Here is a 71505-nt window from a genome sequence, read left to right as displayed (position 1 = left end):
ATGAAAACATACTGCAAGAGCTCAATGGTATTGCTTAGGCACAGAGAACTATGGAAAGGCCAAGTGCTGGAACCTATGAGCATAGTGTCTGGATGCGCTGCAACTCCTGTTTGTCTCCATTTGGTCCTCTGATTTTCTCGCTTTTTCCTGCTTCCGAGATGAGTAGGACCTGATGTGGGACCTGATGCCTCAGTGAATCAGTGGCGGACATGGGACACCACTGTGCCTAGTGATTGATTGAACTGGTGCATCTCAGAAGGAGGACAAAGAGAGAAGATTGTGAGACTGGAAGAAGAACTGGGGCTGTGGGGGGCCAGAGCTAGGTAGGATTCCATTTTTATCATTATTTTTTTTTTATTCCCCCACCCCACCCCAGAAGTATAATATTTTTGTTTAAAAAAACAAAACAAAACACTGTAATACTCCTAAATTTAGGATGACTGTCTCTTGGCTGAACGGGAGGGGAGTGAATTATTTGCAGGTATAATGTACTCAGCTTTCTAATCTCTCAAATATTATACACTTATAATTCCCACTGTTGCTGGAACAATTCTGTCTGTGTCACATGTCATCAATTAAGCCCCATATGGACCTTCCACCCCTTCACAAACCCTGTGTTTGGCCTGATGTAAGGTTACTTCAAATGGGAAAGCATTGTCTCCCAGGACATCCAACCCCTCAGGCATAAAAGTGATGGATGATGAACTAATCATTGCTTTTTGTCATGTAAATTTGCCACTAATGATAATTAATGAACCATTATTAGATGTAATTACATTGTGATGCTGTCTGTACTCTAAGCAGACTATGAGTGATGGTGGCTTATTGGGTATCAGTGGTATTTTATATCATAAAATACTGAAAGCTAGTTAAAGGGTTTCTCTGTATTGGACAATCCCTGAAACCCCCAGTAATCAGGTTAACCTGTGGGGAAATCTGGCAGGAAGTAGTCCATTTCCCTGCAGCGCCACCACAGGGGAGATCAAGCATTACACTGTGTTTATTCAAATCAATGGGCTGACTGTGTAATGTCCTCCAGAGTAAAAGACGCTCTTTGTGTCCATGACCATTCTGGCCAAAAGATGAGGTTCCTGAGGAACCCCATCTATTAACTTAAAGGTAAAGGTTAAAAAGGTTTCTTAAACCAACAACCGCTTAAGTAGTTTAGTCCTCTCTTTATAGATGATCCTACTAACTCATGTGGCACAATTGGTCACCATTTGTTTAGAGTCTTGAGCCACATTCACATGGTTATATTACGACTCCCTATGGACTCACACAGGAAACCTATACAAATGTCCAGTCAGCTTTGTACTTTGGCCCATATGGACTCATAAGTCCTTAAAATAATATTGTATATACTTCCAGTATATTACAACGTGATCCATATGAGGTTTTCCCTACGTCATACAGTATAAATTATCCATATACAACTCTACAAACTTTGCATCAGAAGATAGCTTTATTGACCAGACGTTACGTTTAGCAGTACCATAGATAGGATAAATCCACCTCTAACATAAAATACATGTCACAGAAGGAAAAAGCGTAGGGTTACATGGGGACATGTTAGGACAGTAGCAGCTTCTCAGTATATTATCTGTTTGGTGGGATCGATCACATTTTCTCCTCGGTTTCTTTCACTTTTTGTGACACCACTTTTCCATTCACTAACTCCTCGACAATGGTTTTAATCTTACGACTCTTGACTGATTCTGAAATTGATTTAAAAAATTGTTAAACTGTGGGGGAAAAAACTTATAGAATCTAATAGAGAATCTTATAGAGAATAAAGTGCATGTATATAAGTGCTAGAAAGTATCTGTCGAAAGATTATGGGGGGATATTTATCAAACCGGTGTAAAGTAGAATTCTCTCAGTTGCCCCTAGCAACCAATCAGATTCCACCTTTTTCAACATTTTTTAAAGAATCTGTAAGGAATGAATAGTGGAAGCTGACTGGTTGCTAGGGGCAACTAAGCTAATTCTTTTTTACAGCAGTTTGATAAATCTCCCCCAATGTGTCCAGAGACCAGAGATCACAGCCACCCTATCTAACTCCCGCTACATTATAGGAGCTTAGGTGTGTCAGACAACAACCTTCTTGACTTTTTCCAATAACAGTTAGTAGAATTCTAAATGCAGCTCTGAAGTATAATATAGGTTATAAGTACGACTAAAAACAAGTGATATTATCTGCTCACCTTTTGGAACTTGGGGAGGCTGAACTGGTTGGCTGAAATAAAGATCAAATGATGTTAAATACTTAAATACTTAAATAAAATAATACAATACAGTCTTCAGAGGTTTCTTTCTACTTCAAAGGTAAAAAGAACCATCTTCAAAATCATCTTACATGGATTCCCCCTCCAGCAAACGACGATAGGTCTCAATTTCTTGTTCCAGTCTGGTTTTGATATCCAGAAGATGATCGTATTCTAAGCCTTGCTGTTCCATGTCGGTTCTCACTTCACACAGCTGGAGTTCCAAGGAGCTGATCTTCTCTTGGATCTGTCCAAGCTGTGCACAGTAGTTGCCCTCTGTCTCGGCCAGTGAACTTTCCAGTGATTCTTTCTATGAAGAGAAATTGAGCCAGTTATCTATCCAGCCAAAGCTTCTGAGTCTTTAATGGCCAAATACAATGACATCATTACACCAATACTCTATAAAGTAGACTTTATAACCAATGAACCTTATATTCCCGATGGTTGTATGAATCTGAAGTGAAGTTATTATACAGGCAGATACAAGTATATCATAGATTATATATGGTTTGTACCATAGCTAGAGCAGCCTGCAATTCAATCTCCAAAGCTTGAACTGATCGTTTCAGATCTGTGATTTCACTCTGGCTGGACTGAACTTGCTCAACTCCCGTTGAGATCTCCTGCTTGAGGGCCTTGCACTGAAACAAACAAACAAGAGCTTATGTAGAAGATTCTAAACACAACCCATTCAAAATCATTTGGAAATGATGAATTAGATTGTCTTACTGCTTCATTAAACTTGGCTTCGGCATCTTTACGATTCTTTTCTGCCATTTCTTCATACTCGGATCTCATGCGATTCAGGATGTCAGTGAGGTCATTTCCTGGAGCTGCATTCATCTCCACTGTTACCTGACTCGTAACTCCTTGCAAACTTTTCAGTTCCTAAAAACATTGGATTTTTTTTTAACAATTACGTGTTTTGGTTGTAGACAATTAAAAAACAGTATAGTTGGACTATGGGTACCTCTTCATGGTTCTTCTTCAGGTAGGCAATTTCCTCAGTCAAGCTTTTAATTTGTGACTCAAGATCAGACTTGGCAAATTTCATGTCATCCAGCACTTTACGTAGACCATTAATGTCAGACTTTACATTTTGACGGAGGCAAAGTTCGTTCTCATACCTGCAGGACAGTTCAGAACATCACCTTAAGTATGATTTACAGATACAATATAGGCTATGCAAACCTTTGGATCATTTTTTTCCAACTTTGATTTGATCAGAACTCATCTGAAGACCAGTGAACAACATCAAGATTTCCTTTACACATTAATATATGGTACAGAAGCCAAATGGTGCTAAATAGTTCATGAACACCAGTTATGAAAAGTTTTTGACCCACATTAAAAATTAGTATTCAGAAGTCCATTGCCTTTAAGCTCTATAGTTCTATGAGTAAAAAACTTACTTGATCTTAAAGTCATCAGCTGCCAGACGGGCATTATCTACCTGAAGAACAACTCTTGCATTGTCCACATTTGCAGCTTGAATCTACATAATAAATGTGAAAAAAGCAGGATGGGATAAAAAAAAACATGAATTGTCATCATTCCTATGAACCAACCAAATTTTAAACCATCAGAATAATTGATAATAAAGTAGGTTTTTACTTAGGAACGCATACCTGCTTCTTGAGGTCATCAATGGTTTGGTAATATTTACTATAGTCCCGATCTTGCTTGTTATCATTCTGGTGTTTTTCGTACCATTCCCTAATTTTGCACTCAAGGTCAGCATTGGCGTCTTCTAATGCTTTAACTTTTTCCAGGTAAGCCGCAAGGCGGTCATTAAGATTCTGCATTGTTCCCTTTTCATCTCCAGACAGAAGGTTATCTCCACCAAAGCCACCGGTAACACTTCCACCGAAACCTCCAGCAGCACCTCCACCAAAACCACCAGCAACACTTCCACCAAAGCCACCAGCAGCACTTCCACCGAAGCCACCAGCAGCACCTCCACCAAAGCCACCAGCAGCACCTCCACCAAAATCACCATCAACATTTCCACCATAGCCACCACCAAAGCCCCCAGCACTAACCAGGTTACTCCCAAAGGCAGCACCACCACCACTTAAGCTACTACCATAAGCTCCTGCCCCACCATATCCAGCAGAAACACCTCCACTTCGGCTTCCACCATAGCCTCCAGCACCACAGGTTCCTCCGGAGCTTCCAAGAAATGAACCAATGCCTGTCCCATATTTGCTGCCTCCAACAGAGGACCTTGAAGACGCTGAGCCTTTCCGGTAGGACATGATCTTGATAGCTGCTAAGTAAGCCCTCCTGGTTTAGCTAAGTGAAAAAAAAATTGCAGGCTTACTTCCCCAGCTAACCAAAGCTTTATATATAATAACAAGTGGGTGTTTTCTTTTGATTCAACCTCCCGAATGCAATTTTGGCACTTAATTTCTTGATGAAACGTTAATTAAAATGCGCAGCTAATGTGTCCACTTGGCCTAATTTGTAAAAAGCCTTCGGGCACTTGTTAAGGTAAAATGATGGAAGGGTGGAGCATAGATAAGTATTATTTTATTTCCTTTAATCTGCTAAATGTAAACAGGTAATTTATGTTCTGAATCTATTTCCCCCTCCCTTCTGCCAGATTCCTGTTTTATAGCTGAAGGTTACACGTGGGACTTGCTGAGGGAGAACTCCTATGATGGAGAAATGGGGATTAGTCATTCATTCATTTGTGTGAAATAAAACCGTAGTAACATTTGTTTGGATAAGCTTGTGTGATTGTAAATCGACATGGACCTCATGCTTTGCAAAGCAAACCAATGAGAAGCTTGGCTAGAAAAGAGGACATAGAAACAGTTGGTGTGGCATGGAAGCAAGTGCTGCCATAACAGTCTGCTCCTACCAAAATTAGGGGTTAGAGGAGTATCCCTAATGTAGAGAGTCTTTGGGGAAGTATTGGTGGCGTTTGCTTTAGTTGAGAATGTAACCATGAAGTAGTGTTTGCTGTAACCATGAAGCAGTGTGTACTGTAGTCATCCAGCAGTGAGTACTGTACCCATCAAGTAGTGTGTACTGTTACCATGAAGCAGTGTGTACTGTAGCCATCAGTGTGTACTGTAACCATCAAGTAGTGTGCACTGTAACCATAAAGCAGTCAGTACTGTAGCCGCAAAGAAGTGTGTACTTTAAACAGGAAGCAGAGTGTACTGTAACCATGAAGCAGTGTGTACTGTAGCCATCCAGCAGTGTGTACTGTAACCATGAAGTAGTGTGTACTGTAACTATCAAGTAGTGTGTACTGTAACCATCAAGCAGTGTGTACTGTAACCATGAAACAGTGTGTACTGTAGCAATCCAGCAGTGTGTACTGTAGCCATCAAGCAGTGTGTACTGTAACCAAAAAGCAATGTGTACTGTAACCATCAAGTAGTGTGTACTGTAACCACGAAGCAGTGTGCACTGTAACCACGAAACAGTGGGTACTGTAGTCATCAAGCTTTGTGTACTGTAACAATCAAGCAGTGTATACTGTAGCCATGAAACAGTATGTACTTTGGCCATCAAGCATTGTATACAGTAATAATCAAACGTTGTGCACTGCAACCATCAACCATTGTGTATTGCATCCATCAAGGATTGAGTACTGTAACTGTGAAACAGTGTGTAATATAACTATTAAACAGTGTGTACTGTAACCACCTGAAGAATTGTGTACTATAACCAATCACTGTTTACAGTAATCATCAGATATAGAGTATTATAACCAAACATTATGTACTGTAACCATCATGCATTGTGTCCTGCTGTACATCTTCAATAACAGTCAACAATCTGACAATTATTTCTCCCATACTCCACATATACAATAACTTTTGGGATGGTCAAATGTTCTTGTGTACTCTATGGGGAGGGGTAAGCCGCAGCCAGACAGCTCAGAGTAAAAAAGAGTCAAGTGGCAAATATCCTTCTAACCACCGACCCCATCTGTCAGTGGAGAGTCGGGAGTCCCCTATATGCCATATACATGGAGTTTGGCCACATGGAGTTTCGGAAAACTATCAGCAGATTAGACAAATTGTACCTTCTGATATGTCCCGACTAGGCACCGCCACCAGCGCACCAATCCGCCCCAGGGGTGGGCTGCATCAATGCACTGGTAATCCTGCCTCAAGTGCACCAAACACCTTATTAGTCTATGGAGTCCACTACAAACTGCACGGAAACTGCGCCAAGGATGAAGGTCGAAAACATACCTTCATCCTCAGCACCCGATTGCAATTGGGACATGTCAGCAGGTTAGACGAGTCTAACAAATCTCTTTAAGTATAACGTGTAAGGGCACCCTAAGACATTTACTTTACTAAAAAAGAAGGGTTTTGCCACTTCTATAATGGGTGTCTATGCTCCTACATAGAAGAAGATGATCATGAGTCCCCTTGTGTATGGAACGGGAGTGCACTTGGCTGATCATTGTCCATACACTGCTATGGGACTGGCTGCAGTACCTGAGAGCAATTGCCGGCAGTGGTGGCTGGTTGGAGTGATAACCACACAACCTCACCATAGCTGGATAAGTGATAAATGCTATTAGTGGACTAACCCCTTTCATGAGTTTCTATGACATAAAATTGGGGCCAAATGTCCTCTTTTATGTAGCCCTATAGGTGTAATAGAGTAGTGGTTGTAGTTGTTGACATGTACTCCCTCCAAGCGGCTGGTGTGTATTCACATTACTGGCTTCTAGCCATGGGCCAGGTGAGGCCGGGCCGCTCCAGAGTGGCACTTTTGTAATCTTATAGACTCTTTTGTAATCTCACGCAACACTTGACTTTCACTATACCAGTGCGGTTTCTTTGCTCTCAGCCCCAAAACTTTAGGCGCTAAATGAGTAATCTAATGAGAAGCCGTGATTTATAGGCCATTAGACTTAATTATTTTCAGTAGCGATGCCCTGTTTATCTTTGACGTTCTCAGGCCTTGTTGTTACATGAAGATGGAGAGCACCCAAAATCGTCCAGAAACGTCGGCAGACAGGGTGTGTCCTGTGCCGGGACTGGAGTACCACATATATTTGATAGATGTCTTTCTACAAGTTTATTCTAAGACATGATCACAATGCTTCTCTTTTTTCTATCCAATTAAAAGAAGTAATTTCAGATGTAATATAGTTGTTGTACTATTAGAGCGATAGTGAAAAAGCAATAAATTACTCTTTTACTGCTCTGCTAACATTACTAGTTTGTACAGTTTAGAAACCAGTTTTCATATATCGTATGTCATGATAGGAAAGTATCCTTGCAGACCTGCTCTTACCTAATACAGTGTCCCTACCCACTTGGACAAACCACCCTAAACAGTGGTCCCCAACTGGGCGATGGTCCCTACTCTGGACTTGTTGTAATAAACCATTACTGGAGATACCGCTGGGGAGTGGATGGCGCTTCTGCTGCTGCTGCGTTCTCTCCCTGGCTATATTTCCTGATCACTGTGGGTCTCACCAGCACCCGGGAAGGTCATAGTACAAAATTAATTTTGTGACCTCTTTCTCTCTTTTATTAATAGAGATGAGCGAGTAGTACTTGATCGAGTAGCTATTCATTCGAACACTACACTATTCGAAATACTCGTTTTCGATTGAGCATCCAACCGAAAGCGCAGCAAAAATTTGTTTATCCTCCCACCTTGCCTGGTACCTTTTTCTAGTTAATATCTATGCGGGCACACTGGCATCGCAAGAACAGTGTCTACATTCATTGACTGGCTTACTCATGTGACCTCCACAGTGTAAGAACTTAGGATTTCCTGCTTGGCATCAGATGCCATTTTGAAGGTAGTCAGGGAGAGAGATTGGAGCAGGGACAGTAAGGATTTAGCTGATTGTAGGTAGACAAGACCCCAAAAGCCCTTTTAGGTCTACAACTATACACAGCACAGCATTTGGCTGGGTTCACACTACGTATATTTCAGTCAGTATTGTGGTCCTCATATTGCAACCAAAACCAGGAGTGGATTAAAAACACAGAAAGGATCTGTTCAGACAATGTTGAAATTGAGTGGATGGCCGCCATATAACAGTAAATAACTGCCATTATTTCAATACAACAGACGTTGTTTTAAAATAACAGCAAATATTTGCCATTAAATGGCGGCCATCCACTCAATTTCAACATTGTGTGAACAGATCCTTTCTGTGTTTTCAATCCACTTCTGGTTTTGGTTGCAATATGAGGACCACAATACTGACTGAAATATACGTAGTGTGAACCCAGCCTAAATCTGTAAATAATCAGCGAATCAACCGGCTAACAGTACATCAGCTTATTTTTACAGACAGGCAAGCAGCTGCTGCTCACTGTGAAGAATAGGCTGCAGTGTATCTACTTCCTCCTTCACTGTACGGGTTGCAGGTAGTTGAGTGGATAGAATTTGGAGTAGGGACAGTGAGGATTTTAGAAGATTGTAGGCAGGAGAGACCATAAAAGCCCTTATCAGGGCTACTACACAGCACAAACAGTATAAAGCTGCTTCCTCCATTAAGAGTGCATAGACTGTTTAACAGCATATCAGATAGTGACACAGACAGGCAGTCACACAGCTTATAATTATCTTGCATAGACTTGTGTCGGACTATTTTGTCCTAGTTAGTAATTGTCACAGTAGTTGATTGCCCTCTGTCCTCACTAAAGGCAGTTAAACACCTGGCACCTGTTGCCTGTTGGCACACATAAATGTTGAGATATAGTATATACGCCTGTGTGGCCATAGTTGAACAAACAAACAAAAAAATTAAAGTGTTGCAGTTTTTTTTTGTTTTACGCTCTGTGCCTCATAGAAAGCAGTAAAACGCTTGGCACCTGTTGATCTATATTGTGTTTGGAGTTTATTGTGAAGAGGCTGGGATAGTGGCATAATACTGCGACTTGGGTGTGTTAGATGCATCCAGGCATGCTTCCACTGCTGTTCCAGTTGCATTCCAGAGGTGTGTGCATCAATTTCTAAGTACTTGGAAACCTAAGTTTCACCACTTGGAGATCACCAAGAAACAAGCATTTTTCTCCCATAGACTTTAATGGGGTTCGATATTCGATCAAATAGTCAAACAGGTCTGTTCAAATGGAATTTCGAGCTTTCGAGCATTTCTCTGCTCGCTCATCTCTATTCATTACCATTAATCAATTCATTCTGTTGTAAATCACATCAATTCTTCTGTCATTGTGAGTTGTGACAATGCTTCTATTATATGGTACTTCTGTTCTACACACATATATGTACTGCTATATGATTCACACATACATTGCTTACACAAACATATATAAGTACAATACATACAGGGCTATCTCTGCCATAAGGCGAAATAAGTTTATTGCTCAGGGCAGCAGATTTGTAGAGCCTCTGAAGGTACAGCAGATTTTATGGGGTGGCCATAAATTATACTGTCTGCCATACACATCTGACTTCATTCACTCCATGACCTGCAGATGATAGTTGGACACAGACCTACAATGTAAAGTTGTCAGGACTGCAAACACTTTGCAGGTATTGTTATATGCTTCACACATCACTACACTACAAGAGATCGCTACCCCTTTATATGGAGCACAAGGTGTAATGGTAGTATGACCATGAATAAGATCACCATGAGTCTCAACTCAATCCATTGACTCATATATATCAGGTGCTTTTATTCTTGGAGAAGCAATAAAGATGGAAGAATTGGTTACACACTGGTGGAATTGGGAATTGGAACTCTAAAAAAATTTCTGTCTTGTCCTCACCAAGGATGGAACCTGACCAGGGTGATTTATGGTGAATTGGATTGTGTATGTGCCTATTATAATCTGTAGGTTTTCTGCACACACATTTTACTTTTGATTTTCAATAGGCTTGGGGGGGGGGGGGGTGATGGGAGAGTATCAGCTAATTAGAAAAAGCTCCCCTGTCCATATAGCGCACAGGGCACTAAGGATTAAGGTCATTTTCTTACCTTCGATCCTCAGTGCCGTTTTCAGGAACTTTGTAGTTTATTAGTTATGTAAGTGAAGTGACACTGGGGGGCGGGACTACTAATCCGGTCAGCCCAGCTCTTCTAATGAATATTACCCAATTACTGTCCAGCCATGATGGGATTTGTAGTTTTGCAACAGCTGGGGAGCCAAGGGTCCCTACCCCTAACTTAAAGTGTACATGTCATGAAAGGGGTAGTGCGGCGTTTAACATTTATTCACTAAAAAACACACACTACAAAGTTATACAAATTTGTAATGTGTGTTATTTAAGTGTATGGCCCCCTTCCCCGTGTTCCCCCCACCCCAGAAGTGTGGTGCAGTATACTTACTCAATTGCTGTCGACCCCGGCCGCCATCTTGGGTGGACGACGGCATCTTCAGGAGGCTGGCCGGACCGCTTCAGCCGTCCCTCATGCCGGCCCCTCTCTCCTGTGTCATCAGCTGCTCAGCCGTGATTGGCTGAGCATAACTGTGCTCAGCCACACTTCTGGGGTGGGGGGAACACGGGGAAGGGGGCCATTCACTTAAATAACACACATTACAAAGTTGTATAACTTTGTAATGTGTGTTATTTAGTGAATAAATGTTAAACGCCGAACTACCAGTTAAAAAAAAAAACATTTGACACGTCACAGGGTCACTTCCCCTCCCCTAAAGACTGATAATTTGCACAAGTAATAATACAAAATATGTTTTTTTTTTTTACATTTTAAAATGGGAGGAGGTGATTAAAATTTTTAATAGAGATTTTTTAGAAATAATTTCAAAAACTTTTTTTTGCTGATACTTTTTTAGGCCCTGAGGGACTTTGTTATGCAATCGCGACACATACCATCATTTTGGCGTTCTACTGTTACTGCCTGCCAATGGCAAATTGTAATAGTAAATTTAACATGGCAGCCACTGGGGACTTCAAAAAAAACTCAGAGTCCCATGACAGTCAATTGGCATCCTGTAATTAGAGGAGGAGGAGGAGGAGGAGGACAACGACGACGGGGCATTGCACCTTGGTTGCATCTTTAAATTGTTAAATAGCTGGCATTGGAGCTAGCTCTGACGCTGGTTACTGACACTGAAAGCAGTTAACATCCACTGGTTATAGGGAGGGTTTAGCTCCCAGGCCCTCTCCATACATTATTAAAGGGAATCTGACACTAGGGTTATGTTGCCTTAAACTAGGGCACCATAAACTTCATCATTCTGTTCAGCCGTTCTCCTAATATGCAGGAAATTTAATTCGTGCCACACCATTCCACCATCTCCAGCTGCTGATTGACAGTTCACTGCCTATACACAGCATGGAGAGATAACTGCCAATCAGCAGCTGGTGGGCGGAGTTTTTTTGCTTCTCATGAATATCAAGGACTACTGGGCTCATGCACACAATGGTGGGGACTACTTATTTTCCATGTTATTCAGCAGGGTATCTCCGAATCAGCTGCACAGAACAATGTAAGTGATACATCATTCTGTTCAGCTTCTCTGACCCTTGGATAGGACAGCATAAAGAGTATCTTAAATGTTGCAGGACTTTACTGTATGTCATGGGATTATAAGGGTTTAAAAAAACTAATGCTGGATCAGCACCAGATGTGCGGTGTTGCTGAACTGAATTGCTGTCTGTATTGTTCATGTGTTGTAGTAACTTGGTGTTGTGTTCTGTTGTTGCCACTAGATGTCCCTGTTGTATCACATATATAAGGTGAACAAATAAATGTACAGTCCTTACCATTCATACTTTTTATTGAGCGCATTGAGGTAACATCCATAGTGTGGGGAGAATATGTATGGGAGCCTTTCCACTTAACCCCTTAACTGTTCACTTTTGCATCTTCGTTATTCCCTCCTCACATTTTAGGAGCTATAACACTTTTATTTTTGTCATCGACAGAAACATAAGAGGGCGTTTTCCCCTGCACCAAATGTATTTTGTTATGACATCCATTCAATTGCCAAAAACAAAACACATTGTTTGTATTCCTATACAGTGGTAACTTGGTTTAAGAGCCCACAGTTTTTCAAAATTGTGACTTGTTTTAAGAGTATTGATTTGGTTTAAGAGCTCCCAAACCTGTGAGGGCGAGTGGAGGAGGGGCATGGTCTGTATAGCGAGATCTACAGCACTGTACTCTGACCCAGAAAGTCTCCCTCACCTTCCAAATCATAGCAAAACCACCTCAGGCTGGGGCTTGCATCAGGGGACAGGACTGTGGAGGTTATCTCTCTATAGCTGTAACACCTCTCTCCCCGGACAGAGAGTGCTGCATGTATGTGCCCACATCTGCCCTGCTCATTCCTTCATGCCCCCTGCAGTCTCTGTCAGCCCTTGTGTTTCCCATCCTCTCCATTACTGTACAGTAACTTATAATATCACATATTCTGCTGTTTCTGAATGTTTGTTTCATTTGTTTTACATGTTATTCAGAATAATAAATTATTATTTTTGGGGTGTGGAACCAATTGTCTGCATTTCTATGATTTCTTATGGGAAAACTTGCTGTGGATTTGGATTACAAGCACGTTCCTGGAACGGATTATGCTCGTAATCCAAGGCACCCCTGTATATGTATCATGTCGATTTATAATATATCTAGAATTTGTTTAGCTGTATTCTTGCTTCTAACTGGAATTTATGATGTTGGCCTCTGTATTTGGCCTATGTTGGACCCCTATGATGTTAGAAAATTTAGTAAAACTTTTTGTAAACCAAAACACGTCATTTGTGGGGTGAGGGGAAAAAAAATACAGTAAAAGTTTGGAATAAATAAATAAAAATTTGGACCATTCCCAGGATTGCTGGCCCTTTTCTATGTCTTTGGACTTGGCCTTGCACCGGGCAGGGAAAAGATACTGTGAGCTGAATCTATAACTATATTGTTGGAAATAAAAGGTGGCAATTTGATATCGTTCTGTTCGCCTTGTGGTAAAACCAAAATGTTGTATGTTCTATATTCGTTAGGGCCATACGATTACAATGATACCCAATATGCACAGTGTTGGTTATCCTATGCTGTATACATTGTATTGTTTAAATTTTTTATTTGTTTATTTATATATGATTACAATTTTTATTATTTATTTATTTATTTATTTACAGGTTTGTCCTTCAAGGTACATTTACATGTACCGAGTTTGCAGCAGATTTCACACTGCAAGTTATGCAACAAAACCCACTGGGATACTTTGTAGTGTCATTGCCTATTGTTCTGCCTTCATAGGCAAATCCAATTGTTTGTATGCTTGAATTGTATGGTAACAGCACCATCTACTGGTCATTTTGTATATTCTCTCCAGCTTTATCTCTGTGTATTATGGGTAATTGCTGGCTCTTCCTCTTCCTGTTCTAGCATGGGCAGCAGCCATTTTAACCTGCTACTTCAGCGGAGGAGCCACACACCATGTTCAGTTTCTCAAGCCTGTTCCATGCATAGTCTGTAAGTGGACTATATATGTGCTTCTATCTTAGGCGTATTGTATGTTTGCTGTTGCAGATAGCTCTTTATCAGCCTGTATTATCTGCCTCATGTTATGCAGATTACCTATTCTATACATACTGTAAAGATCTTATTCTATATATACTGTACACAGCTTATTCTAAGGACCATTGTTTCTTCTTACAGTTTTACCTTTTCTGTTTAATCTGCTTGCAATAAAGAAGATAGGGGTGGAGCTACATGTCAGACTACACACTGTGCCAATGTGTATGAGGACAGTATACCTATGGCTTTACATTCTTGCTGCCGATTTTCATTCTGCTGTGAGAATGTAGACACTGCCCACTTAAAGCCAATGTACCATCAGTAAATTTGCTTTAAGCTGTGCCCATGGATAGAGCTGGCGTGGGGAAGCCGGTGCTGCAGTTCTTTTTTGAACCGGTGCCCAGTTCCCACCTACGGCGTCATTCTATTCCCAGGGACCAGCCCAGCATGAAGCACTGGATGCGGGCCGGCCAGCATGCCTGTGATCCCGGACGCATAGTTGCGCTCCCGGGAATATGCGGCCAGGATATTCCAGGGAATCGATATGGAATTCCCTGGAATATCCTGGCCGTATATTCGCGGGATCGCAACTATGCGGTCAGGATCAAAGGCATGATAATAGAGCGCAGATGCCGTCGGACCAAAAGTCTTTGGGATATCCCTTTAAACCTACGAATAAAACGCATCACCTATCCACAGAATGGATCATAAGATGATGGGAGCCAAATGCTGTGACCATCATGGTCATGAGGGCAGAGAGTAGTGGTTGAGCATGTTTGCTACTCCTCTATTAATTCTAAGTGATTGACTTACCCACATTCATCCTCTTAGGGTGACCATACACCTTCAATAACTGTAGCCACCAGGTTTGGCCTACTTAAAGGGGAAGTCAGGTTAAAAATTTTACTAAAGTATTGTATTACCGCCCAAAAGTTATACAAATCACCAATATACAGTTTTTATGGGAAATGCACATAAAGTGCTTTTTTCCCTGCACTTACTACTGCATCAAGGCTTTACTTCCTGGATAAAATGGTGATGTCACTTCCTGGATAAAATGGTGATGTCACTTCCTGGATAACATGGTGATGTCATGACCCAACTCCCAGAGCTGTGCGGGCTGTGGCTGCTGGAGAGGATGATGGCCGGGGGACACTGAGTGACATGTCATCATCCTCTCCAGCAGCCACAGCCCGCACAGCTCTGGGAGTCGGGTCGTGACATCACCATTTTATCCAGGAAGTGACATCACCATGTTATCCAGGAAGTGACCACCATGTTATCCAGGAAGTGAAGCCTTGATGCAGTAGTAAGTGCAGGGAAAAAAGCACTTTATAAGCATTTCCCGTAATGTAAGTAAGTGTATATTGGGGATTTGAATAACTTTTGGGGGGCAATACAATACTTTAATAAAAATTTTCACCGGACTTCTCCTTTAAGTATAAAGTGTATGGAGACCTTTACTAGTTATAACAATGTTATGACATGTTGTAGTGCGCTGTTAAAGGAAAGCAATCACCTGAAAAATCGTTATAATGCTTTTGATCAGTAATACATCCCCTAACCCACTCTTCAAACATATGTATATCTATAGTGTCCGTAACTGCCTGGTATATCCCAAACATATCATCTAGTCATTTGTACATTTCCAAGGAGAGACAGAGAGAGAGAGAGAGGGAGAGAGGACTGCAAATGTGCTGCTTTCAGTGAAGTAACTTACATGCATGTTCTGTTTTTCTCCCTCATGGATCTAATAACTTCCTGGTTTTCTTTATGGATTGTGACCCTGCTGTTCTATGAAACAGTGAAGACACTTTCCCATAATACCCCTTGTTTGCAGGTGAGGTTGAGACCAACTATCAGTACTTCCTGGAGACATAGCATGCCTGGTCCACCTTAGTGAGTTGTAATCAAGGGCAACATGTTATCAAAATAAAACTGGCACATGGAACATGGTGGGTCTATCCACTTGCATATTCAGGACCAGCGTCAGCACTGGGCTTACCCGAGGAAGTTCTGGGGCCCCAGCACCTCCAGGGGCCCAGAGAGAAAGAGGGCCCCGGTGTTCTGTTGTTCAGCCCCCTCATTGTAGAGGACTGAACATCAGAAGACACAGGAGAAGGAGCAGGACCTGTGAATGTTCTGCACAGAGAGAGAGAGATGAAGGACCTGATCACATGACCCGCAGGTCCTCAATACCTCAGTGTGGAGAAAGGTATTGGGCAGAAAGGAAGAGGGAGAGGACTGAGCTTTAAGTGCTGTGTGTATGTGTGTGTCAGTCAGTAATTTTTGTGTGTCAGTCAGTAATATGTGTGTCAGTAGAAATATATGTGTGTCAGTAATGTGTGTGTGTGTGTGTGTGTCAGTCAGTAATATGTGTGTGTCAGTAATGTCTGTGTGTGTGTGTGTGTGTGTGTCAGTCAGTAATGTGTGTTTGTTATGTGAGTGGTGTCTAAAGTAATTGTGCATAGTTGATGGATGGAATCTGGAGCCAGCCCTAGGAATATGTATAGCCAGACCCCAAATGGGGTTAGAAAAGCCACGACTGCTGCATCCACCTATTTCCCCAATGACTTCCAAACAAAGAGCTCGGCCTACAACTTTTAGAGTGTTTCAATGTGATTGGTTAGATTGGGGTTTGACCGCTGGATCTATCACTGTTGATGGGCCTTTCCATCCTGTTTTTGGAGGGAGGAAAAGGGTTATCATTTGCTGTCCCTCTCAATGGATTTGAATGGGGCATTGAAAATAGCCAGAAGTGCTTATTTATCTGCATATTTTTCCCTAGCCAACATGATTGGAAGTGGATTTTCTTCAATTACCTGCCCGAGTGTGTATAACAGAACAATTGCACCAAAAAGGAGTCAGAATAATTGTTATTGCACAGAAAAGTATTTATTAACAAAGACAGGAAAAATACCAGCAGCGAGAGTTATAAATAATGGGTCACAGAGAAACAATGAAGTTGTAGAATATTGCGTAGAAAACTGTCCAGGTTAGAGATAAGTAATCAAACTTGACAACCAGAAGGCCATACAGGTAGAACTGAAGCAGTTCATTATACCTTTTGATGGGCCTGAGGGGGTGGAGCAGAATGCAAGGATTCTCTCTGTTCCTTAAACACTGTGTCATGCCCCGCCCCTGAGGTTCTGCACTAACAAAACAGTCTACTAGTTTTGCCAGGAGAGCCCCATTAACATACTTTACATTCTAAGGCTATTATTCTTGGTATACAAAATACAGCCATCTCATCCCTAACAAAATACAGTATAGATACATTAGTCTGAAAGCTTAGATGAGAGGTTTCCTAAATTCTAACAGAAGATAAAGGGTGAAGCCGTCTAGAGTAGTTTTCTTGCAAAAGGAAGATAGCAACGGACTCTTTCTTTATTATGCCTTCTGGGGGACCTTGTCTACTTTGGTTGAGACTATTCTCCCGTCCACTCTGTCCTCTATGATTGTGGTCACTACTCGGCTTTTTTTTGAGTCTGAAAATGAAGGGAATACAAATAAGATAATGCAGAAAATGTAAAATGTATATAAAGTAGATCTACTAATGAATGGACTATCTGTGAGATAGTCAACTAAACAAAGTCTAACTCCTTCTCCAGCTCTAATGTTACAGTCCTATGAAAATTACAATTACCTTCAGTGCTGCTTGTACCATAGCCTGACCCACTGGATCCACTGCTGGAGCTAGTGTTGTAGTTATTGCTGGAACCACTGTTGTAGTTATTGCTGGAACCACTGTTGTAGCTAGTGTTGGAGGTATTGTTGGAACTGCTGTTGTAGCTACTGCTGGAGCCGGAGCCGGAAGCGCCGCCAGAGGCATTGCCGGAGCCGCTGCTTGAACCACTACAGAAAACGATATATATGTTTGAACATTACATTTCATGGACAAGAATAACTGATTTACCAAGAGTGAGACCTTGTGACCTCCATGCTAGGAAAGCTGAGTAAAACTTTATAGATATCTAATAATCCAAAAACCAAAAAAGCAGATCTGAGGGATTTTAACAGGCCTTTTTCTGCCCATAGCTCTCCAAAGCCTTGAACTGCAGAGACTTGCCATCTGCAGGATATGGCTTAATGACCGTGGTACCATAGATGAGGCCTCTGTAGCTCTTATGTGCCCCCTAGATGTCGTGACACCTTCCTATACAAAATACATTAATGGGTCAGCGTTCCAATTTTCGCAGGTTCCACAGTATGGACAACCAACAGAATAGCCTTTTGAGGGCCTTGCTATTGTTCACTTCTACCACTGTTACAATTTCTTCAAAATCCCAACTTCTAGGCCAAACCAGCAATTTATCAGTGGAATAAAGTATTAGAGCAATGAGGGAACATGTTATATTCCTTACCCTTCTCCATCCAGCAGGCGGCGGTACATTTCTATCTCATTTTCCAGTCTGTTTTTGATGTCCAGGAGTAAGTTGTACTCGCAAGATTCGTTCTCCATTTCAGCCCGCACTTGAGCTAGTTGTTCCTCCAGGTTGGAGACCATTTCTTGAATCTGAGCCAGCTGACGTGCATAGCGGGTCTGAGTCTCAGCCAATGCGTTCTCCAGGGAACATTTCTAGTTGGGCATACAGAGTTTATTGCTTATTTCATTGGAATAAACTGACCTCCATTTCCACCCATTCTTATACGAATAGTGTACTATATGACCCTTCACTTTTCCAGCAGGTACTACATTGAGCTATATATCTTACCATAGCCAGCTGGCTCTGGAGGTCTATTTCCATGGTCTGCACAGTACGTCTCAATTCGGCAAGCTCAGATTTGCCAGTCTCCAGCTCTGCGCTGCTATAATATATTTCGTTGTTCAGTTCAGCGATCTAAATGCATAGAAAGATAATAGAAAAGTAAGCCAAGAAATTGTTGTATAAGTAGAAGAGCTTCAAGAGACTCCAAGATGCAAAATGGAAATACTACATTTAACGCACCTTTTGGTTGTACTCTTCCTCTGCCTTTCTGCGATTTTCCTCTGCCATGTCTTCATATTGAGATCTGATATCATTGAGAACTTTAAGTATGTTGATACCTGGAGCAGCGTCCACTTGCACAGTAACATCACTGCTGTGTCCTTGCAGGGCCTTCATCTCCTACACAAAGCGGTTGACAGGTAAGACATATATAAGAAACTGAGATGAACAGGGTAAGCTGAAACACCAGACCCATGCCTTGAACAAAAAGTCCCAACTTTTTAGTCTTTTTCATGTTTTTTTTTTTTTTACCTCCTCATGGTTTTTCTTGTTAAAGGCAATTTCTTCAGTTAGATTCTCAACTTGACTCTCAAGACTAGCCTTTTCCAGAGTCAGGTCATCCAGAACTTTACGTAGTCCTTCAATGTCAGATTCCACGCTCTGGCGCATGTTAAACTCACTCTCGTACCTTGAGAATATAAAAGTCATCACATAAGATTTTTGGTTTTTCTTTTTTCCCGCTATATATCATAAAGTCAATAGGCTACCACTAGCACAGTACAATACTAGAACTATAGGTTAATTTTTTACAAAACCAAGAGAAATATGCCGAGCTGTTATTCCTAGTACAGAACCTCGGGGATAGACCATTACAAAATAATTTATTTAATGTGAAATACATCATTTTATTAGCCAAAAAGTTTACCTGAATTTTTTTTCTATGGAAACAGCAGGTGGCAGTATATACCTAGCAGTTATTTTACAGTGTTGCAGTATTAATCATCAGTGTTGCCTATACATCAAGGTCAGTTGTCACATGCATAAGCTTTTGACTGCCCCAGTTTTCCCGGAAAAGTTCAGCCCAGGTCTTTGGCACATAAAACATGCACAATAGTTGAGATTCTGGTCTTGAAACCGGTTTGACTTATATTTTCGAACTAAAAGGAAGCGCGTATAACTTACTTTACTCTGAAGTCATCAGCTGCCAGTCTGGCATTGTCGACCTCCACGGTGAGCTGGTTGTTATCCTTGGCAGCATTAATGATCTATAGTGAGAGATAAAACCACACAAATTCAATGCATGGGGAAATATAAATATAATAGCAGTATAGTATATAGAGATCTAATATTTCTTAGAAAGCTAATACAATAAACAAGGTTTGGTAGAGCCCTTACTTGGTCTTTGAGATCTTCAATCATATTGTAGTACTTGCTGTTGTCGATATGTTTAGGCTTATGTGTTTCATACCAGTTTCTGATCTTGGCTTCAAGCTCGGAATTTGACTCTTCCAAAGCCCTCACGCTGTCCATATAGGCGGACAAGCGGTTGTTTAGACTCTGCATGAGCTCCTTTTCTCCTGCATGAATGCGGCTATCTCCTCCTTGAGAGCCTGAGCTGAATCCCCCTCTTGGCCCACAACCTGAGCTTCCTCCACCGAAACCAACAAGGCCTGCACATGCGGAAGCACCACTGAAACCGCTGCTATATCCCTGTCGCCCTGTGCTTCGGCTAGAAAACCCACCTGTTGATCTACTACTGAATCCACCACTGTAGCTTCCACCTCCAGTTCTTGGGGCATTGCTGGAGCTACCACTTGTGCTTACTCTTTGGGTGCTAGAACTACTGGTATTGCCTCCACTGGAAGAACCTGAAGTGGGCCTGTTGCTTGTGGTAGAGCTAGTATTGGTATTAGTAGAGCTGTTGCCATAGCTTCCACTTGAACCAGTAGTGGTGTTAGTAGAATATCCAGTGGAGCTTCCACCATGTCTATTACTAACAGTTGTAGAACTAGTAGTAACACTATGGCTGGTCACTGTTGGTCCACTAGAATATACTTCTGAGCCTCCTCTGTGTCTAGCCATTGAGTTGTTCCCTAAGACACCACTCTCGGTACTCTTGTAGGTTCTCTGCATATTACTATGAGTTGAGCCTCCATATGTAGATCCAGCGTCCTCAGCATGGTATCCAGTAGTTGCGTCCCTGCTTCCTCCTTTTTGGGCACTTGCTCTAGAAGCCGAACTGTACTCATCATGTGATCCTGCTGAACTGATTTGACTGATTTGTTGAGAACCTTCATGGGCTTCTTGGATGCTTGCGCCTTTGTAAGACATTTTCTCAAGAGATGGTGATGGTAGTACTAGAGAAGTTGTCAATGTGCAGGATGAAGGAAAAGGGAGACTTGGGCATTTTATACTATCCTAGGAGTTACGTAGGAGATACGTAGCGGCATTCCTTTACTATGGAAGTAATACACGGTTTGGTAATAACTGACTCGGAGACCATTCCATTAAAATGGGTAGTAAAGATTTAAGGTTGGAGCTAAGGTGGAGCTACGTAGAAGAAGTTTATTGTCCACATTCATTCCATAATTTTATATCTATTTTCAATTGTTTTAATTATTATACTGAACTGAAGTAAAACTCAAGACTTCCTATGAGCAACAACCATTTTTCTTATGGGCAATGGAAGAAACCCAATCTACCAACCTAAAATAAACTCTGGACTATAAAAATGCCACCATAAAACCCATGCAAAATTATAGGTAGCAATTTGTATTGTTATTCACACACTGGCTAAAAATTGGCACAAGGGCCCCTGTTATTAACACTTGTTCTATTATTAGCCAAGAACCAGGAATCATGTAATGATATATACTGAGAAAACTGCGTACTATCCATAGTATACAGGATATAGTAGTTGTATGAGGTCAATAATCGCAATCTTTTTCATTGCAATGAAGATGAATTTGTAAGGTTTTAGAAATTCCTCAGTCTAGCATATTGAGTCCCTGTATCAAAGTATAAAGTATTTAATTTGCCACTGTACAGATATGTGGTGGGCCTAGAGCAGAACACGGCTTCCTGGCCACAGAGTAAGGCTGGCCATACACATGTGGTGTCGGGTGTTGGTGGGACCAGGTGACTGTCTAATTTTTATGGGGACCACCAACTATCATCAGTGGCAAATGGATTTCATCTCCCTAATCCTTGTGTTCTTAGGGAGAAAATCTTTGAATTCAGCGTATTACTTTTGCAGCAGAGCCTTATCCCGAATACTAAGGAAAGCTCCCTACAGTGCCACACACTCAGTGGCGGATAATAATGTAGGTGGTTTGGGCAGCCACCCAAGGCCCGTTGGATATCAACCACAAAATAAGAGGAGCTAGTGGTGTGGTAACTTAGGGGTGTTAGGCGTTGCTTGCAAGGGCAGGTGTTGCGGTACAGCTGTGACTTGGAGTGGTATATGCCTTCCCTGGGTTCCAGCACACTCCCATTTAAAGCTAAAGGTATAGTCCTTGGTATTTTGTTGCAGTGCAATAGAGGAAGCCCCGCCACCTTTTTCCCGGGAGGATACACTAAGAGGCGCATACCTCTTAGTGAATCCGGCCGGCCAGGCGCACAACCTGCGCCCGGCGTACCAAATCTACACCTGCTTCCAGCAGGTGTAGATTTGCGTCATGATTTACACTTGCGAGCCTAAATCTCCCCATTGAACAGGAGATGCCAAGGAGGAAGGTACGTCTCTTACCAGCCTCCTCGTTGCTATTATGGTGCAGTTAGTTGCATGCTCCACGTTCTGGTGAGACCCTTAGGAGCACTGGGGCACCCGTTAGGAGCTAACAGGTGCCCCAGTGCTCCTATGGGTCTCACCAGACCGTGAAGCACACGACCAACTGCACAGAAACAGCAACGAGGAGGAAGGTAAGACACATACCTTCCTCCTCGCCATCTGCTGTGCAATAGCGACATATCAGCAGGTTAGGTTCGCCTAACCTGCTGATAGTTCCCCTTTTTTTTTTATAAATTGTTTATTTCTGAAGATTTTTATTATAAAACATACATAATAACAATCAAGAAGAAGTATCTTGAAACATGGGAAACTGAGCAGGCCAGTGCTAGCGTAGGTCTACTGCGTCAAACAACATCAGAAGGCAGCCAATACCCATAACTATAGTACCACAAATCACACTCTCAAAAAGAAAGCAACAGTTCAATGTAGGCCAATGTAGACCAAACAGCAAACCTATAGAAACATGTCAAAACACCAAAACGGCAAGACAGGACCTGGACAAAACGAAGACATGGGGGGGAAGGGGGGAGGGCAGAGCAGGAAAACCAGAAAAAAACAAAAAATACAAACGATGTTTCACAAGGAGAGCAGTCAGGTTGTCGAGACATTATAAAATCAATCATAGTACTCGTCCCATAGAGACCAAATTTTTTGACACTTCTCCGTCCGGAGATCTTGTGCTGCCGTCATCATTTCCATCCTTCTAACTTTCAATACCCGTGCAAGAAGTTCAGCTGCTGTGGGGACGGAGGTCTGCTACCAGTATTTAGCCAACAGACATTTTGTGGCTGTCAGTATGTGGAGGAGCAGCCTGGCTGAATCCTTAGACCTAGTTTTGGGTGGTACATTAAGAAGAAATATCTGAAGAACTTTACCGAGAACTGCGGCCAATAGACCCAAAAGGGGCACAATAACGAGCAATCCCAGAGAATGTGCTAAAGTGAGCCAACTTCAGAAAGGCATCTCCAATAAGTGGACGGGGTCTCAGGGTACAGGCGATGGAGTAGTTCAGGGGTATGGTACCAGTAAAGTATAATTTTGTATTGATTTTACCTGAAGGAGACACAAGAGGAGGACTTAACCGCCTGGGACCAAATGACCTTCCATAAGGGGGAAGGAATCCTTCTCCCAAGATAGGCCTCCCTCTTGGCCATATAAGCATCCTGACCTTCAGGGGGGAATTGAGCAGGGAATAGATGGAGGAAATGAGGCCACTTGTAGAAGGATTATACTTGCAAAGCCTTTCAAAGGCTGAGGGCTTTGGAAAGGGAGCGTATCCTGTCATTGCTGCTGCATAGGACAAGGCTTCATGGTATGCCGCCGCCCCTAGAGGAAGGTCCTTTCTGACTCTTAATGTAGAAAAGGGCAGCACCCGCCTAGTGAATGGGTCAACCACATCAGCAAAGTGAAATAAATTTGCAGCCTGCCATGGGGCTATGGTCTCATAGGAACAGCCCTCAGGAAGCAAACTAGTGTATATAATGGGAGCTAGCGGGGAAGGGGTAAAGCGTAGAGTGTAGGCCTTACAGGCCTTTAACCGACATCTACTGTATGTCTCATAGGTCCCAGCAGGGTGGATTGGTCCGTCGGAGGTGCAGGGGACAACAACAGTTCACATGGGTGTATGGGGGCCAGCCAAATTTTCTCCAGTTCCATCCATTTAGTAAACGTGGGTCTAGCCATCAACCTCGGTAAAGACCGCAGGTGAGTTGCTAAGTAGTAGGCATATATGTTTGGCATAGCCAGACCCCCAGTGGATTTACCGGCGTAGAGAACTGTTTGGGAGAGTCTGTGACGAATCCCATTCCATACAAAACAAGTGTGAGTTTTCATCCTGTAACCGGAAAGGATACCGTAGGAGTCCAAGATGGGATGTAAATTAGCGAGAGATACTGTGGGGTTACGAAGTGTCAGTAGTATGTCATCAGCAAAAAGCGAGAGCTTAAACTCTCTCTCTCATTAGCACTCCCTATACATCTGGGGATAATCGTATGAGGGCCGCAAGGGGCTCGATACTGAGCACAAATAGGAGGGGCGAAAGAGGGCACCTCTGTCTCCTTCCATTCTGAATCAGGACAGGATCAGAGGTGGCATGTGGCAACTTCACTCGGGCAGTAGACCCCACCTAAAGAGCTTTCACCACACGTAGAAATGAGCCTGATATACCACAATGCTGCAAAACGGCAAAGAGAAACTCCCAATTTAGCCTATCAAAGGCTTTCTCTGCATCTAAACTCAGGAGTAGCCCCTGTGATCCAGTCCTGTTCAGAATGTCCACCAAATTTATAGTCCTCCTAGTATTATCGCCAGCCTGACAGTTAAGAAGGAAGCCCACCTGATCTTATGAATTAAGTCAGGCAGAATGCCCCCAACGTCAAAGCCAATATTTTAGTAAAGATTTTTTAAATCTGCATTAAGCAGTGAAATGGGCCTATAGCTTGCAGGATCCGCCTGGTCCTTTCCGGTTTTAGGGATGACTGTTATGAAGGAGTTAAGAATAGTCGGGGGGCATGGGCCGTCCTTCTAGGAAGGAATTAAGCAGAGACAGCATATGGGGAGCGAGAATAGAAGAGAAAGATTTGTAATAGGAATATGGAAGGCCATCAGGGCCTGGCGATTTTCCATTAGGAAGGGCCTTGATGACCTCAGATGATAGTTCCCCTTTAAGGAAGTATTGTAATAATATCATCCAAGCATAGTAAAATCTAATAATTCTTTGACATGATGGATGTATCCACAGCTAGTATTCTTGGCAAGAACTGGTCTCTCAACTTCCAAAAGCAGACGTATTGTTGGTGGATTAGAAATACAGTTGTCGTAAGCCAAATATAAGGATAACTCCTGGTGCCTCGGGGAGCCAGTTACTGTGGGTGTGTATGAGAGAGATTGAAATGTTTAAGGCTTATAATATGAAGGACATGAGTGATGAAGATTTAGATTTAAGGCAAATTACTACTAAGTTCCTAGATGTAAATCAAAAACATTTCTCATTTATACTTCATGATCCTTGCAAAACTGGAATATATATCAAAATACAATGACATTGTGCAATACAGGAGAATCTGAGACTTTTCTCAAATAGAAAGGACAATGGTGACTGGGGATGTATGGAAACTATTCTGAAAAGTGCCAGTGCTTGACTAAGGTTGGTGGAGATTTGGCGTGGACCCCCATGTCAACTCTGGGACCTCAACCCTACCTAACATCCTTTGGCAGCCCATTATAGGGGAGGTGGGGGTGTTTGTCCATGGTCCTCTCCAGGGTCCATGGAGAGGGGAATTATGGAGGCAGCTGTATAACTTCTTTAGTGTATAAAAAGGAGAGCTACACCCATCCATGACCATCTGTCTTAATCTTAATGACTGGATGGGGCACAGGTGTAAAACCTGCCTGCATAGTTATATGGCTTTGGCTGTTCATACATGATGGAAAATGTGTTTTTGTAACAGTTGGAGGGTCACAAGTTTGACACTGGGATAGGGGATAAGATCACTAAAAGGCCATCATGTAGGGCAGGTAGAACCAGGTTACTTTTACCCATATTTGCTCAATTTTATAAATATATTTATATCTATGCTAGTTCGTAACTTAACTGTCCTCATATTGGAGTCCATAAAGACATGTACCAAGCAGCCATGTAAATGCCATTTTGGACGATTTTTTAAATCTTTTTGCGCAAAACTATTTTTAAAATGTAAAGATTGGGGAATGTGCACATACAACAACATACGCTTTTTATAAAAAAAAGGGGAGCAAATCCTGACAGGACTCTTAAAAGAGAGAGTGAGAGTCCTGCTTACCCCGCCCACAAGGAATGAGGGCCAGCTTTCCCTGTGTATCCGTATTTAGTCGGGCAAACCTGCTGCATGTGGCAAACTCAGAGGTCAATCGATGGTGTATAAGGTTCATTTAGATAGATAGATGATACTGGTGGAGATAGGGGTTGGACGTGATGGAAAATCACAGTGGACCCATTTGTTTTGGGAGAGATTACCCCCCCCCCCCCTAATAAAGAACACAGAAACAAAGGATGGGAAGTGGGCGGGAGAGAAAGCCAACCATCGTCGGTTATTGAAAGTGTAATGGAGCCTTAAAAATCAATTCCCACCATATAATAACCATTAAAGAAAAGTGGCCATGTATGAATTGCATCAGAAAATCTTTATTTTATAGGTTATGCAAAGCAAAAGCAATAATGTCCAATGTGTAAAAATAATGATGGACAGACCACAAACCACAATGAGATTGTTGCAATACTATGGGTAAAAATGCGGTTTCAGACACTTTTTTGGAACATTACATATCTGCAAGGAAGCAGCAAAGAGCAAGGAACAGAGAATAATAAAAATGAAAGTGGTCCCAGCAGGTTTCCGTTTTGCTTGAGCAGACATCATCTCTTTTGGCTTCAGCAGGTTTTTTTTTTTTTTTTAGTATTCCTCAGTGTCTTCCACAACTGATCTCACAACTTTTCCATCTTCAATGATGTCAACAACTTTCTTTACCCTCGTTGTCCTTCTAGTGCCTAGAATAGACTGTACAGAATTATACATTCCTGATTTATCTTTGTTCTTATGCATGGATTGGCTTACAACTATCAAGGTGTCTTAGGAGAATAGTTTTATAGGTGTTTAGGTAGGGACTATTGGATCTTATACGCATTTAGTAAAGGTAAGACAAGAACTATTGCAAGATGTATAAGACGTATCTGAGACATCTGTATTTGGTCTTTAATCTTGTGACGTTAAATGGTTAGTTTTTATTGGTGGGGTACATTATCTCGTGTGTGTGTGTGGTGAGAAATCATTACCTGTACTGGACCCTGAAGCACTACCAGATCCACTAGTTGCCCTGGCTGGAGTTGTAGTAGGCTGGGTTGTCCTAGATGATGATCCATATCCTGTTGTTGCTGATGATGACGTTGTTCTTGATGATGAGGATGTTGACGATGTTGTGCCACTTTGTCCTATTCCACTGTAGATGTTGAAGTACAATGAATATAAGAACATTAGTCCCACCAAACTAGGCATATAAAAAACTTTCCACTGCCGGCCATTCTTACCCTTCTCCCTCCAGAAGTTTGTGGTATGTCTCAATCTCTGCTTCCAGCCTGGTCTTAATGTCCAACAAATCTTCATATTCGGCAGTCTGGCACTCTATGTCAGCTCTGATCTGTGTTAGCTGCTCTTCAATTGTGGAGATTTGCATCTGCAGTTGTGAGATCTGCATGCAGTAACGTCCTTCTGTCTCTGCCAATGTGTCATCCAGTGATTTTTTCTGCAGACGAAGAAGATTAACCATTCAAGAGCTGATTATGGTTATTTGAGGTTACCTTTCGTGTCTTCCATGACCACCATGGTGTTTCATAAAAAGGAATTATTAGGGCAGGTAAAGTCTACAGTCTACTAAAGCATAAAATAACAAAATGTGAAATTTACCATGGCAAGTTGGGATTGAAGCTCGATCTGCAAAGCTTGAAGTGTCTTCCTAAGTTCAGATACTTCACTCTTGGTGGTCTCTACTTGTACTGCGCCAGTGGATATCTCTTTCTTCAAGCCTTCACTCTAGAGAGAAAATAGACAATTTTATTAAGAACCCCATATATATGGTCTTTCTGAATCCATTATAAATCAAGTATATTACCTGCTACAGTAAAAAAGCATTGAATGCCATACTGTCCAAGATATATATGTTATTCTGGCAGGTTTGAACTCAAGAAACCAATTTAAAAGTAGAGCACATTGCAAGAATAACTTGAAACAAGGCAACTGGAAGGAGAAGGACAACGAGAAGATCCTTGTTCTTCAAAAACTAAGACAATCCCATACTATCGAATCACAATCTATGTTTCATTACTTATATAGTGCATATGGTATAGTAGACCCTTCACTAGGCTGTGAAACTATCTACATAGAACCGTACCATCTTATTGAATTGGTTTTCAGCATCTTTACGGTTCTTCTCGGCCAGTGCTTCATATTGTCCCCTCATATCGTTGAGTATCTGGGTCAGATCATTACCAGGTGCAGCATTCATTTCAACATTGACATCACCCATGGTTGGTGCTTGGACTTGCTTAACCTCCTATGGAGAAAAAGAGTTGCTTTTATTCTAGTACTTTCATATACAATAAAGTATCTATGTGATTTCTTTCCAACTTACATCTTCATGGTTCTTCTTGAGAAGAGCAATCTCTTCAGTGAGACTTTCATGTTGAGATTCCAGGTCAGACTTGGACAGGGTCAGCTCATCCAGGACTCTGCGGAGGCCATTGATATCAGCCTCTACGCTCTGGCGCAGAGCCAGCTCATTCTCATACCTGAGATGATACACAGATAGAGTCTTAGGAAAGATACATTTCATTGAGGTACAGGAGGTAGTCACATTGATACCTATTAGTTGGGTTCTTTATTATAGGGCACTAGGGGACCACTACATTTTATGCGGAATTAGTTATGTTAATAGTTTGTGTTCACATCAGGTAGATAAGTTCTAGCCAATTTTCCAATTTGGCCCCACACTTGGTAACACTCTATACAAACAACCCCCAATGCTAGACCCTCTATGGATATTTGAGTTAAGATGGTCTTATTATCTGCACAGTCACTTGATTGCTCATTATTCCAGCTTACTATTTTGGCTTTTAATGCACCTACATGATTTCCGAGAACGCCTATTGATCGCACTATAATTATTTGTGGTAATATATTAATTGCAAACGTCTATAGTCAATAAGTCAGTCAACTTTGTGTCAACTTAATCATAAATCATACTTAAAGGTGTGGCTGTAGCTAACTCAACTCAACTGCCCTTTAATGCCATACATAAGGGCCTTATATCTCAGCTTTCTAGACCCTATAAGTGTCATATTAACTAAAGAGATCGGTGGACACAGATGGACTCATTTGAGAGGTCTTTAGAGTTCAATAACACAATAGGTGAAGGCAAGATATGGTGGAAGAGTCTTCATTCTCAAACTTACTTCATCTTGAAGTCATCAGCAGCAAGCCTGGCATTGTCAATTTGCAAGACAATGCTTGCGTTCTCATTTCCGGCTTTGACAATCTGCAAGAACAAAAATAATTTTAGGTATTGGACGCTGTATTATTAACTCATGGATCATTGGAAAGTAGCATGTGGAATGATTTTTCTCTTCTCGAATTAGAGGAACCCACCATGTTTTGTGTATCCATCTACTACACATATACTAACTCCTGCATCTATGATGAATGGGTTTGCTACACCCATGTTCACCTTTAATGGCAATTTTATTGGTTTGGTGCTATAGAGCCAACATATAACACATGGTATTCACTCACATAACTCCTTGTTCTGGGAAATGTTCATAATTACAAGCACACAGACACACTAGAGCAAATATCACATTATTATTCAGTATGTATGTGGAATAAGACAGATAACCATAGAACATGGGAAGAACATACAAACTCATGTTGACCTGATTCAGAGCCAGGACCCTAGTGCTGCAAGGTAACAGTGCCAACCAGGACCAATTACGGTGCCACTATGACTAATAACATAACTACCATCTAAGGTGCCCATTTATTTAATTGACCTTCCTCAAGCATCTAGCACCTAGCTACAAATAACCCTAGCTACATATCATATTGTATGCCTATTTTAGTCACTTTAGTCTATTTACTTGCTCATTGAGATGCTGCATTTTGAGGGATAAAGTAAACTATGATTTTAATATTGTTATATTTTAGTATAGAAATTTTTTTTTCATTTTGAAACTTACCTGAGCTTTCAAATCTTCAATTGTGGCATAATAATGAGAGTAGTCTCTAGGTCCTTCACCAGTAGTGCTTCCAGGCCTTTGCTTTTCGTACCATTCCTTAATCTTACGTTCAAGCTCGGCATTTGCCTCTTCCAGGGCACGGACTTTATCCAAATAACTGGCCAAGCGGTCATTGAGATTCTGCATGGTTTGCTTCTCGTTTCCAGAGAAAATGCTGTCACCTCCAAAGCCTCCACCAAGGCTTTGTCCAAATCCACCAGCTCCACCACCAAAGCCTCCTCCATAGCTAGCTGCTCCACCACCAAAGCCTCCTCCATAGCTAGCTGCTCCACCACCATAGTTTCCTCCAAAAGCAGCACCACCAGCAGATCCACTAAAACCATAGTTAGCAGATCCACTGCTAAAACCAGCACCACCACTATAACCACCAGCTCCACCACCATACCCACCACCAACGGAACCTTGTCCAAAATTTACTCCACCACCATAGCTAGCACCCTGACCGAAGCCACCTGCGCCCCCACTGTAACCATGGGAGCTTGAGGATGAAACATGATGAGATGATGACTGCCTTAAAGAGTAGGACATGTTGTTCAAGCAAAAGGGCACCCTTTCCCGATAAAAAAAGCAGCTTCTGTGGGAAGAGTGATATCTCAATGGCTTGTATTCTTTATATATATCAGATTTAAAGGGTGTGCCCAACTTGAGCATTAATTTCAAACAGAACAGTTTCTTGCCAAGTTATTGCCACTGCATATATATCTTTGATCAATTATCATTAATAATGAACTTGCATCACTATTGCCGCTGGTCGTTTCACCCTTGGGTTGTTTCCCATGCACTTTTGGTTCGAGGGTGGAGTGCAAGAAATTATGCATCAAAACACCTATAGAGAACACGATTTCCATAAGAATCATTTAGAAAGGGATTAAGATGAAAAATAAAGTGCATAAAATAAATAAAAAATAAAGTATATATAAAAGTATAAAGTATATATAAAGTGCACATTTGGAATCTCATATATTAGGAGGCTTGAACCTTTTTTTTTATGGTTTTGAGGTATTTTGGCACCATCTCAAGAATATGGTAAAATAGACCAAATCTATACTCTGGTGCTGGAAGGTTTCTCTGCAGCTGCTCTCCTCTACTTTATTATTATAAGTTGCTTTTAGTCATAGAAAAGAGCAGGTGCAGTGAAATAAAATTCTGCATGAGAGCTATTCTGAGATTATCACAAAAAAATTAATTATATATATATATTTATTTGACATTGGTGTTAGGTTAACTACCAGCACTTAATTTCCCTACAGCTGCTCTCTTCTACTTTATGATTGTAAGTTGTTTGCAGTCATAGAAGAGAGCAGGTGCAGTGAAATAAGAAAAATTCAGGGGGGGGAAAAATAATAATAAAAATTATATATACAGTGGTGCCTTGGGTTACAAGCATAATTTGTTCTGAGGCCGCGCTTGTAATCCAAATCCACTCCTAAACCAAAGCAAATTTTCCTATAAAAAATCATAGAAATGCAGACAATTGGTTCCACACCCCAAAAATAATGATTTATTATTCTGAATAACATGTAAAACTAATGAAACAAGCAATGAAAAATAGAAGAATATGTGATATTATAAGTTACTGTACAGTAATAGAGAGGATGGGAAACACAAGGGCTGACAGAGACTGCAGGGAGCATGAAGGAATAAGCAGGACAGATGTGGGCACATACATGCAGCACTCTCTGTCCGGGGAGAGAGGAGTTACAGCTATGAAGAGATTACCTCCACAGTCCTGTCCCCTGATGTAAGCCCCAGCCTGAAGTGGATCTGCTATGATTTGGAAGGTGAGGGAGACTTCCTGGGTCAGAGTACAGTGCTGTAGACCCCGCTATGCAGGCCATGCCCCTCCCCCACTCCCACTCCCACCTAGCTCTTAAACCAAAACAATGCTCTTAAACCAAGTCACGATTTTGAAAAACTGTGAGCTCTTAAACCAAAATGCTCTTAAGCCAAGTTACTCTTAAACCAAGGTACCACTATATATATATATATATATATATATATATATATGATTCGTTTTTGAAGTCATAGAAGAGAGCAGCTGCAGTGAAATAAAACTCTTCTAGCTTCACCACAGCCTCTGTAGTCACAGAATATGATGAAAAAAACAAGTCTTCAGTCTGACACTGGTTCTGCAAGATCAGCTACCCAGAACTTGACTTTCCTGCAGCGTCTCTCTTCTGTCCTATGATTAGGAGTAATTAGGAGTTGTATAAGAGAACAAGTTCCCCATGAGAGTTCCTCTGGCAATATCAGAAAATATATGGTAGAACAGACCAAGTCTGTAATCTCACAGTTTAAAGTGTCACTGTCATCATAAAAAACTTTTGACTTGTCAGAGAGACATCTCAAAAGCTTTGACCGGTCTGGGTCTGAGTGTTTAGACCCAGATTGTTAGAATGAGCCCCTGCTCTGAAATCAGTCAGGCTTCATAGTCGGAGTCCTGATAGTAACATAGAGCTGGGTAGAGACGGTCTTATCTCGGCTCATTCCCACGATCGGTATGGACGTGAACATTTAGACCCAGACCGATCAAAACTTTTGCGATGTCTCTGTTAACGTAAAAAGTTTTTTTTTATGATGACAGGTACACTTTAAGCTCCATGATAATAATAAGTGACCTACACTACAGGTAAGAACTAGAATTGGGAATTTGGGCTTGTGCTCCCTGATGGTCTACCAGGAGAACTGCAATCTTCTTAACAGGGCATGTACCTGCAAATACTCTGAGGTGGTTGGAAACAGTCCTTCTCAGGGTAAGGCTTGGCACATTAAAATTGGGAGGTGCCTAGTCGTAGAATAAGGCATAGTAGACGGCAGTACCTGAAATATGAGCCATAATCATAGCTAGGCTTCCATTGAACCACAGCTGCCCAATAACTTGGACTAGGCATGGGGGTTAACCTAGCCACATCCCATCCTGCTAGTAGGCAATACTGTCTTTTAACATGAACTATGGTTATTTCGCCTTCCAAATGCCCTATTGGTTTCCCATTTGACAAAACCCATTTAATCTACGGTTGTTAACCCCTTCAAGACAGAGCCCTTTGATGCATAAAAGTCTGGGTCAGATTAATGCAATGTGCCTCCTTGCCTACTAAGAGTCATAGCGCTTTTATTTTTCCACCTACAGGGCTGGTTGGGGTGTCATTTTTTGCGCCATGATCTCTAGTTTTTATTAATATCATATTGGTGTAACAGAAAAATTTTGATTGCTTTTTATTATTTTTTGTAATATACAGTTTAATAAAAAAAACAGCAATCCTGGTGCGTTTTTCCCCCCGTTTATGCCATTCACCATGCGGGAACAATAATGTTATATTTTAATAGATCGGACAATTCAGCACGCTACGATATGTAATATGTTATAATGGGCAAAGGGGTCTTTTACACTTTTTTGGGGGGGTTATAAGGGTTTTTTATTACTTTTAAAAACGTTTTTTATTACACTTTTTTTTTTTTTACACTTTTATTTATTGAAAAATACGCAATTATTAGATTGCATATACTGATCTATGCTATGCCATATCATAACATAGATCAGTGTTATCAGCGATCTATGTATAGAGTCTGCCTGAGAGCAGACTCTACACATAGATCGCCGATCCGACACGACGGAGGTAAGGAGCTTACTCCTGCTTGTCGGCACATGCAATCGGGACCCCGGTCCTGTAACTCATTGACAGATGCTTGATCTGTAACTGAGCACCTTAAACACTGCGATCGCTGTAGATCACAGGGTTTAAGGGGTTAATGAGAGTTGCCTGCAGGTTCGCAGCTGCCTCTCATTATCTCCGGCCCCGCACACTGATGTGAGCGGGATCGCTCTCACTGCAGCCGTCCCGCACACATCAGAAAGCCCTGTCATTACAGGAACGTATATATACATTCCTACTGCACGGGGTATGTGCAGTAGGAACATATATATATATATACAGATTACTGTCGGGAAGGGGTTAAACTTATAAAGATTAATTCAAGATAAGGATTAAAATGGCCTCATTTTTCATGTTTTGGGGTACAAAAGTTAAAGGGGTTATCCAGGATTATAAAAGTATGCCTCTTCTTTGAAAAACAGCATTTCTCTTGTCCTCACTTTTTTAGGGGGGCTATTGCAGCTTAGTTCCATTGAATTGAACAGAGCAGAGTTGTAATCTGAAATTTAACCTGAGAACAAGTGTGACGCTGTTTTTGAATTAAGGCAGCTATGTTTTTGTTTATTTGTTGGTTTTTTTTACCTCTCTTTAGTCTCTCTAATGTGTTAGGGAGAATAGAATAAAAGCAGTGATAGAAGCACATGACAAATAAAATCATGGTAAAACTGAAGGTTGTATTGGAGTAGTGATGGATATTGAGCAGGTTCACTGAAGTTTAATGTAAAATTCGGGGTTTGTGCCAAACTGAACTTTAACAAAATGCTCATTATTCTTGCATGTTCGCGCTCCCCCGGGGTCCTTCTTCTCCAATCTGGTCCCGTCCTGTTGACTTCTCCACTGAGGGCCTGCTCAGCCAATCACAGGATGACTGGGATGGGACAGCACCGCTGTCTGTTATTGGCTGAGCGGGCTGTCACACTTGTCTCTAGAGTGACAGCTTGCTCAGTCAGTGACAGGTCGCTGTGCCGTCAGCCTGTGATTGGCTGGCCCTCAATGGAGAAGATGACGAAACGGGAGCGGAGATTGCACACAGTTGCATCCGTTTTTTTTCTTTCATATGGTAAACGGACTGCAAAAACACAGTGTGAACCCAGTCTAAGGGCTCTATTCCACTGGACGATTATCTTTCGCATAATCATTAATGATTAACGATCTCAAACGACCGCTATTGCGAAAGACCTGAAAACGTTCACTCATTTCTATGGAACGATAATCGTTACATATGATCGTATTTGCGATTGTTTTTTCTTCGCTATTTCTTCGCTATTACGTTCGTTTCTACTGCGAACGACCGAACGACGTCTTATTCAATGCGAACGTTTTGCAAACGAGCAACGGTAAAAATAGGTCCAGGTCTTATAAAGCGATCAACGATTTCTCGTTCGGTCGTTAATCGTTAACTGCATTTCAACCGAACGATTATCATTTAGATTCGAACGATTTAACGATAATCTGAACGATAATCTTCCGGTGGAATAGGGCCCTAAGTCAGTACCTAGCCTACAGGTGTCAAAGCTGCGGCCCATCATGTTTACACAGCCAAAGCTCGATGGAAATAGTAATTTTGCAACATCTGGAGAGCCTCCAGTTTGACACCTGTGATCTAGATTGTTATCCCATTGTAGTTTTTGAGCTTCTACAATTATTGGCTGAAAATTGTATCACTCATTATAAACCTTATCTTAGATTTGCTTCAGTTTAGATTTGATTCGCTATCTGAATTATCTCATAATTGCAGGGACATAGCTGATGAATATTTAACTAGCTCTCTTGGCAAGCAACGAGCCGCTTGTTTCCAACATGTAGAGCAGAGATACTGCCGGTGCTTCGGGGAGACACTTATGGTGGGTGTGCGTGAGAGAGAAAGAAGGAAACATTAAAGACTTATTCTAGGAGTGAGTGATGTGGGTTTAGATTAACAAACTGCATTACTGTAAATTAAATAAACTATTTAAATTGTATTTACAGGTTACATGCCTATCTGTTTGGGTAAGGTGTCTCTTTTAGGAGACCACCAAGCTGACGCTGGAAATCGTATACACCATGCAATGATTCGTGGGAAAAGTATGCAAATTAGGTTTCCTCCAGAAGAAGAGCTTACTCTCTGGCGCCACCTATTGGAGGCCTTAAAGCATTAGTAGCTAAGGGCCCTATTCCACCAACAGATCTGATGACAGATTATCTGCCAAAGATTTGAAGCCAAACCCAGGAACAGACTATAAACAGAGATCAGGTCATAAAGGAAAGACTGACATCTCTCCTCTTTTAAAATCCACTCCTGGGTTTGGCTTCAAATCTTTGGCAGATAATCTGTCTTCAGATCTGTTGGTGGAATAGGGCCTTAAGCCAAAATATCCTACAGAAGAAACTTATGTTCTTTCCCTTTATCAGTACGGAGCAGGCTGCTTGCGGTTTGGCAGAAACGCCTTTGACATATTTTCCATATCCTTCTGCTTGCATGGGGGATGTGTATTTGAACCTTGTTTCCCTCTCCAGCAGAACTAGGTCGATTGTCCCACAGGATCTTTTATGTACTTAAAGGAAAATGTCTTATAGAAAAGACATCCCAAGCTGTTCTTATGTAAGTGATTGAGGGTAAGGGTCCAATTACACGGCCCTATCAATGGCGGCCCTATCAATATTGTAAATGAGCACCGATCTGCTAGATTGGTGCTCGTTTACTGGGCCTATCACATAGCCTGATAATCGCTTAGCAAGGGCTGCACGGGCATGGCTAGCGATGTCAATGCAACCCTTGCCCAAACAGTTAATACTTTTGTGTGGGCAGGTAAAGACTAACTGTTTAGACAATTGTCAGCCATTGGCCACACATCGCTACGGCTGATGATTGCCTAAACAGCATCAACCGGCGGCTGATGATTTAATGTCTGGGCCTAAAGAAACGTTAAGCCGATGATTGCTTCATTGGCTGATTGTTGCTTTTGTTACATGGAGCGATAATCGCCCGTTAATCGTTGCATATGATAGGGCCCTTAGCAAAACCATACATACCATATGGGTTGCAATTATCTTTAAAAAAATGCATGCTCGGAAGTGTCATGGAGGCGTGGCCAGGACAATGAAGTGCTCTGGCCACACCTCCATGACATGTAACAGCAGCGCAGCAACAGCTTTTTTTTTTTTTAGATGATTGTAGCCTTGATTGGGATAACCTCACTACTATATAGCTGTATTAGTAGCTTGGGACTAGCTCTTTTCTAGCTGACAGTTTCCCTTTAAGGATAATAGACTGCTGTTATGTCATCCACTGCAATTTCTGTCACTACCACTAGGTGGTGTATGACATAAGCTCTGATCTGGTAGACCATGTGTCTTGGTCCTGGGCATTGCCTGTTTGACTCTATGATGACAAAGGAATATGACAACCAAACCTGGTATAACTTGCATCAGAAAAGTATTTATTTTCTAAATTGCGCAAAGCAAAAGAAAATAACATGAATACAAAGATAATATTGAGCAGAAACAGACTGCAGTAGCATTATGGGAATGAGAGAATTACTGTATATAAACACACATAGCTGCAGAAAGGCAATGTACAATGTAAAATGATGTTCTCTCTCCAGTGTGTGAGATTATACAATGTTATAGAATGACCTCCTTATGCTCTCCCCAGTCTAATACCATGGCATGAAAGAAGAAGTATACTAAAAATGAAAGAACGGTAAATGAGCCCGGCAGGTTTCCATTTTGCTTGAGCAGACATGATCTCTTTTGGCTTGGGTGGCGACTTTAGTATTCCTCATTTTCTTCCACAACATCTGTTCGCACAACTTTTCCATTGTCAATGATTTCAATGACCTTCTTTACTCTTCTTGTCCTCTTTGTTCCTATATGAAGTCAAAGGTGAAATTATTTATTATTGATATGTATTAATGTACAGTAAATGATCATAAGTTACTAGACCCTTGGCCTTCTAGTGACCACACCTTTTGGGGTGGACAGCTTGTCCTCTCAAATACCCTATACAAATACACGTCTGCTTTGGCCAAGTCGAATTCAGTAGTATCTTATCTCCCTTTAGATGGGGCATTGAGATTTAATATGTTCAATTCTTCTTTCTCCAACATCATCAGTTGGGGGAGAGTCATCAGAACATTATATGTATAATATAGCTGGCCAATCCTACCAAAGTCAGTGACTTTGCCCTAGGACCATGTACATACTGATGCCAACCTGAAGATATTTTACGTTGCAATGAACATAGAGTAGTGTAGACTCGTATAATCAGGGATAGATCTATAGCGGGTGCAAAGTAAGAACTGAACCCATGTCCTGCTGCCTAAAAGGGTCTACGTCTTCTAACCCACAAAAGTAAACACCAGCATTATAGACGGTATAGAAAGGAAGCACAAGGGGTGGCAGAGTTTACCTATTACACCTCGCCCTATAATCCAACAAATTCCTAAGCTCCTGGACGTGTGGTTGCTGTGAGGGTGGAAACATGGCTACATATTTCTAGCAATTGTGATTAACTTGGGTATATGTTAATTAATATATTGTAAGACAATGTTTACCTGTGTCAGATCCGGAACCGCTGCCTGTTCTTGTAGTTGGAGTACTTGTGGTTGCTGTGAGGGTGGAAACATGCTTATGTATTTCTAGCAATTATGATTACGATGGGTATATGTTATTCGATATAAGACAGTGGTTACCTGTGCCGTATCCAGAACTACTTCCTGTTCTTGTAGTTGGAGTACTTGTAGTTGGAGGTGTCCGTGTTGTTACTTTCGTGTCAATTTGCCCACTGCGGATGTTAAAGAACAATTATTATAAGAGCATTATTCCCACCAAACAAAGCATATAAAAAAAACATTCCGCCAATGGTGGTTCTTACCCTTCACCCTCCAGTAGCTTGCGGTATGTCTCAATCTCTGCTTCCAGCCTGGTCTTAATGTCCAACAGATCTTCATATTCCGCACTCTGGCACTCTATGTCCGCTCTGATCTCTGCCAGTTGCTCTTCAATTGAGGATATTTGGATCTGAAGTTGTGAGATCTGCTGGCAGTAACGTCCTTCTGTCTCTGCCAATGTGCTTTCCAGTGATTTTTTCTGAAAATGAGAAGACATCACCATTAATCACATTGAGTTCTACCAGAGGTAGCAGCCACACCAAGGCTCTTGTGGTAGGCAGGCCTAAGGTCCTTTCTTCCTCATAAGAGGTCACTGGGTTGGTGGGGACCCTGATATAGACTTTGCATTTTGGCCCAGGAGCTTCAAGTTGAATGCATTAAGGTCAACTGGAAGTAAAAAAAAAAAAAGAAACAAAACATGGCACTCACCATGGCAAGTTGTGATTGAAGCTCGATCTCCAAAGCTTGAAGGGTCCTCTTCAGTTCAGATATTTCGCTTATGGAGGTCTCAACTTGTACTTCACCGGTGGATATTTCTTTCTTCAGGCCTTCACTCTTGAGGCAAAATATACAATTTTAGTCAGAACAATCAGTACCAATAACAATGCATATCAGCTTTAAGATGTATGTAAGAGGCTTTTTATGTCCACAGGAGAACATGGTCAGATATGACATAGGCTACCCAATACTTCTAGAGTATCTATTCTAGTGAAGTCTATATCCTCCTGTAGGGTAAGGTCACCTAAATGGTGTCACAAAAGGAAAGATTCTTCTCTTACCATTCTATTGAACTGATCTTCAGCATCCTTACGGTTCTTCTCAGCCATAGCTTCATATTGTGCTCGCATGTCATTCAGGATCTTTGTCAGATCATTGCCTGGTGTAGCATTCATTTCCACATTGACATCACCCACTTGCTGTACTTGTTGGCCCTTAAGTTCCTGTGGGTTAAAAGAAATCAACAACTGGTTGTAGTACCTGGGACGACAGTAAATGCATTACAGATCTGGGGCATTTCTAGACAACTTACATCTTCATGGTTCTTCTTCAGGAAGGCAATCTCTTGGGTGAGACTCTCAAACTGGGATTCCAGATCAGACTTGGACAGGGTCAGATCATCCAGGACTCTGCGGAGGCCATTGATATCAGCCTCTACACTCTGACGGAGAGCCATCTCATTCTCATACCTGGCATGACAAACAGATGGAGCCTTAGGAGAAATATTGTTCAATGTGGTCACATTGATGCCTGTAAGTTGGTTTTTTTTCAATATGGAGATCTAGGGGCTGCTAGCTGCAAAAATCCCACATTGGAGAAAACTCATACCACACATTGGCTAGGCTATTGTTAGTTCTGTTCTTGGCAAGTTGTAAACTAGGCGAATATTTGTAACCATGGTGCACTTACTTCATCTTGAAGTCATCGGCAGCAAGTCTGGCATTGTCGATTTGCAAGACTAAGCTTGCGTTGTCATTGCTTGCTGTGATAATCTGCAAGGAACAAGTCATTTTTGTTGCAGGTTGTTTTGAAATAACACAATTTTGGACACATTAATGGGGTTGTGCAAGACATTAAGAAATTAATGTAACAGCAAGAAATTGCCATAATGTAAAAAAAAAATCCTCCGCACTCCAGCATTGGTGTTCCGGTTGTCCTTCCTGCATTGATGATATGCCATACATCCAAGGGAGCGATATAGCCAATCACTGGAATTAGCTGTGATGCACAGCATTCCATTGATGCATGGAAGGACCTACTAAGACCAGTGCGGTGAAGAGTTGACCCCAGTGTAGCAGAGAAATTTTTTTTTACCAGCAGGAAAAAATGACATTGCATTTCCATACAGCACTTACATGTACCATTCATCATTCATACATATACAGAGACAAATCCACTTCTAGTGTGTTGTCGAGCTTACCTGGACTTTGAGTTGTTCAATTATCTGAAAATACTTGGAGTAGTCCTTTTTCTCTCCTGTTCCAGAAGCAAGCCTTTGCTTTTCATACCATTCCTTAATCTTACGTTCAAGCTCAGCATTTGCCTCTTCCAATGCACGGACTTTATCCAGATAATTGGCCAAGCGGTCATTGAGATTCTGCATGGTTTGCTTCTCGTTTCCAGAAAAGATGCTGTCACCTCCAAAGCCTCCAGCATGGCTTCCTCCGAAAGCAGCTGCTCCACCACCAAAGCTTCCTCCGAAAGCAGCACCACTAGTACCTACACTAAAGCCATAGTTAGCAGATCCACTGCTAAAACCACCACCATAACTACCATGGCCGCCATAACTACCATGGCCGCCATAACTACCATAAGCACCTTGTCCAAAGTTTGCTCCGCCACCTAAGCCAAAACTTCCTGCTCCCTTTTGTGTTAAGGCATCTGCGCCTGTAGCATTTGCAGGATATCCAACGTAGGCCATGTTGTTTAAGCAAAAGGACACCCTTTCCAGATGGAAAAAAGCAGCTTCTTTGGAAAGAGTAATATCTGCTCAGCTTCTACTCTTTATATACCAGATTCCAAGGGTGTGTCATACCCAAATGTTAATGGTTTTTCCCAGACATCAAGTTCCTTTCCAAGCTATTGCCACTGCTTATAGTGTTTATCAGTTATCATTATTAATGAATTTGCATCACTCTAGCCGCTGGTCCTCTCACCCTTGGGTTGTTTGTCGTGTTAGCATGGTTTAAGGGTGTAGCACACCTAATCATCACATAATCTGAACACCTTGATAGAGAGTAAGATTTCTATGTCACAAGATACCGTAAGAGTCATTGTTATACTTTATGACTACTGTCAGTGAAACATATAAGACAACACAGAATTAATGTTTTTTTTTTTTATAACACTTTATTTAGTTTTTTAAGTGAATTATACAACAATTATAACAGGACTAGGATCCTTACACGATCCCAAAGATAAAACATAGGAGGGGGAGGAGAGGGTGGGGGGGGGAGGGGGGAAGGAGGGGTAGGGGGAGGGGGATAACAGGAAGGGTACACAAATTGAATAATATACATAACATAACAAAACAAAATAAAATTCCAAGGTACTCTAGCTAGATATATTCGCAGAAGGGACCCAGGTTTCCAAGGATGCAATATTCACCCACTATCGCATACTACTGCTCATTGCATTATCATACTTGGACTATACTACTCGGAGGCCAAGCTTCCCATTGTTTCAGAAACATATTATGTTTGCCCTGTCTCCTGGCCACTAGACCTTCCATAATACAATTATGCTGTACCACCGCAAGGATAGAGGGGATAGATGGAACATCTGGAGTCTTCCAGTTCCGTGCTATGGCTGTGCGGGTGGCTGTGAGGGTATGAAATATAAGGGTTAGGTGGGGGAGCGGGAGGTTGTCCAGGCGTAGGGTCAGTAAGGCAACCTCGGGTCCCCAAGGGATGGGGTAATGGAGTAGCTCTGTTAATTTAACCCGTATTTGTTCCCATAGGGGCGAGAGCTTGGTGCAAGTCCACCAAACATGCATTAATGTACCGACTGCGGCCTCACATCTCCAGCACAATGGGGAAGAGGATGGGTAAATGCGGGACAGCCGGTACGGGGTATAGTACCAGCGGTACAGCAATTTTCTAGACGTTTCCAAGTGGTTGGCACATTTAGAAACAGTGTATGGCAATTGGAACACAAATTTCCATTGTTCAGGTGTGAACTGATGTCCCAGATCCAATTCCCATTTCAATTGAAATGGTAGAGGCCCTGTAGCGTTTAGGAGCAGCAGGTTAGAGTATGCCACTGAAATCCCTTTGGTTTTTTGAAAGGGGTTGTAAAAGAATTTCTCATATTGAGTTTTAGGGGGGTCCCAATCCCACTTCACAGAAGCTAACAGGTGTCTGAGTTGTAAGTATTTGTAAAATTCACTATTAGATAATCCATATTTAGTTATAAGGGTTTGAAAGGGGGGGAGGATACCATCCTCCATTAGGTCATCTACTGTATTAGCACCAGCTGCGATCCAGTTACTGAGGTCAATCCCACCCAAGGCCAACTGCACTGTTGATAGTTTTAAGGTGCGTAGTCGTAGTGGGCATAATTGTTTAGTGGGGTTGGCCAGTGTCCATAGGCGTGCCCCAGCTTTGATGGTCGGAAACTTACAGTGGAACTCAGTGTTAGCCATATCTAGGAAGCACAACCAATCGCTCATATTGGGCGAGCCAACTATTTGTTTCTCCATATGTACCCATTGGGGGGAATCTGCTGAATCATCTCTCCATTTCTTAATTTGGTCGAGGACCACAGCTCTATAATAGGATATAATGCAGGGACAACCCAGGCCTCCCATGTGTTTTGGTAGGTGGATAATCGATGCTGCTACTCGTGGTCTCTGACCTCTCCATATAAATTTCATGAGTGTGGATTGTAATCTGCGTAGTATCGGCAGGGGAACAAGTATAGGCAAGTTTCTGAAGATGTATAGGATTTTTGGTAATAGCACCATTTTAGCCACAGCAATGCGGCCCAGCCAAGATAGAGGTAAAGAGGTGTATGAAGATATATCTTTACCTAATTGGGTCAAAAGAGCAGAGAAATTAGCTTTAACTAGTTTGCTAGGTGATTGGGTGAGGATGATTCCTAAGTATGTAATCTCTCCATTGGACCATTGGAAGGGGAAATCCTTTGCCAAGTCATTCTTAATATTTTGGGGAATATTCAGGGCCATTACAACCGATTTAGTGACATTGAGTTTGTAGTAACTCACTTTGCTAAAGGTATCTAATAGGGACATAGCCGCTGGTAGGGATTGAGGTGGTTTGGAGATAGAGATTATGACATCGTCGGCGAAGAGCCCCAGGCGATGTTCCCGATTGCCTATACAGATGCCTTGTATTTGGGGTGTTAGGCGTACATGTTGGGCCAAGGGTTCCATTATTAGAGCGAAGATCTGGGGTGACAGGGGGCACCCCTGTCTTGTGCCGTTGGAAATGCCAAAGGCCGATGACAGGGCGCCAGCTGTAAGTACCTTTGCCGAGGGATAAGTGTATAGTGACATTATAGATGTAATCAGTCTGGGGGGGAATCCAAAGTTTTCTAGGACTGCTCTGAGATAGCCCCAGTGCACCCTGTCGAACGCCTTCTCCGCGTCCAAAGAGAGGAGCAGAGAAGGCGTTCGACTGGCGCAGGCACCGGCAATGACATTTAGAAACCGTCTTGTGCTGTCTAAAGTTTGACGGCCCTTGACGAACCCAACTTGGTCGTTATGGACCACCAGAGGCAGGACATCCACCATTCTAGTCGCCAACAACTTTGCATACAGTTTAAGATCTGAATTTAGTAACGAGATAGGTCTAAAATTTGCGGGTCTATCTGCAGGTTTGCCTGGTTTCGGCAATGTAACTATCACTGCCTCCAGCATTTCCCTAGGTGGCGTTCCCCCTGATGCAAAGTCGTTGAACAAGCGTGTCATATAAGGCGCCAGCAGTGCCCCATGCAGTCTGTAAAATTCATTTGATATCCCATCGGGGCCGGGAGATTTGTTGGGTTTAAGGGTCTTAAATAGGGAACTTACTTCTTTCTCCGTAAATTTAGCAGCTAGGGCTTGTAGATGGGTATCAGGAATTTTGGGCAGGTGGGCAGAGTGGAGAAAGGACGCTATTATATCTGCAGTAGGTTGGGGAGTGGTGGAGTCAGTACGGAGATTGTAGAGTTCCTCATAGTACTCCGCAAAGCACTGTGCCATGCCCTGTGGGTCAAAGACCTTTGTTGCTATCCACTATGAATGGTGTTCTGGATTTGGCCTCTTTTTGGCTGATTTGCTTAGCCAAGAGGGCGCCTGCCTTGTTCCCCTGCCAATAATAAGACATCTTCAGACGTCTAAGAGCCATGTCATATTTGTGCAGATTCAGGTTGTGGAGTTGAGCTTGGATCATAGAAATCTCAGAAGCTCTGCTGCTGCAAAAGGACTGTTTGTTTAGCCTGTGGAGGTCCGCCAGCTTCAGTTGGAGTTCTAACAGCTGTTTATGTAGCTGTTTCCTATTGTATGATGTCTGACTTATAAAGTGCCCTCGTATGGTTGCTTTAAAAGCACACCAGAGAGTGTGGCTAGATATTTCGTCTGTGTCATTCAACCGAAAGTAATCTTGTATAGCAGATTTAGTTTCGGGGATATATGTAGGATGTTGAAGAATGTAATTATTTAGCCTCCATAAGGCTGTAGGATGAGTGGTGTATCGTTCCTTGAGATGCATGGTTATGGGGGCATGGTCAGACCATGTGATAGTTTTAATTGCAGTTTTTTCCACTAAGGGCATGACCATATGATCCACAAGAAAAAAATCTATACGGGTGTAAATTTTATGAGGAGGGGAGTAGTAGGTAAAATCCCGTTCGGTTGGATGACACACACGCCACGCATCGTACAGGCCCATTTTAGAGATGATAGAGAAAGCTTTGGTTGGTTCTATAGGGGTAGTACGAGAAGTAGAGTCCATAGAAGGCCACAATTGGCAGTTAAAGTCCCCCACAGCCACAAACAGTCCCTGTGCAATGGATCGAGCTTTCTTCAGTGTAGAGCGTAGAAAAGCACATTGTTTCTTATTGGGACCATATACAACTGCTATAGTATACTTAACTGCGTTAATGGAGCAAATCAGAATAATATACCTGCCCCCAGCGTCCGCCTCCACCCGGTGGGTCACAAAGGCTACTGTGTCGCGTATAGCTAGCGCCACTCCCCCTTTTTTACGTACAGCGGGGGCATGTATGATATGAGGATAGCGCTTGTTCTTGAGGCGCATAGTGTCCCTGTCTAGTAGGTGTGTCTCCTGGATACATAATATATCAGGGGAGGAACACTTAGCCTCACTCCAGAGCATGGACCTTTTAAAGGGTGAATTAAGCCCTTTGGCATTAATGGATAGGATTTGAATACCCATATTGAAAAGTGGGTGCAGACGCTGCGGGCAGGCAAGTACGAATACAACAGCGAGGTCTCATAAACAGTTTTACCCAATAGGGTTCGAGGTACCTTGGTGTATACAAATTAAACTGATAACAGGAATAAACATACAAATAACAGAGTAAGTGAGAGATAGTGTACAAAATGTACAATGGGGAGTAAATCGGTAGGCTTAAGAGCATCTAGACTAAAACATTTACAATGGCCTATAATCCTATAGTGTTCCCCAGAGGCATTATCTGTGAGTACCTAGAAGATACTCAAGGCACTCCGTGCAGTTTGGACTTATCAGGCAAGAAAGGACTGTTAGAAGCAAGTGGAGGGATGGTATTCACACATTCTTGCGTTTTCTTCGCTCCACAGTTGTCCACTCTTCAGGGATCTGGCGGGGTGTATCCGAATTGTCGGGCAGAAGGTCCCATTCAGAGCAGAGGCGACGCACAGTCGCAGGAGATGAGGCAATGTGTTTAGCTCCTTGGTAGGAGATAATCAATTTGACTGGGAAGCCCCACTTGTAGGGGATCCCATTGTCCCGCAATATTTTCGTGCCCACATTAAACTCTCTCCTTCTGGCCAGGGTTACCGCTGAGAGATCTGCAAAAATCGCTATGTTAGTAAAGCGATCCGGTATTGTGGGATTACGACGTGCGGCTTCCATAATTTTCTCCTTTATATGGAAGAAATGGATCCTAGCGATCGTGTCTCTAGGGGCATCCGCTGCCAGTGCTCTGGGCTTGGGTAGTCTATGCACACGATCGATAGTCAGGTCAAGAATAGATGCTTGAGGCAATAAGGCAGTGAAGTAATCCACTAGGAAATCATGCAGCTCCTCTGCTTTTACTTGTTCTGGGATGTTCCTGAACCGGAGGTTATTCCTCCTAGAACGGTCCTCCATGTCTGCTATTTTAAGCTTTAGTGCTTGTATTTCTTCCTCAGCACTGTTGGAGGCATCCACAATGACATTATGTGCAGCAGTAAGCTCTGCCATTTTCCCCTCTATATGAGTGGTGCGGTTTCCTATGGCTGTAATGTCTTTGTGCATGGCAGTCACCGCAGATCTTATTTCTGCCTGTAAGGAGGCATGGTGGTCTGCCAGGAGCTCTCTCATAAATTGTTCAGTCAGGGGGGCTGCTGGTCCCATGGATGCAGGGGAGATTGTAAGCTGCTGGCATGTGGGAGTGAAGTGCGCCACATGAGGGGAGCCGCCATTTTGTGGCTTACCTCTGCCCTGTTGCTGGTGTGCAGGATTAACCATCGGTGACGGTGTCCGGTGGGATGCCGTGCCGGAGGAAGCAGACGCTGGTGAGTCACCTCCAGAGCTCGGGGAAGTCGCGGTGCCATGTGCGGAGGGCGTCTCATTGTTCCCAGGCGGGCCAGAGGCGCCATCTTGGGTCCCGTCTGCTGCAGGAAAGAAGTAAGTAAGCTTCATAGGGCTTTTCTTGGTCCGTTTCTTGCCACGGCTCACCATCTGGTCGGTAGGGTGAGTGCCGGGGATGTTAGGCACCAGGTGCTGTGCAATGCCGTCGGGTAAGCCGCAGGTTTGTGCCGCTTCTGGCCAGTATTGTGAGCGGAGCTGTGCACTAAGCGTCCGCCGCCATGCGCTGCTAGCCACGCCCCCCAGAATTAATGTTTTTATAACATTGTGGTTTTAAACTAATCTTCATCTTCATATTTTTTATTAGCTTTTTGGACCTAAAGGGCTGTGTGAACATAAGAACATTGCCATGAGAATAACAAGCTGATCACTGAGGGTCTGGATACTGACCCGGACGGTCTCTGCAAAGATCATCCCGGCCGGTACTGCAGTACCGGCCTGATGATCTTTCCAGACGCAGTGTTCTGATGCGGGCGCTTCAGCGCACGCCCGCATCAGAACTCCCATAGCACACTATGGAGTGAGCGGCTCCGGACTGACAAGTGTTAACTGACAGGTCTTTCTGCGGCCGCAATTCACTGAATTGCGGCCGCAGAAAACTGACATGTCAGTTCTTTACGGTGCCGCATGGGATCCCGGCCGGACCGTATACTATGTGTATACGCTCCGGCCGGGATCCCATAGAAGAATAGGCAGTGTTCCACACCGTACAAAGTGCGGCCGTTGTTGCCGATGGCAACAGCAGCCGTACTTTTAAGTAGTGTGAACATAGCTTAATACTGGTTGACTTTATGAGAGAAGCCTTTTAATATTCATGTTTTTTACTTTTTAAGGGATAGATGGTATATTCCAAGAGGTGAAGAACTCCTACCATCTAAAGTGTACAATGTCCTCCCAGCTCCATCCCCAATGCCAGATGTCTGAAAGAGAACTGAGCATGTTGAATTTCAACTGCTCAGTCCTCTTGCTTGCTATCTGTACAGATACCAAGCTGTAAAGCTGAGAATTCCTGTGTTTTCTATGAGAAGGGGTACACTGCAGCCAGTGGCTTATTACTCCGAGAACAAAGGGGTCTGGCAGTGAAAATCCACCACACCCTACCCCTATCTTAACCAAAATCATTTGTTTGTGGAGTCTCGACACAGCCCGGTACACTTTAAACAGATGGATGAACTTGTTGCAAGTATAGAAATATAAAGTGTAAGGAGACCTTTAGACCACTAATCAACAATTTACTGTTCACGCCACGAACTATGCCTCAAGGCCTTTTCAGACTGTTGTCATGTCAAGACTTTCCAACATCGTTTACCAACTCAACACCATAGTCTGCTGCCGAAACTCAGTATGTTGCCGAAAGACTGTTCATCCTCTGCCTGGTGTCATTGACTCTGCATGTCCAGTCTCCATGTCTGTGACAGGCAATATGGCCAAAAATGATCCCCCAAAATATCATATGTCTTTTGTGGGACAGCCATTTACCAATGATGTGCCATTCTGACATCTTTGCTAAAAACACAAGAGCCGCTACCATACTGCTGTAGTGAAGACAAGGATACTGTAGAAACTTGGCCAACCTTCATGTACAGGCGGCTTTATAAACATATGCAGTGTCGGACTGGAGTGCCTTGGGCCCACCAGGGGAAATCATTCTTGGGGCCCACCCTTCTGCCACCGCACTTATCTATGGTAACATTAATAAGGGTACATTAACACGGCGTGATGTGGGGCAGCATAGGGCTGCAAATGATTGCTAATGAAGGCAGGTGATGTGCAGCCGACAGCAATGATCTTAGCCGCACAAAAGATCAAATCAGCCGACTATGGGGCATTTGCTCGCATGTCAGCAGATCTCTGGCACTTTTACATGGGCCGATCATCGGCTGAATAGGCTTCCTAGGAGCGCTTGTTACCGATTATTGGCCGGTGTAATTGGGCTATAAGACAATTTTCTTTGCATGATAACACTGTATACTTAGATCCAAGTCATACAGCTACCAATAACACCAGTATATAAAGAGCAAATATCCCCACACATATTACCGCTATACAGTAACTGACCAAATCCTGTATATCAAGACCGATATTACCAATAAACCAGTATACAGGAGGGAAATAGTATCACCATACATATGACCGCTATACTGTTACTGACCAAATCCTGTATACTGAGACCAATATTACCAGTATACAAGGGGGAAATATTACCGCAACACCACAACCATTGCTACCATATTGTTACTGACCAAATCTGATATACTAAGACCAATGAACACCGCACCAGATTACAAGTAACAAATAATACCACAACACACTGACTAACACCACCGCTGCTACTGAATAAAATCCTCTGAACAAAGATCAATATCCCCTCATACAGTCATATAGAGGTGGCCCCAGCTCTACACAGGCTCTATACATAATATACATTACAGTGCACATAGATTTAGCGACTCACAGGGGACTTCTTCTCTGATCAGAGTTCTTCCCTTTTCATCTTCTTCTCCATCTGCCCTGGGCCGTTATGAGAACTTCTCCAAGCCAAGAATCCACAGAATCTGCCAGAGAAACATATTAGGCTCCTCACTCTGTCACCATCCTCATCTCTCTACAAACTGCACATCTGTATTGGCCCCTTTACACCTTCTCTCAGTGGTTAGCCATATATATATATATATATATATATATATATACACTCACCGGCCACTATATTAGGTACACCATGCTAGTAACGGGTTGGACCCCCGTTTGCCTTCAGAACTGCCTCAATTCTTCGTGGCATAGATACAACAAGGTGCTGGAAGCTTCCTCAGAGATTTTGGTCCATATTGACATGATGGCATCACACAGTTGCCGCAGATTTGTCGGCTGCACATCCATGATGCAAATCTCCCGTTCCACCACATCCCAAAGATGCTCTATTGGATTGAGATCTGGTGACTGTGGAGGCCATTTGAGTACAGTGAACTCATTGTCATGTTCAAGAAACCAGTCTGAGATTATTCTAGCTTTATGACATGGCGCATTATCCTGCTGAAAGTAGCCATCAGATGTTGGGAACATTGTGGTCATAAAGGGATGGACATGGTCAGCAACAATACTCAGGTAGGCTGTGGCGTTGCATCGATGCTCAATTGGTACCAAGGGGCCCAAAGAGTGCCAAGAAAATATTCCCCACACCATGACACCACCACCACCAGCCTGATCCGTTGATACAAGGCAGGATGGATCCATGCTTTCATGTTGTTGACGCCAAATTCTGACCCTACCATCCGAATGTCGCAGCAGAAATCGAGACTCATCAGACCAGGCAACGTTTTTCCAATCTTCTACTGTCCAATTTCGATGAGCTTGTGCAAATTGTAGCCTCAGTTTCCTGTTCTTAGCTGAAAGGAGTGGCACCCGGTGTGGTGTTCTGCTGCTGTAGCCCATCTGCCTCAAAGTTTGTTCGTACTGTGCGTTCAGAGATGCTCTTCTGCCTACCCTGGTTGTAACGGTTGGCTATTTGAGTCACTATTGCCTTTCTATCAGCTCGAACCAGTCTGCCCATTCTCCTCTGACCTCTGGCATCAACAAGGCATTTCCGCCCACAAAACTGCCGCTCACTGGATGTTTTTTCTTTTTTGGACCATTCTCTGTAAACCCTAGAGATGGTTGTGCGTGAAAATCCCAGTAGATCAGCAGTTTCTGAAATACTCAGACCAGCCCTTCTGGCACCAACAACCATGCCACGTTCAAAGGCCTCAAATCACCTTTCTTCCCCATACTGATGCTCGGTTTGAACTGCAGGAGATTGTTTTGACCATGTCTACATGCCTAAATGCACTGAGTTGCCGCCATGTGATTGGCTGATTAGAAATTAAGTGGTAACGTGCAGTTGGACAGGTGTACCTAATAAAGTGGCCGGTGAGTGTATATATATATATATATATATATATATATATATATATATATATATAATGTGTAGACACCTTGTAGATGGCCCCTTGTTCAGTCCTCCATATAGATGGCCCTGTGTGCATCTACTATAGTAGAGATCCCCCTTTGTGTAATCCTCTTACATTAGATGACAACCTCTGTGCATTCCCTATATCAGGGGTAGAGAACCTCGGCTCTCCAGCTGTTGCAAAACTACAACTCCCATCATGCCTGGACAGCCACAGCTAAAGCTGTAGTTTTGCAACAGCTGGAGAGACAATGTTCCCTATTCCTGCCCTATAGTATATGGCCCACTCTGTGTAGTCCCCTTATAGATGACCCCTCTGTGTAGTCCACTAAAGTAAATGCCCCCCTCTGTGCATGCCTATAGTTACCCTTAGAGATGCCCCCCATTGTTGTCCCCCTCTGTGTAGTGCCCTTTATAGATGCCTCCTCAGTGTTGTCCTCCTTATAAATTTCCCCCATCCAGTGTCCCTTATAGATGGCACCTGTGTTGTCCCCCTTATAACTGGCCCGCTTGTGTTATCTATCCCCCCATATAGATAGCCCCCTTATGTTGTCCATCCCTACCCCCCATATAGCCCCTTATGTTGTCTATTCCCCCGTATAGCCCCCTTATGTTGTCCTTGCCCCATATAGCCCCCTTATGTTTTCCTTCCCCTGTATATAGCCCCTTATGTTGTCTATTCCCCCATATAGCCCCCTTATGTTTTCCTCCCCCTGTATATAGCCCCCTTATGTTTTCCTTCCCCTGTATATAGCCCCTTATGTTGTCCTTCCCCTGTATATACCCCCCTTATGTTGTCCTTCCCCTGTATACAAAAAAACCACAAGACAACTAACCTAACCACACGCTCCCCCATCGGTCGCTGGCCTCTCTCTTCTCCTGACAGTTGAGCAGCTCCGATGTGAAGTCTCGGCAGCGACATCACTGACCTCAGTGTGCGCCGCGGTGGCTGGGACTTCCGGTATGCGCTCCATGACCCGGAAGTCCTAGCCGCCGCGGCGCACACTGAGGTCAGTGATGGCGCTGCCGGGACTTCGCAACGGAGCTTGCGACACTCTTGTGATTGCAAGCAAATCTCCTACGGCTTCCCGCCCTGTCAATCAGAACACTGCTTACATTTAACTGGAAGCGATTGTTGAGATCGCTTCCAGTTAAAAAGGGAGGTGCGGCCCCCGGCCCCCCTAGGAGCAGGGGGCCCACTCCAGCTCGGGGCCCACCGAGGATTTCCCCGGCCCCCCGGTGGCCCAGTCCGAGCCTGAACATATGGAAAATATGCAAATATTGTGTCTTAGTCGATAATTTTTTTCTCTTTGAACATCGAATTGGCACAGGATTTAATGAGATGTCACTCATAATAACTTTATTTCTTAATAAACTTTTGACAACTCTTAATCGTCATCTTTCTGTCATCGCTGCAGTGTCTTTTTCTTTTTCAGTCTCTCTTCTTGTAGTCTACCTCAAGTGTTATACTATTTTTGCACTAAGCAGTTGTCAGCAGTTTCCTGCTGTGTGTTTTTGTATTGTACCGAAGTTTCTTAAGTGAATTGTTGGTTAAGTGCTGGACTCTGTCACCTCTTTTGCGGCGCACCTGCACCCTCATACCTCACTATTGTTCTACTAAAGGATCGGTGCCCATTTGTCCAGAGTTGTGGGTACTGCCACTCCTGACCACCGTGACAAAACCAACACCAGAAGCCCACCAGCAAGACCAAGGACTCGTAGTACCTCACATGTTGGTCTCCGAACTTGTGTAGGCAGTAGGCATACATATATGCCCAGTACATACCTTATATAAACATCAGTATGAGAATTCTTCTTTCAAGTATCTACACCACTATACAGGCAAAGTAGCGTTACCGTACCATTATTGTGTTTGTCTGAGGCTGCAATTATATTGTGTTATGAAGTGTCATAGAGGCGTGGCAAGGACACTGATGTGGTCTGGCCACACCTCTAAGACATGTAACAGCAGCGTTAATAAGTTTTTTTTTGTTTTTTTTAGATGATTGCCGCCTTTTTATGGATAGTCTCACTATTAAATAGCTATATAAGTAGCTTGGGACTAGCTCTTTTCTAGTTTCAGATTCCCTTTAAGCATAATAGACAGCTGTTACGTCATCCACTGCAATTAGTGTCACTACCACTAGGTGGTGTATGACATAAGCTCTCACTTGGTAGACCATGTGCCTTGGTTCTGGGCATTACCTGTTTGACTCTATGATGACTAAGGAATATGACCGATGACTATGTGACAACAACCAGACCTGGTATAACTTGCATTAGAAAAGTATTTATTTTCTAAATTGCGCAAAGCAAAAGAAAATACATTGAACACGTAGTTAATATTGAGCAGAAACAGACTACAGTAGCATTATGGGAATGAGACAATTACTGTATATAAACACACATAGCTGCAGAAAGGCAACGTACAATGTAAAATGATGTTCTCTCTCCAGTGTGTGAGATTATACAATCTTATAGAATGACCTCCTTATGCTCTCCCCAGTCTAATACCATGGCATGAAAGAAGATGTATACTAAAAATGAAAGAACGGTAAATGAGCCTGGCAGGTTTCCATTTTGCTTGAGCAGACATGATCTCTTTTGGCTTGGGTGGCGACTTTAGTATTCCTCATTTTCTTCCACAACATCTGTTCGCACAACTTTTCCATTGTCAATGATTTCAATGACCTTCTTTACTCTTCTTGTCCTCTTTGTTCCTATAAGAAGTCAAAGGTGAAATTATTTATTATTGATATGTATTAACATACAGTAAATGGTAATAAGTTACTTGACACTTTGCCTTCTAGTGACCACACCTTTTAAAGTTGGGATGGACAGCTTGTCCTCTCATATACCCTATACAAATACATGTCTGCTTTGGCCAAGACAACTTGAGTAGCAGCTTGAGAAGAGAAGGATCTGGCACTGAGATTCAATATGTTCAATTTTTCTTTCCCTAACATCATCAGTTGGGTGAGAGCCATCACACCTTTATATGTATAATATATCTGGCCTTTCCTACTAAATTTATTGACCTTGCCCTAGGACCATCTACATACTGATGCCAACCTGAAGATATTTTACGTTGCAATGGACATAGAGTCAGACCCCTATAGTCAGGGATATATCTATAGCGGGTGCAAGGTAAGAACTGCACCCATGCCCTGGTGCCTAAAAGGGTCTACGGGCTTCTAACCCATAGAAGAAGACACTAGCATTATAGACGGTGTAGATAGGCGGTGCCGGGGGAAGGGGGGGTGTTATACCTCACCCTACAATACATCAAATTCCTAAGCACCTGGACATGTGGTTGCTGTCAGGGTGGAAACATGGCTATGTATTTCTGACAATTATGATTATGTTGGGTATATTTTATTCAATATAAGACAGTGGTTACCTGTGTCGGATCCAGAACCACTTCCTGTTCTTGTAGTTGGAGTACTTGTAGTTGGAGGTGTCCGTGTTGTTACTTTCGTGTCAATTTGTCCACTGTGGATGTTAATGAACAATTATAAGAGCATTATTCCCACCAAACAAAGCTTATAAAGATTCTGCCAATGGTGGTTCTTACCCTTCACCCTCCAGAAGCTTGCGGTACGTCTCAATCTCTGCTTCCAGCCTGGTCTTAATGTCCAACAAATATTCATATTCAGCAGTCTGGCACTCTATGTCCGCTCTGATCTGTGCCAGTTGCTCTTCAATTGAGGATATTTGGATCTGAAGTTGTGAGATCTGCTGGCAGTAACGTCCTTCTGTCTCTGCCAATGTGTCTTCCAGTGATTTTTTCTGATAATGAGAAGACATCACCATTAATCACCTTGAGATCTACAACAGAGGTTTACCAGAGGTAGCTGCCACATCAAGGCTCTAGTGTTGGGCAACCCTAAAGTCCTTTATTTTTCATAAGAAGTCACTGAGTTGGTAGAAACCCTAATACAGACTTTGCATTTTGGCCCAGAAGCTTGAGGTTGAATGGATCAAGGTCAACTGGAAGTAAAAAAAAAAAATCACTCACCATGGCAAGTTGTGATTGAAGCTCGATCTCCAAAGCTTGAAGGGTCCTCTTCAGTTCAGATATTTCACTTATGGAGGTCTCAACTTGTACTGCGCCGGTGGATATTTCTTTCTTCAGACCTTCACTCTTGAGGCAAAATATACAATTTAAGTCAGAACAGTCAGTACCAATAACAATGCATATCAGCCATAAGATGTATGTAGGAGCCATATTTTTATTTCCACAGGAGAACATGGTCAGATATGACATAGGCTACCAAATACTTGTACAGTATCTACAGTATCTAGGAAAGTTTATATCCTCCTGTAGGGTAAGGTCACCTAAATAGTGTCATAAAAGGAAAGTTTTTTTTGCTTACCATTCTGTTGAACTGATCTTCAGCATCCTTACGGTTTTTCTCAGCCATAGCTTCATATTGTGCTCGCATGTCGTTCAGGATCTTTGTCAGATCATTGCCTGGTGCAGCATTCATTTCCACATTGACATCACCCACTTGCTGTACTTGTTGGCCCTTAAGTTCCTGTGGGTTAAAAGAAATCAACAACTGGTTGTAGTACCTGGGACAACAGTAAATGCATTACAGATCTGGGGCATTTCTAGACAACTTACATCTTCATGGTTCTTCTTCAGGAAGGCAATCTCTTCAGTGAGACTCTCAAACTGGGATTCCAGATCAGATTTGGACAGGGTCAGATCATCAAGGACTCTGCGGAGGCCATTGATATCAGCCTCTACGCTTTGGCGGAGAGCCATCTCATTCTCATACCTGGCATGACAAACAGATGGAGCCTTAGAAATATTGTTCAGTGTAGTCACATTGATAGATGTAAGTTGGTTTCTTCAATATGGAGATCAAGGGGGCTGCTGCTACTACTACTACTACTACTAATCAAACTAATTCTAAAAATATAACCAAAGGGTTGTACCTTTTAAAATGTCATACCCTATCTATATGTTTAGTCACCAGTGCTGGATCCTCTTATACACATTGTCTATTCTTTGAAACAAAGACAGACAGCTCACTCTTATAGCCAGTATTACATACATTGGGGCAATTATGAATAATTTGCATCATTGGCTCGAAAACTCATACTACACATTGGTTAGGCTGTGGTTAGTGAAGGCCTGTTCTTGGCAAGAATTAAACTAGACGAGTATCTATAACCATGGTGCACTTACTTCATCTTGAAGTCATCAGCAGCAAGTCTGGCATTGTCGATTTGCAAGACTATGCTTGCGTTGTCATTGCTTGCTGTGGTAATCTGCAAGGAACAAGTCATTTTTGTTGCAGGTTGTTTTGATGTAACACATAATTTTGGCCACATTAATGGGGTTGTGCAAGACATTAAGAAATTAATGTAACAGCTAGAAATTGCCTTAAAGTTAAAAGAAAAATCCTCCGCACTCCAGCATTGGTGTCCTGGTGGTCCCTTCTGCATTTATTATATGCCATATATCCAACAGAGCGATATAGCCAATCAGTGGAAATAGCTGTGATGTTCGCATGCATGGCACATGACTGCTGAGGTCAGCAATTGGCTTTAGATGCACAGCATGTCATTGACACATGGAAGGACCAACAAAGACCAATGCAGTGACGTGTTGACCCCATTGTACCGGAGGATATTTTTTTACCAGCAGAAAAAAATGTCAATGCATTACCATACAGCACTTACATGTACCATTCATCATTCATACCAATAAAGAGAGAAATACACTTCTAATGGTTTGTCGAGCTTACCTGGGCTTTGAGTTGTTCAATTATCTGAAAATACTTGGAGTAGTCCTTTTTCTCTCCTGTTCCAGAAGCAAGCCTTTGCTTTTCATACCATTCCTTAATCTTACGTTCAAGCTCAGCATTTGCCTCTTCCAAGGCACGGACTTTATCCAAATAACTGGCCAAGCGGTCATTGAGATTCTGCATGGTTTGCTTCTCATTTCCAGAAAAGATGCTGTCACCTCCAAAGCCACCAGTATGGCTTCCTCCGAAAGCAGCTGCTCCACCACCAAAGCTTCCTCCGAAAGCAGTACCACTAGTACCTACACTAAAGCCATAGTTAGCAGATCCACTGCTAAAACCACCACCATAACTACCATGGCCGCCATAACTACCATGGCCGCCATAACTACCATGAGCACCTTGTCCAAAGTTTGCTCCGCCACCTAAGCCAACACTTCCTGCTCCCACTTGACTATAGCCACCTGCACCTCCACCTCCACCATATCCTCGGGAGCTGGAGGATGAGGCTTGGTAAGATGAAGACTGTTTTAAAGAGTAGGACATGTTGTTCAAGCAAAAGGACACCCTTTCCAGATGAAAAAAAGCAGCTTCTATAGAAAGAGTAATATCTGCTCAGCTTCTACTCTTTATATACCAGATTCCACGGGTGTGTCATAGCTGAATGTAATGTTTTTTTTTTCCAGACATCAAGTTCTTTGCCAAGTTATTGCCGCTGCTTATAGTGTTTATCAATTATCATTATTAATTAATTTGCATCACTCTAGCCGCTGGTCCTCTCACCCTTGGGTTGTTTGTCGTGTTAGCGTGGTTTAAGGGTGGAACACACCTAATCATCACATAATGTGAACACCTTGATAGAGAGTAGGATTTCTATGTCTCAATATACCATAAGAGTCATTGTTATACTTTATGACTAAGTTATACTCAGGTACTCTCAGTGAAACTTATAAGACAATACAGATTTAATCTTTTTATGAGTTCATTATGGTTTTAAAGTAATGCCACAGAAAATGCCACAACTTCATGTTTTTTATTAGGTTTTTGGACCTAAAGGGATGTGTGAATATTAGACCATTGCCGTGACAAAAATAAGCTGATCACTGAGGGTCTGGATCCTAATCCCCCATACAAGCAGCTGATGTTTTTGAGGGAAGTTGTTTCCATCCGGAAATGTCCTGTAGAGCAACCTGTAGATGAATATACCTGAAAACAGACACCTCAAATCCAAGGCATGTTCTGCTTTATAGATGAGAAAGGGGATGAAGATTTGATTTAGCGGTCATCTTACACTTCAGGATGCCATCTATACAGAAGACTCCCAGACTCTTCCATGGCACCTGATCACTTAAAGGGGTAGTGCGGCGGTAAACAATTATTCACAGGATAACACACATTACAAAGTTATACAACTTTGTAATGTATGTTATGTCTGTGAATGGCCCCCTTCCCCGTGTCCCTGTCACGTGCCGACTCGTCTCCGATCTTCAGTCAGCGATGTCGTCTTCGGACGGCCGGGCCGAATCCCTCCGAGCGTCCTGAGTGCCGGCTGCCCTCTTCAGCGTCATCAGATGCTCAGCCGCGATTGGCTGAGCACAGTTATGTTCAGCCGATGACGCGGCAGAGGGCAACCGGCACTCAGGACGGACGGAGGGATTCGGCCGAAGACGACATCGCTGACTGAAGATTGGAGACGAGTCGGCACGTGACAGGTGAGTATAGCGCACCACACTTCCGGGTACACGGGTGGGGGTGGTGGGACACGGGGAAGGGGGCCATTCACAGACATAACATACATTACAAAGTTGTATAACTTTGTAATGTGTGTTATCCTGTGAATAATTGTTTACCGCCGCACTACCCCTTTAAAGAAAAACAAAAGGTTTTTTTCATGCATTAGAACCATAATGCCAAGTTAGATAATATGATGTTATTGCCAATTTAATACACATACTCATTTTTCTGACCCCTCTATCATCACCAGAAGTTGTGTAGTTCTGCTGAAATGGATCTTGACCCAAGGCGTGATCTTGACCCAAGGCCCTCAGCATCACTCCTATTGATGTATTCTTGGTCTGGAACGGCACCTCTTTCCGCGCATGACTCCTGTGGGTGTCTTCAGTAGTCTCCGATGCCGCAGCCTTGCTATATGCCCCACTCAAGTTGGCATCTTCATATGTTCAAGATGGCACCTCCTTCATCTCTGCATCATACAGTGGGCAGGATACAAACAAAGAGGAGCATGTTGGTTGTTGTAGGAGGTCCACGTTGAGGCCGCCAAAGGTAGAATAGAAGGGGGAATATAGCTTTTGATTATTGGCGGATTGGGTTCCAGGGGAGCAGTTATTTTGGGTGCAAACAGAGCCCAGGTAAAAGGCAGACATGATCTCTGGCCTAAACTGCATTATTTTCTTTTAACTGAGGCTTGAGTTCTCCTTTAAGGTGGCCATAGATGTTCAATAAGTGTCGGCTGAACAATCATTTGTCCTATAGTTATCTCCCCTGGCTTCCCCATACGGCTGAGCGTGTCTGTGTTCTCTATGGGTAGGGGTAAGCTGCAGCCAGATTGCTCTGGCTTATCACTTTGAGAACAAAGGGGTCAGGCAGTGAAAACCCATCACACCTGACCCTTATCTCCACCAACATCATCTGTTTGTGGAGTCTGGAGACAGCCCATACCCTTTATACTGATGGCTAAACCTGGCCCAAGTATGAAAAAATAAAATGTAAGGGGACCTTGAGACCACTAATCAGCAGTTTACTAATCATGTCACGAACCATGCCTGAAGGCTTTGTCATACCATTGTCATGACAAGACTTGACAACATAGGTTTACCAACTCCACACCACAGTCCTTCAGTTTTCTTTGTATCGCCGCATAAGCAAGATGGCTTTCTTACACTGGCCACCAGGTCTTAACCAATATTGTATGTCAGGTGAAGTTTAATATAAACAATTGACGACAGATTGTCATTGACTGAAATTTAGTCCATGGTCAACCAATAGTCGCTACCCCGTGGAAGGATCATTTGCAAAACAAGGTTCTTAGAAGTTTTTTAGTTTGCTGGCGAAAGACTTTTCATCCTCTGCCTGGTGTCATTGGCCATGCATGTCTAGTCTCTATGTCTGTAACAGGCAATATGGAAAAAAAGATTCCCCTAAGTATCATATGTCCTTTATTGGGCAGATTTTTACCAATGATGCACTATTCTGACACCTTTGTCATAAACACAAGAGCTGCTAATTGTTATACTGTAGAAACCATACTGCGGTAGTAAAGACAAGGATACTGGAGAAACTTGGTCAGCCTTCATGTATAGCCGGTTTTATAAACATATGGAAACTATGCAAACATTATGTCATAGTCGATTATTTTTTCTCTTTGATCATTGAATTAGCACAGGATTTAATGAGATGTCACTCATAAGAACTTTATTTCTTAATAAACTTTTGACAGCTTTTAATCGTCATCTTTCTCTTATCGCTGCAGTCTCTTTTTCCCATACTGTCTCCTTGCTGTCTGTAGGTGCCTGTGAATATGGTAATAATTGTTAATATTGAATACTGGAGTGCACCCCCACTGAAATGTATTCTGGTATATGCACCGCAGAGTGTGACTTCACATTTGTACTACAATCTGGAAATAAAAATGTTGCTTATACTGTGTATTAGCTTTATTGAATTGCAGGTTTTATACTTTTTTTTTTTCCATTTTATTTTTTTCTTTGTTTGGCTATTTTGCAGTGGCATTTTTTTTTTTTGGGGGGGGGCTGTCATTGTGGCACCAAATTGCTTCCGGTTTATGCAATTTACGGTAATAATTTGCATAAAGCTGTCACGATTTGGTGCAAAATGGCCATAAAAAGACTTTGGGCCACATGTATCATCCTGCGAAAGGATGATTTTCGGCGGAAAGTGCCGATTTGAGTATTTTTTTATACGCAAATGGTCGATTTGCGAATAAAATATTCGCAAATCGGCACTTTCCGCCGAGTACGCCAGGGGGGCGGAAAGGGGGCGTGTAGTGGGCGGAACGGAGGGCGCGGACTCAGAGTCCGCGCGATTTACCATCCGTTCCGCCGCCCAAGTATACGCCGAAAACCTACTCCAGTCCTCAGCTGGCGTAGGTTTTCGGCGGTGCGCACCGGCACGCACAGGATTTATGTAGAGGCAGTCCGCCTCTACATAAATCTCCGTAGCGCCGGAGCTGCGGGGGCATTTTTAAGTCCGGCGTAAAAAACGCCGGACTTAATAAATGCCCCCCTTTGTGTGTACAAAGCCCAATACAGATAAGAGTAGGAAGAGTTGTGAATTACTGCAACTCTTTACATCCTCCCTGTTTGCTATGTATAGCTGAGACTAGGGCTGGGTCAACAGAAAATGAGTAAAAGCTGTGGCTATGGAGCAGCCTATACTGTTAGACTGCTGACTGGGTCACTATGCAACTCCTTAGGGCCAGTTCACATTGTGTAAAGCTGGCAGAATCCCGCCAGCCTCCGTGTCATACTGGCAGTCGATGGGAGGCTCATTGACATGTCAATTTTTCCGCTCAAAGAGAGCAGGGGCGCGAGCCTCCCATAGACTGCCTGCAGAGCCTATGATGATGCAGCAGAGCCGATGATGTTGTAGCAGAGCTGATGATGTTGTAGCAGAGCCGATGATGTTGTAGTAGAGCTAGATTGGGTGAGTTCTGGGGGAGATGAACTACAGTGAGGGTGCCATCAGGTGGGGAAACCACACAGTGTGTGGGGGGGGGGGAAATGGGGTTACACACTGTGGGGGGGAGGCTGCTTTCAGAGAGGGAAACAGTGATCAGCAGCAGCTGTCACTGTCTCAGTGTCCTCCCTCTCTTTAGTGGACTGGGTTAAAAGCGCTAACCAGGCCCATTGAAGAGACTGAGGACATGTGGTTCCGACTCGGAGGGTGGGAGCCAGGAGCAGGAAGCGGAGGCATCTAGATAACAGCAAAACTGTGCAGAATCCATAATAACTTTAAATTGGAAAGATTCAAAGCTATGGGTGGGCAACGTATTAATGCAAAAAATAATTTTGAGGGAATACCCCTTTAAGGACCTTTTACACAGGCTGGCTATCGACTGAATTAGTGTACATAGGAATGCTTATTCCCAATAATTGATCCACATGAAAAAAAAAACAGGGGCAGATTATATAATGTGGGCAGTCTAGGCAACAACCAAAGGCTCAAGGCTCCTAGGGGGCCAATGCAATATAAACATGCTAACTAGTACATTTAACTCGGCACATCACACAGACCCCCACCGTAGTGTCGCCCATGAGTGAGCTTCACTGCAGCACCATCCCAGTCACCCAAGACCCCTGTTCCCTGTCTTTTAGGCACACCCCTGTAATCATTAGTTACCTCAGGCCGCCATTGCGAAACTCCAAATGGGGGAGATATATGTCTATATTTTATGCCATTACACTTCTAATAGAAATGTCGGCATTGTGCAGTAACCTGGTCTGAATTGGGCCTGTTTTTGCTTGTGTGTGACACACCCGCTTGCTTCTCAGCTTCCTGGCTATGCAGGAGTTAAGCTGAGAAGCTGTGGGACTTGATTACACAGCTGGGTGGCCTGTTTGATTGACTGGTTTCTCTGCCTATCTGCAGCCTGGAGGATCAGAGCACCGGTCCAATGAGAATCCGGATCGGGCTCTTGCTCAGCATAAAACAAAGCTGAGGCAGAGTTCCAGCGCTGGCTATTTAGGTTAACTCCTGGTCCCAGCTTCCCTGTCTATTCCCTTTCCTAATCCCTCTGTTTGACTTGACTTGTTATCTGACCTTCGGCCTGACTATTTGACGATCCCTTTGCCTGCTGATTTTGTACTGCGCTGCCTGTTTGGATTTGACTCGGCTTGTTGACCATTCTTCTGTGTTTTTTCGCCCGTCTCATTCTGTGTGCACTTTATCAGCGTAGGGAACGTCTACGTGGTTGTCCACGGCCGCCTAGGGCCAATCCAGGCAAGTAGGCAGGGACAGTGGGTGGGTTCAGACCTAGGGCCCACTGTCGTCGTGTCTGTATTGCCCGATCCTGACAGAATAGCCAGCCCAAACTGTTTTTTGTCTTATGGACAACAGGACCGCTACGGCTAACATTGTGAACCAAATGCAGCGGCTCAATACTATGGTTCAGGAGGTTGCTGTAAGGGTCCAGGATCAGGAGACAGCCCCCCGACAACTTACTGTGACCTCCCCAACACCTTCTGAGCTGCCCGTCCAGCTTCCAGACAAATTCACGCGGGACAGGAATAAATTTTGTGCCTTCCAGGAGGGGTGCAAGTTATTTTTTAAGTTATGTCCCCGCTCCTCAGGAGATGAGACCCAGAAGGTGGGCATTGTCATGTCCCTTCTCCAAGGGCCACCACAGGAATGGGCCTTCTCCTTACCACCTGACTCTCCTGAGTTTACTGACCACAGATCAGTTTTTTGCAGCATTGGGATTGCTGTACGATGACGCTGATAGTGCAGCCAATGCTGAGCGTCAGGGCAGGGCAAACGTCCAGTAGAAGAATACTGTTCAGAGTTTAGGCAATGGAGTCGCCTCTCCACCTGGAATGACTCTGCCCTCCGTTTTCAGTTACGTGCAGGACTTAGTGACCGGTTAAAGGACATGTTGGTGGTGTATCCCACTCCTGACTCTCTTGAGGAGAGTATGACACTGGCCATCCGAGTCGACCGATGACTGAGGGACAGACAGCGGGAGAGGGGTACCCCAGACCATCCCAGAACCTCTTCACCTCTTGTCTCTACCCTAAACCTTCCCCTCCTGCCTTACCCACACCAGAGTAGCCTATGCAAGTAGACTCCACCGATGCCAAGGCCCGACGGGCACATCGCCTCCAGAACAATCTGTGCCTCTGTTGTGGGAAAGCAGGACTCCGTGTTCTGCAATGTCCTTCCAAGCCGGGACCACCGCCGGAAAACTTCAGCGCCTGAGAGACTATCAAGGGGGTCTCTCAGGCGCACAAGTAACCTTCACCAAAAAGAATAAGTTACTGTTGGCAATTACTCTTGTCTTGGGGGAGAAGATTGTTTCAGGGTATGCCCAGAACGATTCGGGGTCCACAGCTAATTTTGTTAATTCTAAGTTTTTTTCTGGTTTAAAAGTATGTCCCCTGCTGCTCAAGTTTCCAGTAAATGTCACTGGAGCAGACTCTGCCCCCTTTGCCCAAGGGGATGTACGCTACATAACTCCCTGCCTGGAGGTTAAGGTGGGGTCTGTCCATGTAGAGAAAATGGACTTCCTATAAATGCATAATTTATCATCTGATGGTTAGAGGCTCACAACCTTGTATTCGATTGGGCTAATAGGGAACTGGTGAGATGGGGCCCTAAGTTTATTTCCCACTGTATTGCCGTATCTCTTGCGGAATGCTTCTACAAGGATGAGGAGATTCCGGAATTTTTGTCAGACTATTGTGATGTGTTTGTGACTGTGCTATAGACTTAGTTCCCGGTGCTAAATATCCCCGGGGTCGTATATTTAACCTGTCCTGTCCTGAGAGGGAGGCCATGCGGGATTACATAAAGGACAGTCTGTGTAAGGGCCATATCCATCCCTCCTCCTCTCCCTTGGGGGCGGGGTTCTTTTTTGTGGGCAAGAAAGATGGTGGGCTTCAGCCCTGTATAGACTACCGGTAACTAAAGAAGATCACTGTCAAAAATCAACATCTATTACCCAGATTTATTTAACCAAATAGTGGGGGCTAAATGGTTCTCTAAGGTGGATCTACAGGGGGGGGGTATAATCTCATCAGAATCAGGGAACACCGCCTTTAATACCCCAGAGGGTCATTTCGAGTACCTGGTTATGCCCTTCGGGTTATGTAATGCCCCGGCGGTCTTTCAACACTTTGTAAATGATATTTTTCGTGAACGTTTAGGTTGATTTCTTGTTGTGTATTTGGATGACATTTTGATTTTTTCCCCCCGTCTGGGCCTCTCACACTTTGCATGTCTGAACAGTAATGGAGCTTCTGAGGTGAAATAGTCTGTATGCCAAGTTGTCAAAATGCCAGTTCGGTATCCAGGAGGTCTAATTTCTAGGCTACAATATAACCCCCAACTAATTTGGTATGAATCCCCTTAAGGTCATAGCAATCAAAAACTGGGAGCGACCGAGTAACCTAAAGGCCCTGCAGAGGTTTTTGGGTTTCACCAACTACTGTAGGAAATTTATCATATACACAGATTTGACTAAAAAGGGGGCAGATCTAGTGAACTGGACCCCGGAAGCAATCAAGGCATTCGATAGACTTCGTCAATCTTTCTCAGAAGCTCCAGTGCTGACACAGCCGAATTTTGTGGAGGTGGACGCATCCGAGGTGGGGGTGGGAGCAGTGTTGTCCCAGGGGTCCAACACCCTCACCAACCTCTGTCCGGTCGCCTATTTTTCTAGGAAGTTCACCCAAGCCGAATGTAACTATGACATCGACAACAGGGAACTACTAGCTATCAAAATGGCGTTCGATGAATGGAGGCATTTTCCTCAAGGTGCCAAACATAAAGTGGTGGTAATTACTGATCTTAAAAATCTGGTGTACTTAGAAAGTGCAAAACGTCTCACCCCACGTCAGGCTAGATGGGCCTTGTTTTTCTCCAGATTTAATTTTGAGATCACGTACCGGCCTGGTTCCAAGAATGTTAGAGCTGACACCTTGTCCCGCAGTTTCGACATCGAGAGTTCTCCTAGGAACCAGCCCGATACGATTTTAAGACCTGGTGTTGTTGCGTCAGTATTGCAACCAGACCTGGTGACTCAGATTGCGGAGTCTCAGGCTTTGGCACCCCAGAATGTTCCAGACTCTCTCCTGTTTGTACCTCCAAACCTCCGTCTTTGGGTTCTGAAGGAGATTCATAGTTCTGTTTTGGTTTGCAACCATGGGGGTGGCAGGAACTAAGTATTTACTTTCACGCCATTATTGGTGGCCAGCTTGGGCCCGGGATGTCAAGTCTTTTGTTGAGGCTTGTGAGACTTGTGCTCAGTCCAAGGTTCTTCGTAGGCCACAGGAGGGTCTCTTACGTCCTCTGCCGGTGCCTACGAGACCTTGGACGCACATTGCTATGGGGGCAGGGACAGTGGTTGGTTTCAGACCTAGGGCCCACTGTCTTGTTGTGTCTGTATCGGCCGATCCTGACAAGGAAATCAGGAAACTTCATATTGGTGAACGAATGTTATCATCTAAAGTTTTATAGGCCATCAAGATACCCTGATGCAAACCCCATATGTTTTATTGTAGACCATATTCTGTCTATATTTTACATGGGCTGATCATCGGGCAAGTAGACATTCCTTGGAGCCCTCCTTGCCAATAAATGGTCCATGTAAAAAAGTCACTAATCAGCCGGAGAACCAGCAAACCCTGGTGATATGCGACCAACAATGATGCAGTGAATGGGTTGCACAAATGACCCACTGATCGATTCATGCCGCCTGGCCACTTGATTGATCATTCCTAATGAAGTCTTGGAAGTCCAGTGACAATCACAAAGATCGGTGCTTATTTATTGCAGCCCCTTAGCCCGTGTAAAAGAGGCTTTACTCAATCACCTCCATTTCATTCCCCAGTATATTAGATGAAGGTAATTTCCCGAAACACTTGAGGCACAATTCAGGGAAGTGAATATGGAAAATGAGACCCCTATATGTATAATACCAACACTATTCTGCACATAGTGACCACCAATATACCGACTACTATACATGATGCTAGGAAAGCTGGGTGACCACCAATATACTGACAACCATACAAGATGCTAACAAAGCTGGGTGACTGCCATTATACAGGATGCTAGGAAAGCTGGGTGACTGCCATTATACTGCCTACTATACGAGATGCTGGAAAGCTGAGTGACCTCCATTATACTGACTACAATACAACATGCTAGTAAAGCTGAGTGACCTACAACTGGCGTCACTGCTGCCTCAACTCTGCTACGTCACTGCTGCCTCAACTCTGCTACGTCACTGCCACCTCAACTCTGCTACATCACTGCCGACTCAACTCTGCTACGTCACTACCTTACTACCTCAACTCTACTACGTCACTACCTTACTACCTCAACTCTGCTACATCACTACCTTACTACCTCAACTCTGCTATGTCACTATCTCCACTCTGCTACCTCAGTTATCCATTGAAAGGAATGAAGTATTTTATCCTCTTATTTTTTTTTTGTGTCATTCTTAGAGCCAAATTTTCTTCACTAAGTTGTTCCATGTATCATGTTTACTCTTCTGGATTGTAGCTTCTCCTCACCTGTATAGGTATAAAAATTAACCCAAATAGCCCCCATTGACTTTAATGGGGTTCGAGTTGAGCCTCAAACCGAACACCACTACTGTTCGAGGTTCGACTCGAACGCGAACATTTTACTGTTCGATCATCATTAGCCCTCAATAGTAAGAAATCCTTTCACAATACTCTATTCAGGAGAGACATACACATTTTTTTTAACGTTTTTATATTCTAAAGAACGCCCCTACCCCAAGTTGTCTTATGTTAGTACAGTTTCTTGCTCTGTACAACGATAAGTATTTCACATACGCAAGTAGCGTAGACGATGTATTACAAAGACAATTAGCCTCATTTCCTTAATCGCAGACGATCTTCTTCATCTCTTGGCTGTCCCCTCTCTCCGGATAAGACGGGAAGGATGGCGCTGCTTCTTTAATGGTTTTCATTACATTAATAATTGATTCTTTATGTAAAAGACTAGGTGATTACCATGGGTGGAAAATAATTGTGGCAGCGCCCATTGTCTGGTAATAGCAGCCAGCTCTCCGGGAAAGGAACTTTACAACACACCTTGATGGTCACAGTGCCAGCCACAACCCTCTGATCATTCATATATTGTGCTATAGAAAACTAATGGAACTTTATTCTAGGCAAATTTATACACAATAGTTCCAATGGACATTTACATCATTATATTGGTTTCTGCCTAGCAGAGATTGATTCACCACATTTTACTCTGTCCAGAAATTTACCAAATAATAGCCTTTCTTAACAAACAATTACACAATTGTTTTCTCAAGGGGCGCCCCTTGAGAAAGTGATCTTACGCGAAACGTGCATCGGGGTTACAGACGCCAGACTCCACTATGGGTAAGGGATATTTATATTTTCCATCTTAGATAGACATCCTCAGGTTATGCAAGTCTGTGTTTAGCAGCCCTGAGGCCATGTGGATACACTGCATGTGCTGATACTTATGCCCTGTAGACGCTTGCCCATACTTGATTATGTGATTATATGACCGTAATACTGTGGTTTCTGTTTGTCTTTGCTGGATCCTTTTTACACTATGACATGTTATGAGATTTTTATTCTAGGGAAAGCCTATGGTCATTTCCTCCCATCATACATAGGACATGCGAGCTATACCTAACCATATCCCTATATATGATGTACTCATGAACTGTCCAAACTAAGGTTGACTCTACTTCCATATCTACACCAAATTAGCTGCATTCCATCAGAATTATATTGCTAACATCATAGGATTTGCTTGTGACTTGTAACTTTCTTCACTTCAGGTCACAGTCCTGTAACTCATATCATCACAACAATATACCATAAAAAAATATATCATAAAAAATTACCCCCAGTAGAGTAGATCCTTGAAAAAAATAGAGGCCAATTGGTCTGTTCTATTTGCTACTGGATGACTGATACAATGCAAAGGGGTTGGGATTCCGTCTATGGAAGACGTATTAAACATCAATTCCTACATCAATTCCTACACAAGGCAATATGTTCCTGTGTGATAGGACTAGTGATCAGCTGACAAACCAGCACACAGTCATTCTTTGGCTGATTGGACCATTCCAACCTGATGAAAAGTCATTGGCTGTCAGCTGCACATCTTCCCATGTAATAGGAGATGTGCAGCTGACAGCCAATAGCAGGAAAGGGTTGTACAATTGATTGTGCCCTGAGAATGTGGAGAGAGATACCTGACCTATATGATGGATTGCTGGCTCAGCCAATCAGTGACTACAGTGGTGTCCTGCCCCAGTCACTGACTGGATGAGCATGCAATCCTTCAGCCGATGGATGGATTGTGATGTCGCTAGAGATGGAGATCCAGGAGCCCAGTGGAAGTCATGGAGCAGTAGGGCAGTTCTGCGGGGGCATGGCGAGAGGTAAGTAGAGCTTGTTTATTTTGTCCTTCCCTGCCTGCTTGAGAATTTGTATTTTCTTTGGAATTCTCCTTTAACATTTGGTCCCATCTCTTTTACGTAGGCATACTAACCAACAGTCCCGATTTTTTATCTTTGTGGGAATCAACGCTGCAAAAGAGGTGGGCTTATATAAACTCCATGCAAAAAGTACCATTTTGGGGGTGCTCCTGGGCTGCCATGTGGGCTTAATGACATCAATATCCTCTGTAGATGCATGTTGCTCTGGGGAACAGTTAATGGACAGGACACTGGTGTCAGCTCCCTACCAGTATTAATGACCATTAAAAGACATGGAAAACCCCTTTATGTTTTTAAGGTTAATTTGTCACCCCCTTTTTTGCATTCTGACTTCTCTTCATAGGTGTAAAAGGTAAATTTAGCAGTTTTCATACGTTATTTTACATCATACGTCATGGTGCTTCTTCAAGTAAAAAGTGATCTTTTATAATCTCTAGGCCCCATACTAATGGGCGTTGAGGGGCGGGGCCTATGTGCCTATGTGTACAGTGGCGCTGTGGGCTGGGCTAAGTGGCGCAGTTGTTGCGAAGCCCCGCCCACTTAGCACAATCTGCAGATGATAAAAGATCACTTTTTACTTGAACAGGCACCATGATGTATGATGTAAAATAAGGTATGAGAACTAGTACATTTACCCTTTACGCCTGTGTAGAGGAATCAGAATGCAAAAAGGGGGTGACAGTGTCACTTTAAGTGTGTGGAGCCCACCTCCTGAAGTTAAGCATACGCACTGCTGCTCCATTCAGCGCCATATGCTTGGATATCACCATCAGTACCATAGACTTGAGTAAGGGCAGCTGACACGGTCCTCTCAAACTGGGGACATGAGATTTGCCCCGTTTTACAATTGGTAGGTAGGTTTGCAATGTCCCAGAACATGCAGACTACTACTCCTATTATGCTCATTTCTATTGCTATGTCAATGCCTGTTCTGGTAATTGTTTGCACTGCAACTGCTGCTAGTATTCCCCTGGTATTCTCTGGTTATGTGTATTCTCATGCATATTCATATATTCCTGTGTATTATTACATTGTACAGTGGTATGCAAGGCTGCTGATCACGTGACCCTGTAACCATGGTTCCTCCAATGGCCGACTAGATCTGGCCCGGGGCAACCATGTGAACTCCCACTTCCTCCTAACGAGTGAGTCTTCCCCCTGCTTCCAAGCAAGGAGGATGTGTGTCATCTCTCTCCTACCTCACAGGAGTTGGACGTGTCGCAGGTCCCACTTCACCACTAGAAGTGTGGATCAGGTGCTCTGCTGTATTCAAGTCTTCGGCTGTATCTGCCTGCTCAAGTGTCCGGAGTCCCTTCTCTCATCTGGGTGTCATTCCGTTATTCCTCATCCTCGTTTCAAGTATTCACAGCAAGTATTATTCTCAAGCTAATCCACCCAGCAACGCTACTTTCTCTCATACTCCCACTCCCATCATCCGGCACGTGTTCTCCCAGCCTATGCAGCACCACTCCTGCTTTATTTGTCAAAGCCTGCTATATACCCGGTTGCAACCGGACAGAACTGTTGCTACTAGTTACCTCATCTATAATAAAACCGCTGTTACTGAACCCCGGCATTGGTGTCCACTAACTGGTGCCCTGACTAGGTGCAGCGAGGAATCGCATGCCCATCATCACCCGCAGATTCCACAGACCGGCCCTACAGCTGTGCCGCCCTCAGGCCAATACCGTGACAAGTATACACCCTGCAGCTGCCCCGGTTATTGCCCGCTCATAACAACAGCACTGCGGAAGTGGCCCCCAGGGGCCAGGGCATCGCAGGTTAGTGGTTGGAGCTTTGGTTGGAGCTTATGATACATCCAAATACCCCATGAAGACAAGTAGTTAAAGGGAAAAAAGGGTCTCCAAACTATCCAATAAATAAACAATCTATACTCACCTGCCCCATTCTCCCACCGCTGCAGTCATGGTGGCTCCTGGTCCCTGATTCTTTTGGTTCCTGTGACAATGATCCTGCAGTGTCCCAGAACATGCAGACTACTACTCCTATTATGGCCATTTCTGTTTCTGTGTGAATGCCTGTTCTGGTAAGTGTTTGCACTGCAACTGCTGCTGGTTTTCCCCTAGTATTCTCTAGTAATGTGCATTCTCATGTGTATTCTCATGTATTCCTGTGTATTATTGCATTGTACAGTGGTATGCAAGGCTGTTGATCACGTGACCTGTAACCATGGTTCCTCCAATGGCCGACTAGCTCTGGCCAGGAGCAACCATGTGACCTCCCACTTCCTGCTGACAAGTCAGTTCAGCCCCTGTTTTCAAGCAAGGAGGTTGTGTTGTTCTGTCCTCTCCCTCAGAAGAGTGACTGAGTCTGCTGCTGTATTCAAGTCTTCGGCTGTATCTGCCTGCTCAAGTGACCGGATTCTTCTCTCTCATCTCATTCCGTTATCTCTCCTCATCGCTGCAAGGATTCACAACAAGTATTATTCTCAAGCTAATCCACCCAGCAACGCTATTTCTCTCATACACCTACTCCCATCATCCGACACGTATTCTCACAGCCTATGCAGCACCACTCCTGCTTTATTTGTCAAAGCCTGCTATATACCCGGTTGCATCCGGACAGAACTGTTGCTACTAGTTACCTCATCTATAATAAAACCGCTGTTACTGAACCCTGGCATTGGTGTCCACTAACTGGTGCCCTGACTAGGTGCAGCGAAGAATCGCATGCCCATCATCACCCGCAGATTCCACAGACCGTCCCTACAGCT

General features: G+C 43.2%; 4 protein-coding genes across 5 annotated transcripts; all 4 read right to left on the bottom strand.

Moving 5' to 3' along the window:
- Positions 1 to 1443: 1443 nt before the first annotated feature.
- Positions 1444 to 4591, bottom strand: LOC138772851 (keratin, type I cytoskeletal 47 kDa-like). The gene is made up of 8 exons (XM_069953572.1): positions 3893 to 4591; positions 3677 to 3759; positions 3235 to 3391; positions 2994 to 3152; positions 2780 to 2905; positions 2357 to 2574; positions 2205 to 2236; positions 1444 to 1715 (listed from the first exon to the last, which is right to left on the bottom strand). The coding sequence occupies exons 1-8, from the start codon at positions 4520 to 4522 to the stop codon at positions 1618 to 1620; spliced, it is 1503 nt and encodes a 500-aa protein (XP_069809673.1). The 5' UTR covers positions 4523 to 4591; the 3' UTR covers positions 1444 to 1617.
- Positions 4592 to 16586: 11995 nt separating this feature from the next.
- On the bottom strand, positions 16587 to 20823 carry LOC138772249 (keratin, type I cytoskeletal 19-like). Its single transcript, XM_069952512.1, has 8 exons — positions 19818 to 20823; positions 19605 to 19687; positions 18954 to 19110; positions 18663 to 18821; positions 18429 to 18554; positions 18078 to 18292; positions 17360 to 17568; positions 16587 to 17201 (listed from the first exon to the last, which is right to left on the bottom strand). The coding sequence occupies exons 1-8, from the start codon at positions 20751 to 20753 to the stop codon at positions 17104 to 17106; spliced, it is 1983 nt and encodes a 660-aa protein (XP_069808613.1). The 5' UTR covers positions 20754 to 20823; the 3' UTR covers positions 16587 to 17103.
- Positions 20824 to 26354: 5531 nt separating this feature from the next.
- On the bottom strand, positions 26355 to 30631 carry LOC138772660 (keratin-3, type I cytoskeletal 51 kDa-like). 2 transcript variants are annotated; one of them, XM_069953207.1, is made up of 8 exons: positions 29972 to 30631; positions 29192 to 29274; positions 28372 to 28528; positions 28132 to 28293; positions 27648 to 27773; positions 27272 to 27486; positions 27020 to 27183; positions 26355 to 26734 (listed from the first exon to the last, which is right to left on the bottom strand). In XM_069953207.1, the coding sequence occupies exons 1-8, from the start codon at positions 30557 to 30559 to the stop codon at positions 26640 to 26642; spliced, it is 1590 nt and encodes a 529-aa protein (XP_069809308.1). In that variant the 5' UTR covers positions 30560 to 30631; the 3' UTR covers positions 26355 to 26639. The 2 variants fall into 2 exon arrangements, with proteins under 2 accessions (XP_069809308.1, XP_069809309.1); XM_069953208.1 differs by having other exon boundaries at positions 26597 to 26744; positions 29972 to 30630.
- A 6451-nt stretch (positions 30632 to 37082) lies between these two features.
- LOC138771851 (uncharacterized) lies at positions 37083 to 57141 on the bottom strand. Its single transcript, XM_069951857.1, has 19 exons — positions 56552 to 57141; positions 55990 to 56072; positions 55420 to 55576; positions 55169 to 55330; positions 54811 to 54936; positions 54367 to 54581; positions 54193 to 54284; positions 53417 to 53512; positions 45812 to 46875; positions 42492 to 44259; positions 40474 to 41021; positions 39963 to 40045; positions 39586 to 39742; positions 39335 to 39496; positions 38985 to 39110; positions 38540 to 38754; positions 38358 to 38449; positions 38220 to 38273; positions 37083 to 37532 (listed from the first exon to the last, which is right to left on the bottom strand). Exons 1-19 carry the CDS (start codon positions 57092 to 57094, stop codon positions 37435 to 37437), a joined length of 5841 nt encoding a protein of 1946 aa, XP_069807958.1. The 5' UTR covers positions 57095 to 57141; the 3' UTR covers positions 37083 to 37434.
- Positions 57142 to 71505: the final 14364 nt, after the last annotated feature.

Source organism: Dendropsophus ebraccatus, chromosome 14, assembly GCF_027789765.1.
Source record: "Dendropsophus ebraccatus isolate aDenEbr1 chromosome 14, aDenEbr1.pat, whole genome shotgun sequence".
In the NCBI taxonomy this organism is placed as follows: Eukaryota; Metazoa; Chordata; class Amphibia; order Anura; family Hylidae; genus Dendropsophus; species Dendropsophus ebraccatus.
This window is presented reverse-complemented; position numbering and strand designations above follow the sequence as displayed.

Coding starts and splice junctions, on each gene's coding strand:
- LOC138772851 (XM_069953572.1), bottom strand. CDS start 4,522: ATGTCCTACCGGAAAGGCTCAGCGTCTTCAAGGTCCTCTGTTGGAGGC. Junction 3,392..3,676: donor GCTGATGACTTTAAGATCAA/GTAAGTTTTTTA, acceptor ACTGTCCTGCAG/GTATGAGAACGAACTTTGCC. Junction 3,153..3,234: donor TGAAGAAGAACCATGAAGAG/GTACCCATAGTC, acceptor CAATGTTTTTAG/GAACTGAAAAGTTTGCAAGG.
- LOC138772249 (XM_069952512.1), bottom strand. CDS start 20,753: ATGTCTTACAAAGGCGCAAGCATCCAAGAAGCCCATGAAGGTTCTCAA. Junction 18,822..18,953: donor ACAAGAAAAACCATGAGGAG/GTAAAAAAAAAA, acceptor CGCTTTGTGTAG/GAGATGAAGGCCCTGCAAGG. Junction 17,202..17,359: donor TGGTACAAGCAGCACTGAAG/GTAATTGTAATT, acceptor CTTCATTTTCAG/ACTCAAAAAAAAGCCGAGTA.
- LOC138772660 (XM_069953207.1), bottom strand. CDS start 30,559: ATGTCCTACTCTTTAAGGCAGTCATCATCTCATCATGTTTCATCCTCA. Junction 28,294..28,371: donor TCAAGAAGAACCATGAAGAT/GTAAGTTGGAAA, acceptor TTTTCTCCATAG/GAGGTTAAGCAAGTCCAAGC. Junction 27,487..27,647: donor TTCAATCCCAACTTGCCATG/GTAAATTTCACA, acceptor CTTCGTCTGCAG/AAAAAATCACTGGATGACAC.
- LOC138771851 (XM_069951857.1), bottom strand. CDS start 57,094: ATGTCCTACTCTTTAAAACAGTCTTCATCTTACCAAGCCTCATCCTCC. Junction 39,111..39,334: donor AAGATCAGTTCAATAGAATG/GTAAGAGAAGAA, acceptor TTTTGCCTCAAG/AGTGAAGGCCTGAAGAAAGA. Junction 38,755..38,984: donor TTCAATCACAACTTGCCATG/GTGAGTGCCATG, acceptor TCTCATTTTCAG/AAAAAATCACTGGAAAGCAC.